The sequence below is a fragment of the Solanum pennellii genome, chromosome 11 (assembly GCF_001406875.1).
Source record: "Solanum pennellii chromosome 11, SPENNV200".
NCBI lineage: Eukaryota > Viridiplantae > Streptophyta > Magnoliopsida > Solanales > Solanaceae > Solanum > Solanum pennellii.
In genome coordinates, this window is record NC_028647.1 from 37,968,586 (window position 1) to 38,024,168 (window position 55,583).

General features: G+C 33.7%; 2 protein-coding genes and 1 pseudogene across 2 annotated transcripts; 2 read left to right on the plus strand and 1 right to left on the minus strand.

Moving 5' to 3' along the window:
- Positions 1–27,015: 27,015 nt before the first annotated feature.
- Positions 27,016–31,813, plus strand: LOC107004872 (annotated as a pseudogene).
- Positions 31,814–32,765: 952 nt separating this feature from the next.
- Positions 32,766–33,972, minus strand: LOC107003828 (ethylene-responsive transcription factor LEP-like). The gene is made up of 2 exons (XM_015202098.1): positions 33,401–33,972; positions 32,766–33,060 (listed from the first exon to the last, which is right to left on the minus strand). The coding sequence occupies exons 1-2, from the start codon at positions 33,970–33,972 to the stop codon at positions 32,766–32,768; spliced, it is 867 nt and encodes a 288-aa protein (XP_015057584.1).
- A 10,776-nt stretch (positions 33,973–44,748) lies between these two features.
- LOC107003829 (ethylene-responsive transcription factor LEP-like) lies at positions 44,749–45,988 on the plus strand. Its single transcript, XM_015202099.1, has 3 exons — positions 44,749–45,084; positions 45,196–45,362; positions 45,709–45,988. The coding sequence occupies exons 1-3, from the start codon at positions 44,749–44,751 to the stop codon at positions 45,986–45,988; spliced, it is 783 nt and encodes a 260-aa protein (XP_015057585.1).
- Positions 45,989–55,583: the final 9,595 nt, after the last annotated feature.

The window sequence follows — 55,583 nt, forward strand, 5'->3', positions numbered from 1 at the left end:
GGGGGGGGGGATGGTGTGTTAAGATATCAAGATAGATTGCGCGTACCTATGGTGGATGGACTTCAAGAGAATATCATGGAGGAAGATCATAACTCTAGATATTCCATTCATCCGAGTTCCACAAATATGTACCGCGAATTGACAGAAATATATTGGTGGAATGGTATGAAGAAAGGTATTGCCGGATTTGTTTCCAAGTGCCCTAATTGCCAACAAGTTAAAGTATAGCACCAAAGGCCTGGAGGTTTGGCTCAGAATATAGATATTCCATAATATAAGTGCGAGATTATTAATATGGACTTCATCACAAGATTTCCAATGTCACGCAGGCAGTATGTGTCACACTTGGAGCCTACACCCTGGACGTGGCCGGCACCCAATGACCATTGCTGTCCTTGAGCGAACCCTTGGCCTGGCTTACTTTACTCAGAGGAATACTTACAGTAATGAAACAAGAACCTTCTCATAAATAACTTAAATTAATGTCTTAGCCAAAATAACACTTTAGTCTCAAAATGAAATACCCGAAATAAAAGAGACTCAGCTGAACTAATTCACAATTTTTCTATGAAGACTCTATAAATACTAAGATGAATGTTATGACAGACCCCACAACATTATAATAAAGAAACAAGACTGAAAAGCATAAAAAGGATCCTCCAGAATTCAAGGAGGCTCACTAATGACTCTAAGCGCTCAAACTGGATCAACGCGCTGGATGCTGATCCTTGTTACCTGCGTCTGCATCATAAGACGATGCAGTCCAAATGGAATTAGTGTATTGAATGTAAAAGTATGAGATTTGGAATGCTAAACAACAACTTAAAGCTTGAAAGGATCAAGAAGAACTTACCTTGACTCTGCTCAACTCATGAAATCCTAGCTCACGTTGCAAGAGGACCTCTATATACCCTGTCTTCGGTATAGAACCTGAACTACTAAGTGGATCCACTAGTCTATGCTAAAAAGAACTAAGGAATCATCTAAGAAGTATGATCCTTTCTCTGTCCATGTTGGCTACACGGTTTATGGAGACTTGAGTTGTTATGAACTTTCGTATCCATATCGGTGCTCAATACTACTCCTAAAAATACTTAGGTCATGTGCTTTTAAAACAACTTCTTCTCCGGTTTGAGGTAATTTCTCAAACTTAGCTTTAAAAGCTCTTTTGGAAATCTTAGTTCTCTTTTTCTAAAACTAGTCAAAGGCTATGTCGAAGTCTAGCTTCCTTTCTTTTCTAAGAATGTGAAAACATCAATAACTTTTAGGGACTACTTAGTTCTATTATAACTCTTTGAGAAATGCAATCACTCTTTTCTCTTTGCTTTACTTAAAACTTAACTCTTGGAGAGTACTTAGTTCCCTTATAACTCCTGAGATTTAACTCAAGTAATTGCTCTTTGCTCAACTTGTAGGCCTTAAAACAAAGTTAAAATGTTTGTTTAAGACTCTTGAAAACTTAAAGAACTTACTTTAACTTGCTCCTTAACTTTTAGACTTGACTTTTTAACTTCTTTGACTTTAATATTAACTTCCTTTGAAAAGGATTATGGATTCAAGGATCATGTATCTCATGTTTATGGATAATTTCATGATGTTTAGATGTACATTAGAGTGTTGGAATCAACCAAGAAACATAGGTACATTACTTAGGAACTAGTACAAAAAGATGGGGGAAATGGGGTATCCAAGTGGCCTTGGCGCTCTGCGCGGGGCACCAAAGCCTGACGGACAGAGTCTGTCCTGAGAGGCTCTGCTTGGCGTAGTGCCCCAGGGCCTGTCAGACGGGATTGTTGATTTTTCTACTCCGATTTTCTTATCTAAACCTTCTAACCTCCCATGTATCTTTCCAAATACTTAGGATCACTAATATTCTCAATACCCAATCGATGACTCGTAAAATAGCCCGAAAACACTAATCAAAACAACTAAAGGCATACTACAACTCAACCAATAAGAATTCAATGATTGTTCATCAATAACTTCAATGTTCATCTTTTAATCTACTCTAATTGTGATAAATTAAACATGTTGGTGTGTGGATGGAAGAACCCAACACAAAAACATATCATATACCTCGATACGGATCACCCCCGACAAATTCCATTTGCGAAACCTTGGCGTTCTTGAAGGATTCTTGATCTTCCTCTTCTATTTTTTTCTCCCAAACACTAAGCTTATTCAACTTTTCCAAAACTAAATTAAGGCTTAGTTTTACCCTTAATAAACCTTTAATACGAATAGTAGGGTAAAAATACTACTTTACCCTTAATAAAATCCGGATTGGACGTTCCTTAGTCCCACAACCCAACTTTCGATAGGCATAACTCCCTCATTCAGTATCGAAAATGCGCAAACTTATTGGTGTTGGAAATATATATCCAAGGTATTTCCAACCATATAAAGAACTGACTATAACTCATCCTTAGCCAGAAGTTATGGCCGTTTGAAAATGGCCAAAAACTCATTTTTTACACTTAGCATCTTTTCTAGATTTTTCCTATTCTTTCCAAAAGTGATTATTTTTTGTTTCTTAGACCATTCCCAGATATTTCGAGTTATGAGATGTTACAATATCTCCTCTTTGGGAATATTTGTCCTCGAATGAGAACTCTTTTACTAGGCTAAGGATAGTAACATCATTTCGACACTCAACAAACAAGAGCAAGTAATGATATGCTTACACATAGGCTTATAAAGTGTTAAGAATAGAATTTAGTACCTTGATCCGCATTCTCTCCGAATTCAAAGAGATGTTGGATATATCTACTTCATATCCTCCTCGGCTTCCCAAGTCGCTTCTTCAGTGAATTGGTTCCTCGAAAGGACCTTGACTGATGCAACTTCCTTAGTTCTCAACTTGTGAACTTGACGATATAGAATCCGGACCAGAATCTCTTCATAGGATAAGCGATCCTTCATTGATTGTACCAACTGAAAATGTGGGGATTAAGGATAGCTTATCCTATGAGATGTTACACCCTCAAAATGAACTAAGGTAGCTAGAGCCTCACATGTGCCTAAAAAGGTTAATAACATATTAATAAAATGTTTTACAGCTTGTATAATTATTTTAAGTGGTTTGGAGGTCATACATCCAAGAACGTCCAAGACATTCGAAAGTTAGTTTTTAGACGTGCTAGTGTGTCCTTGTATGTTTCCCTTGTTTTTATGTGTTGTTTGAAGTCCAAAAATAGTAGAGGTGACCCTAGAATCTTAATATACATGTTAAGGGTCAAAACGTCAGGGTACGACTCCCCGGGGACCACCCTAAGGGCCCCCAAAGAGGACCCAAACTTTGGACAAGGAGGTTGCCCAAGGCAGCGAGCAGAACCAAGATTTGGACTTGCCTGTGTGAGGCGCGCCCAGAACGCAGATCACTGCCTCAAAATTATTTGGGAAGACATTCAGAGGCTGTTCCGTGACGTGCAGCCACTTCCCAGATCCGGTTGCGTCGTTTTTAAGTCAATTTTGACATGTCTAAAAGTCCCAATGAGTATGGGGGTGTTTTGGTAACTTAGGGGGGCATTTATTAACTGTTTTTAGGACCTTTATAAACCCTTTCCTAAGACAAAACCCCAAAATCCATTAAGAAATCAAAATCTCCAAAACCCTCTCTTCTTCCAACCCCCCCCCCCCCCAAAAAAAAACCTCCATTGAAGACCAAGCTCAAGAACAAGCTTTGGAGGTGGATTTTTGGAGCTTCCTTTTCAGATTTTTGTGGGCTTTCTAATTTAGAAGGCATGGTGATCCTTCATTCCTAGATAACCATCATCTATGGAGTCCTTTCAAAGCTTTTTCCAAACATGATTCTAAGTCAAAAATCCTATCTTTCAATTTAGCCATGGGTTCATTCTAAAAGTGATTTAAAAATCATTCTAATAATGAATATATGTTTAGCTACTGATTTTATGATGAATTTCTATCCAATGTTATGAACAACCCGTGATCCTCCTAATTTCTCAAATTGCCCTATAATGTGAGTCTTGTGATCTGAATATCATGTTTATAGAATTGTGATTAGATTGTATTGAATTGCTTATTGCTATTAATATCTATGTCAATTGAATATGAATTGTAGAGTAATGATCAAAGATGATCAGTAGCTTGGAGATTTGGGAAGTTGACTTATTTCCTCTAATTAGCTTAGAATGTACATTGAATTGTCTTGATTGGTATGGTCCACTTATGGTGGCGTGTTTACATTCTTGTACATGTTTATGTGTTATGGTCATGGCCTTTTAAGCATTATATGCAAAATGAATTTATATGATACTTTCCATGTTTAGGAAGTTGAAGGATTTAACTTTGATTCTAATTATCATGTTCTAAGTGAATTGATGTTATGTGAAGTATATAAATAGCCTTCCAAATGAGTTGCATGACCTAGGTGTGGGGATGATGTTATATGTATATGTGTGATGATCATGTTAGGGTTAGGTGGTCTATATGGCTAGTGATGAAGAATATCCTTGTAGCATGACCCCTACCTATATGAACCCTATATGAATGTGTGATCGAAGTATTCTAGTCTTCTATTCTATTGTTGAATATGTACTTGCCTCCTATGATGTAATGTGAGTGTATGTAGTCTATAGTCTTAAATACTCTAGATGTGTTCGACTCAAGAACTGAAAAATGTTGTACATGTGTTGTGATCTTTAGAGGGTGGCTTCCTCAATGTTAGGTAATAAGCCATTATGTGATCATGTTGACCAATGTACACACACACTTCATGCATATCTATCAATAAGGTAGATTCATGATGATTAAGGAAATGATAATTCTCCTATGCATCATTACCTATTTCTCTGCATGTAAGTAAATGATTAATTATGTTATGAACATGTGTGATTAGAGGTGTTATGTGAAGGTAGATCTCACATTATATGCACATACATGATGTATGATTGTATGATTATGTGAAAGGATATTCTCACATGATGTAGATTCTATGATGAAAGGACATTCTCATCATAGATAACTTTGAGCTATATGATGTATGAGGGAGCAAGTCCCTACAACCTAATCTTTATTAACTAAAGTTATCTAAAGGCTTAATGGTGTTTAAAAACGGAGTTTGATCTTAGCACCGAGTGAACATGACAAATGAGAGTGGGAGCTTCACGTTAGTAAGTCCGACTTCCCACAAAGAGAACCTTCACATTTAGCAAGTTTGGGTTCCCAACACAGATGTTGTCTCATGCGATGGAAACCTCCACGCCAGTAAGTCAAAGTTTCTAGAAGAAATTTCCATGTTCCATAACTACGTGACCCCATAGGTAATCTCTTGTGGATACCACTTATAAAGCTATGTACGATTGGTTACGCCTTAGGCAAATGTTAACTCTCTCTTTTCAGTGTGGGAGTAGAGCACCGGATTTCATGTAGCTCACATGGTCTATGTCAGTGATGGATAAATCTCTCAAAGTAAGAAATGAACTAATATAAGATTATGTACTCTAATCACAACTCCTTGAGAGGATTACCTAGTATAGGTAGAATTATGACCCCTACCCATGCATTGCACAAGTGCACTTAAAGAAAGGATAAAATTAGTGCATGTATACAAGTAAGACTTATGTGATATTATATATGAATTGTACGAATGCATTTGTTAAGTGACTTTGCTATGATTATGACATGAATTATGTGTATGTGTGTGAATTACACTTATGGCTTCTACATGGATTTACTTAGTATATGTGGGGGTATGAGACTCCATGTGTACATTGCACAAGTAAGCTCGTGAAGGAGTTATGAGGGATGTTTACTTATGGTATGAACTAAGTGAGTTGATGACTAAAGTGTATGAAGCATGATGAGTCTTCCTATAATGTTACGTAGTATGATGAATTGTACATGATGCTATGAAGTATGTGGACATATGTATAGTTATAAATGAAAGTGTTATGACTTGTTAAATATGTTATGCCTAGTCTAGGTGACTTCTTAGGTACACTTGGTGGAAGTAGTATTATGGGATTCTACCTACACATTGCACTAGTGTGAATTAGGAGTTGTCTTAGGTGATGGTCCTCATATGAAATTGATTTCTATGAAGTGTTTAAGTCTTATGAGTATATGTTGTTATGTTATTAATCAAATTATGAAAGGCTGTTGTAAGGTGACCTCAAGGTGATACATTGTACAAGGTACACTTGATGGTTAATGAAGGAAAGGAGTAGTATGAAAGAGAGGTAATATATGGTATGTATTGAATATGCTTCAAAGTAGGATAAATGGTTTATGTCCTATTATGAGTAGTATCCAAGTGTATATGATGTATGTCAACTATATTGAGCTTATATGTGTCTATATTCATGAAGCTTACTAAAAAGACATGTTGCATGATTCAAATGAAATGTCCTCTTTAAATGCATGTTTTTGCATGGTTGTCATACTTAGTGCATTCTTTTTCTAATATCATTCTTCTTCATATTTTTACACAAAGTGTAGGTGGTGATGTCTAGAGGATGTCTCTTAACTGAAGAGTTTGTATAGATCTCCCAAGTTCAAGTAAAGGGACCCTTATGATTCAACGGTTGCCTATGTGAAGATGTTTCATTAAGTTAATGTAATAGCTTAGACTTATATTTTATGTTGTTAAGGGTCGTGTCCCTATTCTACTCTATTGAGTTGTGTCTTAAGAGGGAAAAGAGACTTAGAGTCTTCTTATGTACTTATGATTTTTTATATATTAATAAAGTATTGTTCTAGCATATGATGTGCTATGAAATTTTTTTAAATTTCACTATTTATACGATTATGCAATGAAACATGTCTAACGGCTTTTCTTAGACTTCTGAGAGGTCGACGATGTCCTGTGACAACTCAAGAGTGCTCCCTTCTTCTAGGGTGTACTTGCAGGTGGTAACATGAGGAGATGAAGGTTCAGTTATGTCACATCCAGGGAGCACCCCCTAGAAGTAACATGGCATACTTGACCTCTCGGAGGTCTTATACAAGCCCATAGTTATCATTCATCGCATTTTCATAGGTAAATTTAGCGGAAAATTTAAAACTTTCTTAGCATATCATATGCTAGAACATTTCTTCATATATGTATATAAAATATCATCATACAGAGTTAAAGACTCTAGTATATTTTTGCATCCTAGACTCAATCATCATAATATTACATTAGGGACACGGCCCTTAAAACAATAAAACATAAGTACTATATTATACACTTTACAGTAAAGACATGACTTGGGACTCCTTGGACTTAAGGATTCCTTTCCTTGAGCTTGGGAATCATCTATCAAGCTCTTCACAATTTAAGACATCCTTTAAGCATTCATAACCTACACTTTGTGTAAAAAGTAAAGAAGAATGGAGTTGGTACAAGAATGGATTAAGTATGGCAACCATGCAAAAACATGCATTTAAAAGGGACAATTTTCTTGAAATCATACTTCATACTTTTTTGAGTAAATCTCCATAAAACACTTATACAATAGCATTTATATCATTCACATACTTCATATAGACATATTCAAAAGCTAAAGATCATATAAAATCACATATAGAACATAAGCCACTTTTAGGGTCACTTTATAGTGAGTTATTTGCCTTAACAATAAGCACATTATTCTTTACAGTGAACCTCTCCTTTTAACTCATTAGCCTCCCAACTAACCATTTAGTAATACATAGTGCAATACATCATCTTAAGGCCACAAGGAAATCATATATACATTCTACACAAATCATCACATATCATCAATAGAAGTATAGCACATGATTGACACTTTTAAGCCAAGACCTTAGGAGTCTTACAGTAAACTCTTAGTCATTATGCACATATGCATCTTTTACCTCACATAGAACCTTATGAGATTTTACTCATAATCCAAATCTAAATCTACTAGTGAAATGTACATGTGAAGCCCCATAACCTCCCACATACTTAGTAGACCAATCATGAGATCACAAGCCTTACCATCCAATTCATACACCAACAACTAAGTGAAGACAACTTCATTCATGTGAACAACCTTCATCATATAGTCATTAAGACCCACATAGTGCATATAAGAACAAGACTACAACATTTAGACTCATACCATGCACATCTTCATAACAAGTAGACAAATACTACCATGCCATGCATAAAGACATAACCATAATCATACACCTTAGATCACTTTCCTAGAACTCCCTAACAAGCCACTTGTGCAATGTCTAGGTGGGTTCATTACTTCCACCTATCCTAAGTAACCTCCCTTAGTTCATCCTAGTAAGTATCTTAGTCATTTACTTCCATTGTCCATTTTACTTTAGGTAAACTGTAGCCTTAACCGACAATAAGACCATGTGAGCCAAACATGGAATTCGATGTCATCCTCTTACACCAAAAGAGGGTATCTTACTTGCCAAGGTAATACATGAGTATCGTGCTAGAATATTAGGTGATATCACTTGCTAGATCCGCTGAGCCTACATAGTTATGGAACTTGGAGGCATATATGTGAAAACCCTCTTTATGCCAAATGGGGCATTATGATTATTCACTTCTGGAAACCCTCTTTATGCATATTGAGGCATTGTATTTATCCACCTCATGAGTATTATGGTGACCTACCTTCCTACAATGGGAAGGGACACACCTCACTTCAAGTTCATCGATGTTAAGCTAAGTTTTTTTATTTAAAAGCCTTTATTAACTTTACCTTATAAAATTTGGCTTAGGAGAGTCATCCCCTCATATGCTTAGCTCATAGGTCATAGACGAGAAGTACTTTCATCAATATATATCATGTGAGAAAACCTTTCACATGGACATAGCATATGTAAGAACCTATCTAGTTTAGGATACACTTGAGCACACCTTTTAAGGCTCCTATATTGACTAGATCTTCATACATGTGTGTGTATATACATATATGTGAGTTTCACATAACACTTAAAAGCCACACATGTTCATACTTTATTTCATTCATGCATAAGTGTACAAGTGTAACTATATGAGCCATATCAACACATTTAGACACTAGGTATAATCATACTTCATCATACCACATACTTCACATTATAGCATATAAGACATGTTCATAACATATTCATGCATTCATATCCATGTACATGAGAGACCAAACCTAGGAATTATCCTATCAAGGTACACATGTGCAATGCATAGATAAGGTGTCCATACTAGTACACCTATCAAGTCATCCTAGTTAAGGGATACCTAACATACTTTTATGGACTTAAGCTTAGCATGCAAAAGAGTAGACATTAGTGAACATGAGAACTACCTTTCATTTAGACACCATGACCTAAACCACTTGTAAGCATGCATATAGAGTGAAGGTGTGTGTACATTGTTCAATATGATCACATAATGGCTATCAACAACACATTGAGGCAGCTACCATCTTAGGACCACAATACACAACAAAGCATAGGCCACACAACACATAACGGCTATCAACAACACATTGAGGCAGCTACCCTCTTAGGACCACAATACACAACAAAGCATAGGCCACACAACACATAATAGCATAGTAGACAAGCGAACTTCATATTACACTTAGGACTCCTAACTTTTGCTATTCATGAATTCACATAGGGGTATATAGTTAAGGGTCATCATTCCTTAATATTTCATTAAAGGCAGCATCTACACATAACCCTAACATAATCATTCTCATGCTCATAACAATAGTAACATAACCTAGATTCACAACTAGAGTAGAAGACTAGGCACAAGTTACACATAATGTGATCATCCACTAACACACAATCCTAATATAATTTTCCTTCAAGTCCATGATCACATCACATATATATTGACCATACCACATAATCTCGTACAAGGCTTCATCAACTATATAATATAGAAAAGTAGAGAGGAAGAGTCAATTTTACCAATTCATCAATCTTTTGATCATCATTGATCAATAAAACTTTTTCATCATCAATACATTATAGGGAAGTAGATAAATATACATTTAATCATTAAAGAAACCATGTACAAGTCGCAACAAGATCATACTACAATCTAATAGAATACATCACATATATACTTGAAAGTGGAGAGTTATAGATCATCAACCAATTTCCCTAGTCTTGTTCATTAATCATATTTTATAAATAATATACATGTTAGGCAGTAGATAAAGAGATAGAACATCATAGCTAAATTATGCTTCCACCCTAGAACATAGATCACAACATATACATACTCTATCAATCAATAGACTAGAAGAACCTACATCAATTCCTACAAGCCTTATATAGTTTGATCATCAAGGATTTATACCCACAATTCATCCATAATATTAACTTAAGGCAGTAGCTACAATGATCTGTGCACAATCGAAATTCTACACAATTGTTCTATAATCAAAATCATTGTAAATAATATAGGCTAGTCATGTTCAAATCTTCATACATTGATCCAATTGGATCATTAATCAACAAATCACCATCAATATACATAATAAAAATTTCACATAAGCAATTCAACGTAATAGAATCACAAATCAACCAATAACAAGCCATGATCACAATGCCCACGCAAAGGCTAAATCGTGTTTGTGAAGGGACATGGGTTCACAATGCAATTGGATTGAAATTCACGTTCAAACCAATACATTATAATCAATTAATCATGATTAATCCTTTGAAAATGTTTTGAGAAAGAAACCATGGCTATATTGAAGAAGAAGATATTTGATCATGAAACTTATTTCAAAACTTTGAAGAGGACTCTCTAGATGAAAGATTAACTAGAGATGAAGGATCACCATACCTTTATCTATAAGAAAACCTCTAAAACTTGATGAATAATATATGGAAATCAAAGCTTCAAGTTGTTCTTGAGCGTCACCTTCAATGGAAGTTTCTAGAGAGAATTGGTTTTGAAAGGAAAGTATAATTTTGTGTAGAAGGAATTGGGAATGGGTTTATCAGGTTTTTTATCTCTTAAATACACCCAAAAATAACCAAATAAACCTACTAGGGTCAGGTTAGGACGTGGGGTGAATTTCCCATTCACCCCTTTAATGAAACAGTCGCTAGGCAGCAGTTGCAGGCCACCCTCGACGGGCACCAACGACGCCTAGTAGGTCCATCCACGGACCCTATTGCAGGCCGTCGTTTGGGCCTGAGGCTTGAAAACAGCCTTAAGCCTTCACCAGGCTAAGTTACCATCGACTAATTCACCACCAACGGGACATTTTTCAACAAACAGGGCGTCGTTTGGTTCAGTTGATTGACACTGCCAAGGCAGTGTCTCGACAGCCTTTGGGTCCTTCTTTGAGGGCCTCTTGCAGGGGCCTGGGGAAGTCGTACTCGTACGTTTCCAACATGAAAATTCACCTTAAAATGTTGAATACCTTCCATGCAAGTTTCACCCAAAATGAACACGTAAAACACATCCAAACATGCAAGGCACGCTCAAGACACACATGAACGTCTCATGGGCTAACTTTCGAACGTCTAGGACGTTTGACCGCTGAACTTCGTGAAACTCCATAAACTGCTAATAAAAATCTTTATAACTCATATAAGGACCTCATAAGATCATGGCACACACATAAGCACATAAAAACACATAAGGCCCTTTAGGTGACTAGTCGTCGAACGTCTTCGTCGCCGCTTGACGTTTGACTTTCAAATGACTTCAAATTATCCAAGCATACTTTAAAACACTTTTATTGTTTTTACAATATTTTTTTATTAGGATGTTGTGGGGTTTGTCTCAACATCCATCTCAGTTTTAGAAGGCTTTATAGATTAATAGTCAGATGTTAGTCCTTTCGTCTTTCCATTTTTGTCTATGTGTTAAGGCTTAGGTTGCCACTTTTGGCCAGATGAATGTTTTAAACATGTATAACATTCTCAGTTAGTATGCTTTATCACTTCATTTAAGCTTGATCATTAAAGTTATTGATTGTTGTCTTCCTCTGAGTTAAGTAAGCCAGGTCGAGAATCCGTTCGGGCTCAACCATGGTGTTCGAGTGTCGGCCTCACTTAGGATGTAGGCTCGAGACGTGACAGTATGCCTATATGTTACTGGATAAATAGAGACATAAGAGTTCATATTGTATACACTTGAAGATTTCGTGAACACTTGAAAGAAACAAAGTTATCTCATATTGTTTCTGTTGTATTATATTCTTCTTGTATTTATCTTAATATTTATTGTTTTGTTCTTAAGTTTTATGACAAATTTAACTTTTTTTCTTTTTTTACTGCTAAATGTTTTTGTGTACAACACCTATTGTCAAAGTGGATGGGTGTATAATGAATATATATATTTTTGTTTTATTAATGGAAAATCCAGTTCATAATATTTATGTTGGATTCATAATATCTATGTCTCTATTATCTTTATCTAATTAAGTTTTTATTATATATAAGATGGTGAAGATCGGGCTTACTTTACATTGAAAGAACATTTTCAAATTATAAATTATAGTCGTCTTTAATAAATAAGTTCTATTTATACAACTCTTACCCATAAGATTTTTGAAGAATGTATTACATTAAGAGAGAATATTTAGAAGCTCAAATATTCCAATTTGAGGCATTAGCAGAGAGTAAAAATTATCGTAGACTTCGTATTTTGTAATATTAATAATAACAATTATGTTAACAAAATAATCATTAATAAAATCTATTTGAGCGACTTCCTAAAAAATATTCACATATTTGACTGAGCTTTTGAGATATTTACTCTTTAAAATGAAACCAAGATGCATTAACAAAGACATAACCATTGAGACTCTTCTCATAGGTAGTATAATAACAATAACACTCTTTATGGTATAGTTTGTACATGTATCCATAGGAGATTTATCTATAAAAATACTAACTAGCCTAAGTTATGTTAGCCACCACAAAAAAAGATATTGTCGTCACAAAAAAATTGAGCATATAGTCAGATCTTCAGTCTTGTAAATGCATCCAACAACAAATTTTCGAAGATAGGATCAACTTATTTTCCTATACTTCCAGTTTAACAACGAAAGAAGGGAAGTAAGTACTACAAATTAAGATTAAAATAAGGGGCAAGTGGAAGCTTACCTACTTCCTCAATGCATGAATACAAGACTCAAGCTCACAAGTAAACGAAACTTTATTACAAACATCTTCGATGGATGGGTGAAGAATATTGATCACCCACATGAGGAGGAGGGTAAAACTAGAGTTTGGGGTGACAAAACAAATCATACTCGGCCATATCAAGAAGAACAGAAGTAGGAAGAGCTTGCTAAAAAATAATTTAGGAAGAAGACTCCATTTTTTAATATTAAGTTTGAAATTTTAAGATTTTATAATCATACTCACCATCCCAATGACACGCGTATGTGAAATCACTAACCACAATGGCAAGTGTACATAAAATAATAACACATATATATATATATATAATTTATCTTTTAAAAAAATACATTCATATATTATTAGTGTTTTGAAAGAAAACAAAATAGAAGTAATAATACAATAACTCAGACTCTAAATTAATTATATAAAATTTCTTCATATTTCTTGATTTAAATACAAGAATAAACTCTTTTAAGAGAATTAGGCTGATCATAATCCAATTTGTTTTATTTCTTCACACATTCAAACATAATTAGTCGGATTGATTTAGTAAAGTAACTAATATGTTTTGGACTATCTCGACAATAAAATATGTGACCTTTGACATTAAACTCAATGACATAGTTAATTAATTAATTTGCACATGACAAACTAATGTTTTATTGCACTACTTGAAAATTCTGCTGATGTATATCATAAATTTGAGTGATTCATGTGTTTTTTAAAAAATAAATAATTGATTATTTGATCTAATGAGACCAACGTTATCGTTTTACTAGGGTAGCATTACTTTGAAATAACAAGGATGGTTATTATCTTAGATTACTCCAATTAGTCTATATCTTCGTTCAAACAAATACTTATTACTTTTAGTTTAAAAATTACGTTACATTGTACCTTCATTTTATGAATACAAAATTTCAATTATTGTTATCTCTATATAATTAAGCATCAATAAACTAAATCGAATCAGTATAGAAGAATATAGAAGAAAAAAATGGAGAAAAATCTATATATGAGATGTAGGATTACTTAGTACATCAATATTCAAATCATTTCTACCACCACTCAATTACCTCTACCAGCCCATCTACATCCACCCTCCTTCCTCGACTATTCTCGTCGTTTTGAGATGACATCATAATAAGTTGTATTTTAGCTTTTACCACCTCTCTGAAATATGTTGTCACGAGCTAACCTATTTCTATTCATTTGAGGTCTTTCGCTTGAACAGACTTCCTCAGATTTCTAATGAACGTTGTATCATCGTTCAATCTTGACCACCAACACTAGGGATTGTCATATCGTCATTTCAATCTAAAATGCATTGGAATGACCTTTGAAAACATTTTTGAAGTCCACATATTTAGTGTTGTTGTCCAACACAACATCACAATTTCTATCTAATCATTTCTTCATAGAATTGTACTTCTTGCACTCGCCTGCCATTGTTGGATAGCCTCCTAGAAAGAATTTATACAAATATGAACAAATTACATACCGCTATAAAATATACCTATCATGAAGAATTTTAATCCTTTGTCGATTCATAGTCTTCAAAATGTGGCAGCAAACAATACCTTCATTTTGAAATTTCTTGCATTTGCACTCCAGATATTGGTTGTCTAATCGAAAATTCATAGTTTAACTCCTTTTTGAAAAACTATTACATTGTACTTTTGAACTCCATCCACTCTATCAAAATCAACATATTTTTCAATTTCGCAGTGGTACAACTTTTTTAAATGCTCTGCTATGAAGGTATCATAAATAGTTCGAGTAAAGTGAGTTTGAATCTACATATCCCAATCAAACCCGCTATTAGGTGTTGAATGTGTCTTTCATGAGTAAGCTTCTGCATGAAGTTTTCTCTTATATTTGTTGCAAGGCCATCTCATATTGCTCAACAAACTGCTTTAGAGAGTCTCTCATTTATATAGCTATAAAAATGCATGCATTGACTCACATCTTTACGTAGACATCTTTCCAACCCAAAAGTAGCGCTTCCGAAAAATGAGGACCCGTTTTTCTTATCGAAATATAGATTATGGAACAACAATATTTCTTCAAGCTCATTTTTTAATGGAAACGGGCCTTTTTATTTGAATTTGTCTATAATGATAATGTTATAGATTATTGATTTGAATTTAACCTTGACAACTTTAATATCCAACACACCCTTTAGCCTTGCAGACAACTTTGTCATAATGTGCCAAATGCAATATCTATGGATTGTGTCTAGCAGCACCGAGCTAGTTGCAGCCTTGATATTTACACATTGGTAAGTGATGATAACCGTTAGAGGTGCATTGCTAATTGTCGCTAGCCAAGTAAAGAACAAATATTATGTCTTTAGATCATCACTTGTGACAAAAGCGCAGTCCAAAAGAATGGATTGTTTGTACGGATTAACACCAATGAATAAATCAAATTGTATGCGCTTTAATTGTCGAAACGAACAACATCACTAAACTCCTGACACACATACCAGCAATGTATGTGAAACCACACTGCATTGCGAAGTCTTGCACTTTTAGTCGTGGTGATTACATAAAAAATCATCATTCTTCATCTGCGTGAAAGCAAATAACTTTTGTATCATTGCAACATCGTTGAATAATGTTCTCATCCTCCGTGTTGAAGAATTTAATTTCGACAATTTGTGGGAGTGCATCCTATTCTATTAGGACCACCTACTTCAACTTCAAAAATGTTGAAATGTAGGCGTCCACTATAGACAATGGACCAGGTCCCTTGACACAACAAGAATAGTGCAGAAGATTAAATAATATGAAGAACACAACACAGGCAGTTTACGTAGAAACCTCCTTGCTCAAGGGAGTAAAACCACAACTTGTCACACAAGATTTTCAACCGTTTTCACTAATCTTCACAAGCAAAAGTGAAACCCAATTACAACAAGGTGAGAAAAAGCTATTATTCTCACAACCAAGCAATAACTCTACTGCTTGAAGAGCCTAAGCAGATTTCACTCTGCCAACTAAGCTATCACCACTAGACAACTTAGGATTCAACTAAGCAACACACAGGTTGCCCACTAAATCACCACACTTCGGATGACTTAGGATTTTACTAAGCAACACAAAAGGTTGCCTACTAAATTAGTTTGACTCAACTAACTTAGACTTTTCAACAAACCAAGGTATCTGAATTCTTTATAGATTAGGAACAGATTTACAATGTAAGCATGGAAGAAATAATCCTAAGACAACTAGGTAGCTTGCAGCTCTATCAGGTATCTGTTGCTCTTAGGATGATCCTTCTTGAAGATGGCCTTTGCTTTTTGAGAATTTTGGATTTTCTGAAATCCAAAACTTTGTTTGCCAAAACTTGAATTTGTGTTTGTTGGAAAGAGATAATATAATTTCCCACAAATTCGTTGAAGCCATCCCATTGGCTGAAGACCTGCTGTTGTAAAATTTGTGCACCTACCACATCAGAGGTGGCAGCTTTTCTGACAGCTGTCTTTTCACTTTTTCACGTTGCAGTCTGGCGGGGACCAGGTCCCATGCAAACTTCTTCGTGAGATCTTGAAAAGGCTTGTTGGCTGACTTCCTTCTTTGGGTGAATGAATATAATATGGTGTTTGTCATACTAAATATACCAAACATAAAGAGTTATTATCCATTGGACAACACCCTCCTCCATTCTAATTGGTGTAGTACGTTGACGCCTCACCAACCTCTGACGTGACAGTTTTACAGCTGTAACCAATTATGTATTTGATGGAGGAAACTCTGCTTGGGACCAGGTCCCTGCATTTGTGAGATACTGAAACATACAATCTCGTCTGCTATTCCTATTGGTGTAGAACACTGCACTTTTCACCTACCACCTGACATGACAACTTTTACAATTGTACCTCATTTGTATCTGGACGAGAGCACTCTACCAGGGACCAGGTCCCCGCATTTGTGAGGATCATCAAAAAACCTAGAATATAACATTTTCCCCCTTTTTGATGATAGCACACAAATATATCTCACACTGAGTTTATCATTCATCTCACTGTCAGCAGTTCCAATAACAAGGATATGGTTCCTTGTTAGATCGATAAATTTATTAAATCATCAAAACTTCATATCAAGTTCAATCTATCATCTTAACTCAGCTTCAAACTAACATTTTCCCCCTTTTTGATGATAACATACTTATTCACTAGTTGCTCCTATCAAAAAGAATTCTTGGGGTAGTTGGAGTTGAATCATCCCCAAAGTTTGTCAAATCATCAAAACATCATTATTGCTTTTTCCCTCTTTTTGATGCTGACAAACATATTCATCAGTTCCCCCTATCAACAAGAATTCTTAGGGTAACTGGAGTATAATCATCCCCAAAGTTTGTCAAATCATCAAAACATCAACATATCATTTTCCCCCTTTTTGATTATGACAAACATCTTCTTCCCCCTATCGACAGGACCAGGTCCTTGTCAGGTAGCAAGCAGAAAAAATTTATTCCCCCTATCAGTATGACCTATCTCTTCAAGTAGATACCATTGATTCCCCCTATCGATGTGACCATGTCTTCTTCAAGCAGTTATAAACTATTGATCTCATACCTTACCTTAACAACTTTCCCCCTTTTGACATAATAAAAAAGGGTTAAAGCAGTAAACTAAGTTGACAGAAATATAGTTCTTGCAAATTCATGGACACTTGGTCAACACTGAGCGTGAGTAAAAAAGCATAAAGTTATGAGACAAGTCAGTAGAAATAAGACATTTAACATTCATAAACAAAAGATCAGCCATCAAAGCATTGCAAGTATGATTACAAATGAAAACCAGAACAATGCCCAAAAAGAGAAATGAGGACTGACATAGAGAGGTAGGAAGAGTAGGGATGATTTAGAGGCAAGGGATTGAAAGAATAGAATTAATAGAGCATATCCCCTACCATGAGATTTTCAGAATCTTCTCTTAACGTTCAGCATGTTGTGCAACCCACCTGTATGTTGAACCTTCAGGCCAACTTTTTTTTTTTACAATCAGACACCTTCCTATACAGAATACTTTTAGTGCTCAGAGTATCAACTTCTCCCTTTTCAGACATCATCTTTTCCACTTCTTCATATTTCATGGGGTGCCTGGTCCTCTTCACACTTAAAACATCTTTATAAGAGAAATCTCCAGTAAGAGCAAAGAGTTTAACAACTTGAAGTGTCTTTTGAGAGAGGAGAAAAGATAATTTAAAAATGAACTCTGATATTTGAAGGTAAACTGATTTTTCTAGAAAATAGAAAGAAATATGGAATATAAAGAAAGAGAGAGGAAGTATCATTTTGGTACTCAAAAGATGATCCAGACTCTTGAATGAAAGACGTGTGGCATTTGAAATAGTTCTCATGCATGATTCAAATTGCAATGATAAGAGTGCTAACATTTGAGAAAGGACCAGGTTCCTCTCTGTAGTTTGAATGTCATTGCCTAGATCTGTCCTGACTTCCCTTTTCCTTCATCCCCTTTTTCATGTGTATATACCTACAAAAGGTATGAAAATGAACTTGCTAAAACAAACATAACTGAAAATCAAGGATACCTGCTCCATTTTCATAATCATGAAAGATTTGATTGCTTCAGGCAGGATCCATTCAAGAATGTTTCAGCATTCCCAACATCGATTGATTATCTTAGTCAGGTCTTTTTAACAACTTCAAGATATTGCTTGATCCACAAGAGTTAAACCCATCAAGTTGTACTTGCTAAATTCTCTGCCTCAATTGATGAAAGAGCAACTGAATATTGCATTTTAATTCCCATGAGTAAAAGATCAGCCTATAACAGAAGTCATTTCTGAGGTACTCTTTCCATCAACTACATACCCAGCATAGCATCACCATGTACGCGAACTCAAACTGTCTCCGGCTGGACAGAATAGGACCAGGTCCCCTGTCTTCTTCAAAATTCTTCGAATTCTACTAGCAGCCTTCAAAGGTGATTTCTTTGTACATGAGTCGAGTCTTTGAACCCGGTTCATCAACATTCAGCTTCAAGTTAGTGCCCAAAAAGTATGAATTGTCCAGACACCCATAACATGAAACCTTTTCAGTAGCTTCATTAAACTGGTACCAGGTCCATTTCTTTGTTCATACAACAATTGCCTTGATCACGATGTGCGATCTTATTCTCTTCATCTAAGTTACTGTGAGTACACACTAGTCCTAGCTTAGGACATTAATGAAGATTGTCAAGACACTCGATCTTCCACTTTGCTTGCAAAACATCATGATGAAATTGCGCCTCTGTAACATTGTCTTGACTTGAAGTATGTTAAGCCATTTGAGCAGCTCACAAATGTAGTTTTCTTGACGACCAATGGTACCTTTTGAGTTTTGCTTAATTTGTAGCTCTAAGAAGAATTCTCTCATCGTGCTCATTTAGAACCGACTACCCATTAATGCAACAAACTCTTCACACAATAATTCAAAAGATAACTCTAAAAATGAATACATCGATATATAATTGAATGATCAGCAACTTCTTTCCTAGTCTATTCAAAGAGAGGGTTTTTGACTTACCTCACTTGAAGCCATTGTTGAAGAGGAACTTGGACAACCTATCAGCTTGTTGGGAATCCAGTTGTCATACATTTCTTCTTGCAAACTGAGCTTGATAAGCTTCTTCATTCTCACCTTCAGCACTCACATTATCAGTTTGAACTGCATCATCTTTGTACAACATTGTCTAGAGGATCGGGTCCCTCATTAGGTTTTTCATCTGCATCAGCTTCCTTGAGGTTACTTGATTCATGAAGAGAATGTTCTTCAGCAAGCTCACTATTCATACCGTCTCTCTGATCTAAAGCAGCTCTGCCGTCTAAAAATTATCTTTCTTTTGCAACTTCTCGATTCTTCCAGGCTTATCAAGAATTTCATGAACATCTTTGTCAATGCATACATTTTTATATACCGGATAAGCTTTGCTGGAGGAAGAATATCTTACAAACTTCATTGAGATTAAGCTTCTCAATATCATCGTTTCGATCACAGAACATGTAACATTCATCACTTCAGTCGAAAATTCCTTGAGAATGATGGTCTGAGCTGCTTCTCTTTAACATTAACACCACAACCTTTGTCATCTACAAATTTCATTTTGTGCAGACTGGGTACCAAGACCTTTGACACAAGTTTGTGCAGTAAAGAAATGTTCACCAGAGCATGTCTCTCTTGTCATACCTCAGCAGCACCAAGGCAAGTGAGAGTGTCACAATGAATAGTAATCAGATCATCAATACACATGTTCTTGCATCTCTAGTCTATCAAGATCATCCGAAAGAGAAAGATTGTGACAACCCATTTTTCGACAAGCACTGAACTTTATTTCATTCATCACAAATCTATACACTTAAAAATTCTACTTCCACCATTGACATGGTAAACATCCTCAATAGTATGCTGCATAGATTTTTCAATCATGAATACACAATAAAAACATACCTTTTTTGCCATTGCAAAATAAGACACTCCACCTTGAAGTGCCTTGAGAGAGAAGAAGTTTTCAGCTTCCCAACCGCGTGCTTTGAGAATCCGCTATTCATGAACCAACACTGACTGCTACTACTTCTTCTCACATGAATACCATATCACTTGTTAGCTTTGGGAACCCACTTTAGTTGGAGTTCCCAGTAAGAAGTTGAAAGAGTGAAAGATAATTATTTGTCCAGTGAGGCAGATTGATTTGTTTCAACTTAGGAACAAAAGCACGACCAGGTCCCTTCTTTTGAAAATTCTTTAATTGACCAGCATGACCAGGTCCCTTATACTGCAAGTTCTTCTGTTGACCAGGTCCCTTCTTCTGCTTGTTGCTCTGTTAATCAGGTCCCTTGCTTTTCTTGTTCCCTTATTCAGAAGATTTTGCGAGGTTATCTTGAGTATTTTTACAAGAAGGACAATCCTTATTCAAATGACCATCACGACCACAATGAAAGCACAACAATTTGTCAGACACAAACACATTTTTGTTATGGATATTGTAAGAAGAACTTTTGCTAGAATTTTCTAACCCTTTCTTATCATTTTGACCTTGACTGGGATGATTGGCAAGCAATTTTGAAGATGTGGACCATTTAAGAGATTTATTCAGTTCTTCTTTGATGCGGACCAGGTTCCTCTCCAGCTGATTATTTCTCTCCAAGGCCATAGCAAGTTTTTTTTCAGCAGTGTTCAGACTAGTTTCTAGCTCCATTTGCATACTACTAGGCTCTTCTTTTCCTTTGTCAGATTTCTCACTCAACATCTTCAATCTCTTCTTGAGTTCTAGATTTTCAACTTCTAGAACTATCACATTTTCTTCCACAAAATACATTTGGTTAACCAAAGCTACCTTTTCTATATGAAGAATATCTAGGCTATTGTTCATCAACTCTTTTTCAGTTGTTGACTCAATGATAGAGTCAATCAAAACAGTAGCTAGAATTCTCAACTTCTTAACAAAGTAAACATGCAAGTTTTGTTTAAGATCGGAAAGGGTTACTTCTTCTTCATCTTCCTCATAATCAAATTTTGCCATCAAAGCAAATGTGGCATCAAATACATCTACATGACATTCTGATTCATCTGACTCACTTGAGGAGTCTCCCCATACATCAAAAGCTTTCTTCATGATATAGCCAACTGCAACTTTTCTTGCTCTCTTATCAGGGACAATGTCCCTATTTCTGTCTTTCTCTCCTCCAGGTCTTTGATAGGTTTTGACTTCAACATTATGCATGGGGAAATCTCTGATGAAATGCCCTGGCTTTTCGCACTTGTGGCATAGGTGGTTTGCATTTATAGCTCTGTTTGAGTTTTCTGTCTTTTGTAAGCCTCTATGTTTCCTTTCCCATTTTTGATACCTTCTCGTGAGGCATGTCATGTCCTTATCTTCATCAAAAGTTTCAGCAGATATCATCTTGATAGCTTGAGACTTCTCTTTCTTCAACTCCTTCTTTGATGCTTCTTAATTTCTATTGAGTGGAGCAACCATATTTCCACACGAATCTTTCTTGGTGTTAACCAGCTAGAGAGCACCTGCTCTGATACCAATTTTTGGAATGTAGGCGTCCACTATTAGTTAATGGACCAGGTTGACACAACAAGAACAGTGCAGAAGATTAAATAAGATGAAGAACACAACACAGGCAGTTTACGTGGAAACCTCCTTGCTCAAGGGAGTAAAGCCACGACCTGTCAAACATGATTTTCAATCATTTTCACTAATCTTCACAAGCAAAAGTGAAATCTGATTACAACAACGTGAGAAAAAGTTATTAATCTCACAATCAAGCAATAACTCTACTGCTTGAAGAACCTAAGCAGATTTTACTCTGCCTACTAATTTATCACCACTAGACAACTTAGGATTCAACTAAGCAACAAACAGGTTGCTCACTAAATCATCACACTCCGGATGACTTAGGATTTTTACTAAGCAACACACAAGGTTGCCCACTAAATTAGTTTGACTCAACTAACTTAGACTTTTCAACAAACCAAGGAATCTGAATCTTTTATAGATTAGGAACAGATTTACAATGTAAGCATGGAAGAGATAATCCTAAGACAACTAGGTAACTTGCAGCTCTATCAGGTCTCTGTTGCTCTTAGGATGATCCTTCTTGAAGATGGCCTTTGCTTTTTGAGCTTTTTGGATTTTCTGAAATCCAACCCTTTGTTTGCCGAAACTTGAATGTGTGTTTGTTGGAAAGAGATAATATAATTTCCCACAAATTCGTTGAAGCCATCCCATTGGCTGAAGACCTGCTGTTGGAAAAGTTGTGCACCTACCGCATCAGAGGTGGTAGCTTTTCTGACAGTTGTCTTTTCATCTTTTCACGTCGCAGTCTTGCGGGGACCAGGTCCCATGCAAACTTCTTCGTGAGATCTTGAAAAGTCTTGTTAGATGACTTCCTTCTTTGGATGAATGAATATAATATGGTGTTTGTCATGCTAAAAATATCAAACATAAAGAGTTATTATCCGTTGGACAAACACCCTCCTCCATTTTGATTGGTGTAGTACGTTGACGCCTCACCAACCTCTGACGTGACAGTTTTACAGCTGTAACCAATTATGTATTTGATGGAGGAAACTCTGCTTGGGACCAGGTCCCTGCATTTGTGAGATACTGAAACATACAATCTCGTCTGCTATTCCTATTGGTGTAGAACACTGCACTTTTCACCTACCACCTGACATGACAACTTTTACAATTGTACCTCATTTGTATCTGGACGAGAGCACTCTACCAGGGACCAGGTCCCCGCATTTGTGAGGATCATCAAAACACCTAGAATATAACATTTTTCCCCTTTTTGATGATAGCACACAAATATATCTCACACTGAGTTTATCATTCATCTCACTGTCAGCAGTTCCAATAACAAGGATATGGTTCCTTGTTAGATCGATAAATTTATTAAATCATCAAAACTTCATATCAAGTTCAATCTATCATCTTAACTCAGCTTCAAACTAACACAAAGTCTTGTGCTTTTTATGGTCTTATTCATACAATGTCATGTGCTTCATGAATTCTCTTCAATGTCCGGCTTAGCTTTCTGTGGTATCCAAAACAAGTGACAAACAAGGTTCTGATCTATGAGTGTGCTTAAACACAACTATTGTAACATGACATGAACTATCAGGTAACACTGTGCAATTAATTCTGATTTTGCAATCAGCCCTTTTACTTGAATTCCTATGAATTGATTTTCTAATGTTACCGCAAGCTAATGAATAATACCTAACATATTCATCACCTTTCTTTTTTAACAACACCAAAACCAGTTAGGCGACTATGTTCTTTATAAAATATAAAAAGAGATTTAGCAGTGTCAAAGACCATACCTACAACGAGACCTTCAATTAATTGTAGTTCTGAAAAATTAACATCATTCATGAAATCTTGATCTTCATCATATTCATCCTCAAAGTCATATTCCTCTCTGCCCGAAACATTAATTAATTGATTCGTCTTATTCTGTGATCTCTTGGTGAAGCAAGTTCAGAAGATCATCATCACTATTCAAATATACGTCAGGGCCATCACTCTATCCAACATCTCATGTTAATCATGTTCTTCATTTTGGGACAACAAACTATCATCATCACTACTTAATTTCAAAAATTATTCCATACTTGAGTTAATTGACTATTTTGATTATTGAGATCATTTTGTTAATGTCACATAATTTCTATTTATAAATTGATCAATAAATGGATAAAAAATTTAGAATCAGAATGACAGATGAAATGGATAAACAAGGATAAATTGAGTGGAATAAAGACATTGAAAGAAAATAAAAAAAAGAGAAGTTAAAGATCATTTTGTTTCTTGAAGGAAAATTTAAATAGTTCTTGAAGCCAAAAGGTTTGTTTTGTGTATTTACCCCTAATCATGACATCAGTTTCAAAAAAATATCATGCTAAATAGCAACACTATTATAAAAATGTAATACTTGTGAGTGTATGACCATGCTTCCTAAACTTGTCCCAAAAGATTAATTCAACTTTTCCAGACAAGTTTTTTGCATTACCTCTTATTCGATTACCCTAAGGGCATCTCCAACCCTATTCTCTATTTTACTTTCTAAATATAGAGCTCTCTATTTTTTTCAGACAATCAACTCCAATTTGATTCTCTATTTTACTCTATAAAAAAGAATTCTTTTTCTCTCTCCTCAATAGTATATTATTATTCATATTTCATTCTTATTTTCTTATTTCATAATATAAATCAATTCTCTTTTTTGAAAATAATCACTCTAAAATCTTTATGTAATACAGAATTTTATTTTTTACAAATTCTTCATTATAAAATTATATTTTATTCTAAATAACATAAATTGCGTAAATATTATATATAATAGATATTAGTAAACATTCAAATAAAAGTGAAATCATTGATGAAACATAATTGCATCATAAATATTGTATTATCATAAAATTTATTTTGAATCTTCCATGAATACTCAACTTTCAAGACTATTATGTTACTCTCATGAATGCTCTATTAATGTATTACGGAATTCAAAATGAGCATTTTTGTCTTTATTTTTTATGTGTAGCTAAAAATTGTATAAATTAACAATCTCATTTTGTATCTGATTATTCGTGTACTAATTTACTTCCCATATTCCATTTTGAACTATTGAATCAAATATTTTCATGCTATTTAAAAAGTATAGTTTAATAATTTATCACTTTAACATAAAAAGTAGATTGTTTGAATTATCATGTAAATTTTGTACATCATAATGAAAAATAATTATAATCTAAATTATATATTTAAAATGACCAAAAAAATAAAAATGAATAATATGTTTAAGATGTTATATTAGTTAGAAAATAATTACAAATATTAGAGACTTAATTAGTAACTTATATAATATATAATATTAAAATAACTTTAAGATACACATTTAAAGTGACAATTTCTTTTTAAAAATAAAAAAAATGATTAATTTAGCGGAAGTAGTAACTTGTTAAATGTTATATTGCATTAGAAAATAATTACAAATGATAAAGATTAAATTAACAAAAATAGAATAATATTATAATAATCAAAAAGTAAACTCTCTATTTAACTCTCTATTCTTCAATTATAGAGAGATGAGAACCGTTAATATGGGCTAGGCCCATTAGACTGACTTGATGTAACTCGAAATTTAATAGAGTTAGGTTAAGACTTTTGGAATCCATTTAAGAAAAGAGTTTTTTAACTCCGCCTGAATAAGTCTGCTGATTTGTGGGACTTGAGAAATATTGATAGGGTCGGCCTGTGGATCAATAAAAATTAATTAAAAATATAATATAATATTAAAAATTGAAAATTAAAGAGATTCCAAACTCAAAACAATTAGGGTTTGTTTGGTTAGTGGTTAGAGTTATGCAGGTATTAGCTATGCAGGGTTTAGTTATGCATATATTAGTTATACAGTGTTTAGTTATGCATGTATTAGTTATGTAGGGTTCAGAGATTACAATACATGACTTGTAAACTATTGAATATTAAACTTGTTGTAAATCATTAATATATATTATTTATAAAATAATAATAATGCTAATAAAATGTGAAATATATTGAATAATATATAATGCTGATATTTTATTAACATATGTATCATTAAAAAATATACAATCAATTTCTAATATTAAAAAAATATTCATATTTGCATAAATCAATCAAAACGGTAAGTATATAAAAAGGAATGAAAATAATCTATATATAATAAGAAATAAAAACAACACATGTTGATAGGAAACAATAAATTTTCCAATTAAAAAAAAATTAAAAGAAATAAAATGGTCTACATATAAAAAAGAAATAAAAACAACAAACTTATATATAGAAAAATAATAAAGTTTCTAATTAAAAATAATAAAACTAATTAATAGGATAAATAGGTAAGTTATCACTTTAATACATAGTATAACTAATATTCACATAACTTATTCCACATTCTACTTTGCATGACTTTTATTCATAGATATTCCCTCATAAGTTATGTTGTTATTAATTATATAGGACTACAAAAATGCAACCAAACATGGTATACGTTATGTTGACTTTTTTACCTAAACAAAAATTTCTACCAAACATAATATAACTTAGTACATTGTTTAATACATGAATAAAAAGTAAGTTATACCGTAATCAAACGGCCCCTTAGGTTAATATTTCTTTGTAGATATTTATATTTTTATTTGAAAAAAAAACTTAATAAATATTATAAAAATAATTTTATTCGTGAATTTGATTAACAAATAGTAACATTAATATAATGTAATATTATTTTGTCAATATTTATGATAATTTTTTAAATTTTGTATTTTATAATTTAATTTAATAATTAAAAAATATATAAATTTTAAAATGAGTTGCTCCGACAAGGCTGTATACCACATATTTGTGGGTTAGATCAATTATTTTTTAGACCCACAATAAAAATTAATTAGTTTGATCATGTAAATGTCAAAGCATATACGAATGGATGGCTAATCCATAATCCATATTGACATGTTCAGTGAATTGGAGAACTAAACATAGAAATGGAGACTAAAATAGAGATAAATTGAAGATGTTTAACCTAAATCGAAATCATTTCTATTAGTTTCCCTTTTTTTTCCTTCATTTGACTTTTATTAGTGTAGTGTGGAACCACCGGAGACGGACGCCGGGAAAGGAACGATGTGGCTGGATGGACCCACCGGGGAGAGACGCCGGAAAATAAGCGATGTTGGTGGATGTAACCACCGGAGAGAGAGAAAGGACCAAGCTCACTCCAACTCAGTAGATAAACAAATAAAGGGTCAAAAATCAAAATATATAGGGAGCGGTTGAGAGTAAATTCAGAGAATTGAGGTGAACGGTATTGCTTAATTCTCATAATTGCAAAGTTAGCTTCTAATGGATTTTGCTTTTCTTCCTTTCTCTCGCCTCTCTCTCCTTCAGCTTCACACTTTCAATTCTTACAAACATTAACATATCATACCAATATTTTCCAGTTATAGAAGGAGGAGAGAGCCCTAACCTATATTTTCATCCAACAAAAACTTTACCTATTACTACTATTTTATTTCACATAAAAACAAATTTGTTGTTTGTTCATTGGAATATTGTTGGAATTGTGTTACATTTCGGAAAATTCTCGATTTGGGTATTAGGTTTGTTGTATTAATAGCATTTTACCCAAGTCCCTAAATTCCCAAATTATTGGAAATTGTGTTTATTTCACAAAAGTATCCATTTGGGTGCAAAAGACAGAAATTTACAAGAAGAAAAAGGATTTGCTGTGTCTCTAAATTTACAAATTGGGCATATTTGGGGTTTGTTTGCTTTTCTGTGCATTGTAAGATTGTTGGGGATTGTGTTTATTTCCCAAAATTCTCAATTGGGGTGTTTCTAAAGACTTGTTCTATCGATCACGAAAAGGCCTTTTTGTCATTTTATTGATTTATGTGTTCCATGGCAAGATTGTTGATTGAGGTTCAAGCTTTCATCACTGCAGCTATAAAGATTGGATAAAGACACAGATGCTTGAATTTGTAATTGATTGGAGATCCGTGAGATCTCCGTCAGCTTGCCAAGGAAAATGTATTCACCTCCCCCGTCTTCTACCAGCACCCGATGTGATTCCAAAGAGAGAATTGACAACACTAATGGCTCACAATTGCGACTTTATCAAGTTTGGCAAGGAAGAAATGTACTGCTGATCTTTTTCTTTGTGTTTCTCCTGAATTTATATATATTTTGGTTTGCAAGAACCACGTTGTTCAATTATCATCCTTTAGCATTAAGTGTTTTCTCCAAACATTATAAATTTAACCGTGGCTTCTTCCCGTCTACCTAAGTCTTGGTGGGTAGAGTTACCCAATACTAATGCTTGGTGGGAGGTAGCAGCTACCCAATGTAATAGTAAAGGAATGTCACCGTCAGAAAAAGATAAATTAAACTCCCAAGTATTCCACAAAAAAATATCAATGGGACTTGAGCTAGCTATTCATCACGGTTTGGCAATCTTTACATGGTTGTTAACCTATGGCAACCCTGCTCCTTTAATGGGACTTGAGCTAGCTATTTTTAGGCAGAGAATTATGATGAAACTTTACTTTAGTGTAGAATAGGCAACAGAAGTGAAAAGTAAAGGCTGCGGAAATAGCCTGTCACTGTTTGAACTGTTTTTCCAATTTTACTATATTATTTGTAAACTGAAGCTGGTGAAAGAAATCATTATAGTCCCTACTATCTCATTATAGTCTTTTATATCTTTGCAGAGATTCTACCTTGGAGGCAGACTTGTTTTTGGTCCAGATATTAGAGCACTGTTTCTTACGTTGTTCTTGATCCTATTTCCAGTAGCATTGTTTTGTGCTTTTGTTTCTAGAGAACTCATCAATGCATTTCCCCACCGATTTGGCTATCTTATTATGGCCATATCTCTTCTCTTCTCGGTCTTTGTGAGTTTTCTTCTTCTTTTATTTGACTGTTACTGCTTTATCTGTTTCCAATCCATCTTTATCTGCTGTTACTTTTAGTCCATCAATGTTAGGATGCAAGATAAGAAATGAATCAGGTGAAAAAGGAATACATCCCATTTGGGGTCAATGCCATTCGCTCGCAGACATAAATTGGATCAAACTAGGTTATTATAACTATGCCAAGTATGGCAGCTACTTTATCACTGGCTCTATTATATAAAAAAGACAGTAAAATACCATATCCCCTTTCTGTCAAAAATTAGTTATAATTCATGCAAGCCATCCGGTAATCAGCATTTTTAGTATGTGCCATGCTTTTCCCTTAGATGTAGGCATTTTCTTCTGCTCATGCAGTTTGTTTGCTCTAAGAATTACTACTTATCTTATTTAGCATACCATGTTCTTTATTTTATGAATATGTATAAAGTATAAGTATGCAAAAATGACGCATGGTTTGATGCATGAGCATCCACCAAGATGTGATCTTTGTATATTTTTCACTCTCTCTCTATTTGGATTGGTGTGTGCTTAAAGTTGGTTCATGGTCGATGGGGGATCTTAATAGGTAATGTCTAATGTATTGATGTAAACTCTTGCAGATTGTAGTTCTTCTCTTGCTAACATCTGGAACAAATCCTGGAATTGTTCCACGAAATGCCCATCCTCCAGACACTGACGATGAATGTGATACCTCTAGCATCTCGACAAGTTGTTTAGGAAGTCAGACTGGTCCTATCAGTTTACCGCCTATGAAAAATGTTACTGTCAATGGAATAGTTGTCAAAGTAAAATACTGCAAAACATGTATGCTATATCGGCCACCACGTTGCTCTCATTGCTCCATATGCGACAATTGCATTGAGCGCTTCGACCACCATTGCCCGTGGGTGGGACAGTGCATTGGGAAGGTAGGTGTGATCTATGCTTGCATCTCAAAAAGTTTTGTCATCTGGATATATTGTCCTTTAGCTTCTGGTTAATCTTGTCCTGTCCAGAAAACACTTTTTTTTACAAAAATTGGGGGCGGGAGTGGGGGAAGTGGAAATAGGGGAGGGGATTACAATGTGGGGAATCGAACTCTCGACAACAAGCAAAATTCAGGTAGCCAACGCCAACCGACTGAGCTACTAAGATTCCCCTCCTGTCTACAAAAAAAAAATACTTACTCTTGCATGGTAAATTTATTGACATTATGGGAGCTCTTGTTCGCAGAGGTGGTTCCAGAATTTAAATTTAACGGGTTCAACTTTTAAGAAATTCAGTATTAAGCTCAATGTGCTATTAAAATTATGGGTTCAAATCTAATGTTTATTATGATTTTAGTAAGTTTTACATAAATATCTATTAACCGTTTCTAAAGTTATGGGTTCAACTGAACCCGTAGCCAAAAGGCTGCATCTACCCCTGCTTATTGAAAGATCTTGTTTTCTGCTTCCGTGTATATCTCTCTGGGATAGATTTAATCTTTTCTCTGTTTGAATTAGCTACAGTTTAAGGTACTGCCTCTATTCTCTGCATACTTATCTGACCTACAAATAGTGAATGTTACTATAGTTTGGAATTTGCCTCTTCTAGACTTTGGTAAGATTCAAACAGAAGATACTTCGCATACAGCTCGTGCTTATACATACCTGTCATGTTAAACTGAATGTGCTTCAGTGTTATCAATAAAGTTTTTGAACAATCAATGTGTATATGCTTTCTTTATTGTCTCATCTGTGATATATTCACGTTATTTCTTGCAGAGGAACTATCGTTACTTTTTCATGTTTGTTTCATCTACAAACTTCCTGAGCCTCTATGTCTTTGCTTTCTGCTGGGTAAATATAAAGAAGATTATGGATGCACACAATTGTAACATTTGGAGTGCATTTTTTAAGTCACCTGCTTCAGGCATCCTTATAATGTATACGTTTGTAGTTTCTTGGTTTCTTGGAGGTCTCACAGCATTTCACTTGTACTTGATAATCACAAACCAGGTCTATTTTGCCCCCCTTCTCTTCGATTTTAAATGATATTTTTCAGTTCTGCTTCTCACCCTTCAGAATGTTGTATTTCCTGCAGACCACATATGAAAATTACCGGTATCGTTATGAGAGGAAGATGAATCCTTTTAATCTTGGATGTGCTCGGAATTTTAATGAGATCTTTTGCACCGGTGTGCCAAGTTCCAGGATCGATTTCCGTGCACACGTGCAGGTTGATCGCTCTTTAAGCTTCAACACCCTATCTTACTTGGGTGGGGCTACTACAAATTCAGATATGCACAAAATGAAGAACTTTGACGAGGAAGTTGGCAGACGACAGGGTGTTGATGAGTGTAAAGAAACAGACAGCCGGATAAAAACCATAGGTGGTGGGGTAGATCGATGTGAGAAATGAAAGCGGAGACCATAAAGGCCACTGGGAGATAACATAATCGGGTTGTACAGATTAGTACAGAACACTATATGAAAGACAGGGAGAAAGAAGTGGTCTAATTCGTTGAAGTTTTCGTTCTTCCTGCATTGATGACGTGGCTATTGCTGCAGCATTTGAAGTTGTAGGATCGTCGTGGCTGGAGGAGTGGGTTCTCAATACTTTCTTTTCCTTGTGAATGATTAGCAGCTCATAGAGATAGGAATTGCATTCTATTATTCTTTGATGACATTGCCATTCAATGAATGTTTTTCTGGAGAAGTTGTAAGATACTGCTGCAAGTTTATATTTCTAAAAATTGGAGTTTATGGCTATGAGATTGAAAATGGCATGCATAACTAGGACGTTATTAAGCTTCTTTTGAGTTTTAGGTTTTGGATTCTAGAAAAGACAGCTTATTAGGTTTCGAATAAATTATTTATAAATATTAAGTGGGGGTTTCTAACAGAAATTCAAGTCTGACACAATCTCTTTTTCTCCCTTCTCAACATCTGTTTTTTATTACCAAACAATTCAAATAATATGTACTAGTTCTACCGTTTCATTAGGTCCAAAGTCTATAACAGTAATGTTCATATTGATCTAATATGTGCTTTTGAGTTGAGTAGAGCTCAGACAATAATTGTACTAGTTTTATCATTTTGTTAGGTTCAAAGTGTATAGCACTATTATGATATCGACAGATTTACTACTCTAGTGCCGTTACATTGCATATTGTCTATTTCTCATATATCATTCCACACCAAGAGAGATGTGTACCTCTGACTATATCAAGAATGGACCCATTAACTCTTATGCTCAGAGCATTTTCGATTCTGGTATGCTATAGTTATTAAAGTCTTTTAACTGCAGAAATGAGAGATTATGTAAGTTAGATGCTTTGTGAAGTATACTTAACTTTAAAACATTTGTTGAACTCGTAAGTAGAACTATAGCTCTCCCCAACACAATCAACAACCAGAATTATTAAGATAGGAGAGTGAGATTATAATAATAATTAAAAATAAATGATGAACTTGTTATATATTCATGCACTTCACCGAGGATGATGAAATTGCAGCTCTAATCATTAAGACCAAATATTTAAGAAAATAATTAAAAACACAAGGAGAAATCAACAAGAGTTTAGGTTCGACTAATCTGAATTCACGCTGCACGATCGTGCTAAATTACCAGAGATGGTTATGCCTTTTTTCAAAAATGAATCGGAGCGACGAAGAGTTGAATCTCTATGCCAACAAAGTCACTCTGCCACTTACAATATCTCTCACGTATTTAAGTTGTCTGAAAATTGTTTGATTTTATGAGAAGAAATAACCCAAACTATTATTGTTGGATTCATCTTGCAGTGGCTGTAAACAATCATCAAAACCAAAATAATTAAAACTCCCAGCTGTTGTTGTTGTACTACTTGTTGTAGTGATTGTACTTGCTCCATATTGATATTCATTATTTGTACCAATTATCATTTCATTCTTACTGTTATACCCCATTTCTGAATATGGAAATTCACTACTCAAGTTGTAGTAGTAATCACTGCTTGTTATATCCTCTGGCAATGGTGGCAATTCTGTTGATGTTGTATTACTATCATACCTGTTGTTAAAACATGGTCGGTTGAACACCCTTTGTTGAAAAATTATATTATGCATATGAATCGAAATTATATTTATCAAATTTGTGCGGGATCGATACCTGAATTATCATGCGTTCACTCTTCCTATCTGAACTATCACTATTGCTCAGGTAGGAAAAGGGAACAATTGATAGTTCATGTATATTTTGATAAATAGTTGGTGAACATCTCATTGATGCAAGTGCTTTGATCAAGAAAGAGTCGATGGTGTTTTTAGATGGCATAATTATAATTAAACAAAGAAGTATGTTCTCTATAACAGTTTAATCTTTTGAATTAGATTATGACACGATCTAATACCTGTAACCATCTTCCATATGCACGTCGTAGTTGGGGTTATAGTATTGTTGTAGCGCAAACTCTCCATCATCATAACTATCGCCACCAATATTATTCATGTTGCTGAGGGAAAAATGACCGAAGTGGGCCCCATAATCGACGTTAGGAGAAGGATTATTTTCGGTCTGACCAAAAATCAATAACTGTTGTTGTTGTTGTTGTTGATATTGGTCGTCAGGGGAGACTATACAAGTAACCGAATAGCCATGTGGCATGTCAGAGTAGACAAAGTTAGTCCGAGTTGGTTTGTTAGATTTGTTGTTAACACGCATGGAACGTGCAGCTCTATCATAAGCCAGCGCAGCTTCTTCAGCAGTGTCAAATGTTCCGAGCCAATGCCTTTCTTTCGTGTTTGGATCTCTTATCTCCGCAGCATATCGACCCCATGGCCTTCGCCTTACTCCCAAATATCGAAAATTGCTCTGTTGTTCCTCTGTTTTTTGCTTGATACTTTGATTACTAGTACCATTGTTCTTTTTTGGTTTCGTGCTGTTACTAGATGATGATGAAGTCGATGATTTGATTAAATCCATTTTAAAAAAATTTCGTAAGAAATTTGAATTCTGAATTTTCCTCTCTTAGTTTGTTAACTATTTGAGAATACAGAGATAGAGTAGAATGTGTTTTTTTTTTCCTTTAATGAATAGTGGATGTTACATACCAATATATAGAGAGAGTGAGTCTTCAAAAATAATAATGTTAGTAATTACTTTGAACTATCTAAGTTTAGTAGTAGAAATTTTGTCAATCATGAATCATGATTACTTCAAATGATGTTGCAAGTCTTAGGACTATCTTATGTTAATCATGTCGTGGCTCAAATCTAGTTATTTTATGGTTTAATTTAAGTTATATTCGTTAAAAATAGAGGTGATAGTCGATAATGATGAGCGATGACAGTAATAGAACGTGTGAAATTAATTGACTAACTGACTTCTTTGTCAATTAATTAGTTTAAAAATTTAAACCTTAATAATTAAGATTAAGATAATTAAGTACAAATAATGAAATTGAATACTCTTTCATAAATTTTTGATGATACGCATCTAAATTGCTTAAATCAAATTTTAAAAAAATGAATACAACAAGAACAATTGCATTTCAGTCCAAAACAAGTTGAATTTTATGAATTCCTTACTTCTTTATTTAAACTTGCTTCACATGATGATCCTACTAAATAAATTAAAAATTCATCTACCCATAAATTAGGTTGGATCCTCCAAATATTTCATCGTAAATCCAAATGGGTTCCACAAACATTGCCTTAAGTACTCATTTGATCATTATGCTAATTATGATTATATATTACTTTCACATCATTAATATCATGTGCATTCTTGTGTCCTGAATGCATGCCATGCCAACAAATAATTGCCATTCACCTAGCACCGCCCATCCCAAGAAAAAAATAAATTAGAAGAATAATTTGAAAAAAAAACTAATATAACCAACAAGAAATTTCTATAAAATAAACCAAATTACTTTCCTCAATTCACTTAGGTTGATTGGTTGCTGATTAGAATTATGCTTTATATTATTAATTAATGTATTAAGAAGTAGGTTGTCTTGTTGTTGATTAGAGTATATATATATATATATAAAAGTAATGTAAGAATTAGTTATATATGTATAATTAAATAGCGATTAATTATATATATATATTAATTATTTGGTCTTCTATTCTATATAAAGTAATACATAGATATACTCTTAATTAACTTATACATATATCACTTATGTGATATTCTAAATTACTCACCAAACATTGTATTTGGTGTATTGAATTTCAGACATAGCAAAAAAATACTACCAAATATAAATCAAGCTATACGAGATTTAATACATAAATAATTCACCTCTTAATCAGCCACCACACGACCCCTTAGCGGCACTAAAGTCAACAACTCAAACCTTCACATATAGTAGAAGATGCAAATTTACATTAAGAATTAATTGATCAAAACATATTATCGAAGTTTCTTTTAATTATGTTTGCATGTTTTGACATCTATTTTTGTAGAAGATAATTAGTGATTGTTGGGTTTTAGCAAGTGTGAATGGGAAAAGAAAAGAGAGAATATGAAAAGTGAGGGAACTACTTTGGAGGAAAAATGAAAAGTCATTTGCAAAGTGCAAATGAAAAGTCATTTCTTATAAATTTGCAGGTAACAGTAACATTCCGAAAAGTTGCTACTCCTTCTGAAAAGTCGTTACTTTTCGAAAAGTCGTTACTTACCAAAAAGTAGTTATTTTCCTTACAGACACAATTTTTTGAAAAGTTGTTATTTTTTCCAAAAGACACAACTTTCTGGATAAAATGGGTCTGAACAGATTTCACTGAACAGACATGTTCCTTGCTGAAAATGGCTATAAAAGGAAGTCAATTTTTGAATTTTTAATCACTGAAAATTTTTCTTTCTCTGCATTTATTTTTCTCTCAAATAAAATCAAAGTGTCGATCGACTGAGTCTGTGTGACTTGTTGCTGTTCTTAAGTTCGTTGAAGTTAAAGAAGTTTGAGGTACCGCTATTTCTTTAACAGGTTTAATCCGTTTTATCTTGGGAGAAATTAATCCATAACCTTGGGTACAGTGAGGGGATTAAATTTCTTAAGGACACACAGTAGTTTCTGTGGACTCGGATTAATTCTTGTATTCTATATTATTTTCTGCTTCATCTTATTTCTGTTTCTGTTTCTGTTTATTAACTTTATAAATACAAGTTATTGTAAGAATAACAATCTTAAGAAATTTAACAGTTTCTGTATTTGAGGTTTCTGGAGATTAAAACCTTTATGGTTTTCTACTCTGCTTGAATTTTTAAAATTCATTCGATTAACGATTAAAAGAACATAAAAACTTTATCGTTAAATCAGAAACAGTTTGTGTAAAGATTTGTTCTTTACTGTTAGTATTTTAAATACTTAATTTATCTGCCATTTGTGAAAAAAAAAAATGACTAATTCAAGTCAAACAAATGCTGGAACAGTAAGTGCTGCAACAACAACGGTTGCACATAATCGTTCAAATGCTGCCTTAGCACCGGCTGAGAAACCTGCAAAGTTTTCTGGAGTCGACTTTAAGAGATGGCAGCAAAAGATGTTCTTCTATCTCACTACGTTGAGTCTGCAGAAGTTCATCAATGAGAATGTTCCTGTTATGTCAGATGAAACTCCGGCTGATGAACGATTCTTGGTAACAGAAGCATGGACACACTCAGATTTTTTGTGTAAAAATTATATTTTGAGTGGTCTGCAAGATGATCTGTACAATGTGTACAGCAATGCCAAAACCTCAAAAGAACTCTGGGATGCTTTAGAAAAGAAGTACAAAACAGAAGATGCCGGAATGAAGAAATTCATTGTGGCAAAATTTCTGGACTATAAGATGATAGACAGTAAGACTGTCGTCACCCAAGTTCAAGAATTGCAGGTCATAATCCATGATCTCCTTGCTGAAGGTATAAATTTATTTAATGCCTATGTTAGAAATATTAAGTTTTCCCTTAATACTCACATAACCTTTAATGTAGGATTGATTGTGAATGATGCTTTTCAAGTGGCTGCAATTATTGAAAAGTTACCTCCATTGTGGAAGGACTTTAAAAACTACTTGAAACACAAACGCAAGGAGATGACTGTTGAAGATCTCATAGTAAGGTTGAGAATCGAAGAGGATAATAAGGCTGCAGAAAAGAGGTCACGTGGTAATTCAGCAATATCTGGAGTAAATTTTGTTGAAGAAGATTCCACAAAATTAAAGAAAAGAAAGAAAGCATCTGGTCCAAAAAGCAATCCTCCTAAGAAGAAATTCAATGGAAACTGCTTTAATTGTGGTAAACATGGTCATAGGGCTAATGAATGCCGGGGTCCTAAGAAGGACAAGAAAAAGAAGGATCAAGCAAACTTGGCTGAATCCAAAGGAGAAATGGACGATCTCTGTGCAATGCTTTCAGAATGTAACTTGGTTGGAAATCCAAGAGAATGGTGGATAGATTCTGGTGCCTCATGCCATGTTTGTGCCAACAAAGAATTATTTTCATCATATACTCCAGCACTTACAGATGAAAAATTGTTTATGGCAAACTCCGCTGTTGCAAAGGTGGAAGGAACTGGCAAAGTCCTATTAAAGATGACATCAGGCAAGGTGGTGACTTTGAATAGGGTCTCATATGTTCCAGAATTGAGAAAGAATTTAGTTTCAATTCCAGTTCTGACCAAGAATGGATTTAAATGTGTATTTGTTTCTGATAAAGTAGTAGTAAGCAAAAATGATATGTATGTAGGAAAAGGCTACCTTAGTGATGGCCTTTTCAAACTCAATGTAATTGCAGTTGATATGAATAAAGATTTTGCTTCTTCTTACTTGCTTGAGTCTAAATGTTTATGGCATGAACGTTTGGGACACGTTAATAACAAAACCTTGCGAAAACTGATTAACTTAAATATTTTGCCAAAATTTGAGTGCAATAAATCAAAATGTCAAATTTGTGTTGAATCTAAGTATGCTAAGCATTCTTATAAATCTGTTGAAAGGAATTCAAATCCTTTAGAATTGATTCACACTGATATTTGTGACATGAAGTCAACACCATCACGTGGTGGGAAAAAGTATTTCATAACTTTTATTGACGATTGCACTAGATATTGTTATGTCTATTTGCTAAATAGTAAGGATGAAGCAATAGATGCATTTAGGCAATATAAAACTGAAGTTGAAAATCAGTTAGATAAAAAGATCAAAATGATCAGAAGTGATAGAGGTGGAGAATATGAATCTCCATTTGCAGAAATATGTTTAGAAAATGGAATAATCCATCAAACTACTGCTCCCTACACTCCTCAGTCTAATGGAATTGCAGAAAGAAAAAACCGAACTTTAAAAGAAATGATGAATGCATTACTTATAAGTTCAGGTTTACCACAGAACTTGTGGGGGGAAGCTATCCTTACAGCAAATCAGATACTTAACAGAGTGCCTCACTCAAAGACAAATGTAATTCCATATGAGAAATGGAAAGGTAGAAAACCCAATTTGAAATATTTCAAAGTGTGGGGGTGTCTAGCCAAAGTCCAAGTTCCTATACCTAAGAGGGTAAAAATAGGACCTAAGACTGTGGATTGTGTATTCATTGGATATGCCACAAACAGTAAGGCATGTCGATTTTTGGTTCATAAGTCCGAACATCCGGATATTCATGATAATACGGTAATGGAATCAGATAGTGCTAAATTTTTTGAACATATCTATCCGTATAAAACTAGACTTGAGTCATCTAGTGGGGGATCTAAACAACCCAGAGAAGAACCAAAAGAGAATGAACAAAATGAAGAAAGTCCAAGACGCAGTAAACGTCAAAAGACATCTACTTCATTTGGATCAGATTTTGTAACATTTCTTCTTGAAAGTGAGCCTCAAACATTCAAGGAAGCAATGTTGTCTAGCGACTCAACCTCTTGGAAGGAGGTTGTTAATAGTGAAATTGAATCAATCTTAAGCAATCATACTTGGGAGTTGGTTGATCTTCCTCCAGGGAACAAACCCTTGGGTTCAAAATGGATCTTTAAAAGGAAGATGAAAGACGATGGAACTATTGACAAATATAAAGCAAGACTTGTTGTCAAAGGTTTTAGACAAAAAGAAGGTCTTGATTATTTTGACACATACTCGCCAGTGACTAGGATTACATCAATTCGGATGTTAATTGCACTAGCTGCAGTATACGGTCTTGAAATTCATCAAATGGATGTGAAAACAGCCTTCTTAAATGGAGAGCTTGAAGAGGAAATTTACATAGAACAGCCTGAGGGTTTTGTAGTTCCTGGTAAAGAAAAGAAAGTGTGCAAACTTATTAAGTCACTTTATGGGCTAAAACAAGCACCAAAACAATGGCATGCAAAGTTTGATCAAACCATGTTGTCAAATGGATTTAAGATCAATGAATGTGATAAATGTGTTTACATTAAAGATACTCCAAATCAGGAAGTTATTTTATGCCTATATGTAGATGATATGCTTATAATGAGCAAAGACATTGCTAATATAAAAGCTACAAAGCGTATGCTTGCTAGTAAGTTTGATATGAAAGATTTAGGAGTTGCTGATGTGATATTAGGAATTAAAATTCTTAAAACTCCTAACGGTCTAGCATTGTCTCAAACTCATTATATCCAAAAGATACTTGAAAAATTCAAATTTTTGAATTTTAAAAGGGCAAAGACTCCAATTGATGTAAATCTTCATCTTGCAAAGAATAAAGGTGAAAGTCAGTCTCAATTGGACTATGCTAGCGTATTGGGAAGCTTAATGTATGTCATGAATTGTACACGACCAGACATAGCTTGCGCTATCAGTAAACTGAGTCGATACACAAGTAATCCTAATCATAATCATTGGTTGGCAATGAAGAGAGTTTTGGGATACTTAGATGACACTCAAAACTATGCTTTACATTACAACAAATATCCAGCCGTTCTTGAAGGATATAGTGATGCAAATTGGATTACTGGGTCAACTGAAACAAAATCCACAAGTGGATACGTTTTTACTATTGGTGGAGGAGCAATATCTTGGAAATCATCCAAACAAACATGTATAGCTCGCTCTACAATGGAGTCTGAATTCATTGCTTTAGACAAGGCAGGTGAAGAAGCTGAATGGCTCCGGAATTTCTTAGAAGATATTCCATTTTGGCCCAAACCAATGGCCCCTATATGCATACATTGTGATAGTCAAGCTGCAATAGGAAGGGCTGGAAGCATTATGTATAACGGCAAGTCTCGTCACATAAGACGAAGACATAACTCTGTGAGACAACTACTCTCTAGTGGAATTATCACAATTGACTATGTGAAGTCAAAAGATAATGTGTCGGATCCACTTACAAAAGGCCTAAATAGAGAGGGAGTTGAGAAATCATCGACGGGAATGGGACTATGGCCGAGAACAAGTCATCGTGGCGGTAACTCTACCTAGAAGACTGGAGATCCCAAGATCTAGGTTCAAGGAGATAAAACAAAGTCATTGATGACGGTTCAACATTGTCAAAGGAAAAAAAAAAATTATTATTATTTTATGGTCCATTCTCATGATGAGACAATGTTTAGTAACCAGGATAAAGACATAAGGACTTTTTAATGGTTTCTAAGTTTGATACAGGGAATATCAAATGGTGTATCTATGGGATAACACATTTAGAAATCACCTATGTAAGTGTGAAGTGTAAGCCGCTTCAAGGAGAATCCGGTAAGGCCAGTTCTTTAAGCACTTACTATCCAAGATGTGTTCATGGCTGAAACGAACAAAACAATGAGAACTAAGAACAGTTCAAGGGTTGATTGTGTGACATATGTTGTCTAGGTATACACCAAAGCTCGACGGTTCAAAGATATCAAATCTACCGATTGACCGAGTATATCCGATATATGTTCACTACGGAAAGTTTAAAGGGAAACCTACTTATCCAGATGCGATTAACCTTTACCTACAAGACACACACGTTTTTTCATGCATATGTTTTAACAATAGCCTTCCCCATTCATGTGGGGGATTGTTGGGATTTAGCAAGTGTGAATGGGAAAAGAAAAGAGAGAATATGAAAAGTGAGGGAACTACTTTGGAGGGAAAATGAAAAGTCATTTGCAAAGTGCAAATGAAAAGTCATTTCTTATAAATTTGCAGGTAACAGTAACATTCCGAAAAGTTGTTACTCCTTCCGAAAAGTCGTTACTTTTCGAAAAGTCGTTACTTTCCAAAAAGTAGTTATTTTCCTAACAGACACAATTTTTTGAAAAGTTGTTATTTTTTCCAAAAGACACAACTTTCTGGATAAAATGGGTCTGAACAGATTTCACTGAACAGACATGTTCCTTGCTGAAAATGGCTGTAAAAGGAAGTTCATTTTTGATTTTTTAATCACTGAAAATTTTTGCATTTATTTTTCTCTCAAATAAAATCAAAGTGTCGATCGACTGAGTCTGTGTGACTTGTTGCTGTTCTTAAGTTCGTTGAAGTTAAAGAAGTTTGAGGTACCGCTATTTCTTTAACAGGTTTAATCCGTTTTATCTTGGGAGAAATTAATCCATAACCTTGGGTACAGTGAGAGGATTAAATTTCTTAAGGACACACAGTAGTTTCTGTGGACTCGGATTAATTCTTGTATTCTATATTATTTTCTGCTTCATCTTATTTCTGTTTCTGTTTCTGTTTCTGTTTATTAACTTTATAAATACAAGTTATTGTAAGAATAACGGTGATCATGATGAACCTATTCTCTTCAACTATAAGGTCACGTCAATTTTATCATGATACTCTTGGTCAAATTTCATATGAGAATATTAATTAGGAACTCAAGACTTAAAATGATTACGCACATTCAACTTAGCATTCAAACACATATGCTACTTATATTTAAGAAATTAAAATTAATCATGCCCAATAATTTTCATCCAGTCACAACAAAATCACAACTCATTAAAGCTATTGTACAATATAGTTGCAAATTTGGCAAAATAACAATAATTTGTAGTAATATCACTAGCCAATTAAGTAAATAAAAATAAGTTTGTCTGCATGCTTTAAGCATTTTCAGTATCCTGAGCAACGGCTAGCTTCCTCGAAATGAGTTTGAAACACAAAATATTTCGCGTTAGCTAGGAAAAGGCTAAGATACTAGCGTAGATTAATTTATTTTTTCAAAAAATAAATCTTATCATTTTATTCAAAGATAGGGTCAAATAACTTGGTACTAAGGATTGAGTCATGTTGGAATAACATGCACAAAAGATTAAAATACACTTTTGTCCACATGAAGCACAATCAAGAACATGATTATCATATAATATGGCCACATAAAATAATAAAGTTAACAACATAAATTTTCCATTCGAATAATCAAGAATTTTGGGTCTAACCAACTTTGATTCTGATGTGATAGTTGAAATTTTTTCATCTTTAATTAAAAATTTTAAGTGTGAGTTTGAGACAATAAAAAATCATGTTGAAAGTTAGTGTCACCTCTAGAAATATAGTATATAATGCATGAAGTAAAATTTAATCGCGATTTAATACGGATCATAGACATTTAGTAGTGAAAAATAGAGAATTAAAAATTAAAAAGTATCTTGGGTCTACATTAAAAAAAAATATTGACTCCAGTGATCATTATTTACTTGTGATTTTGTGTGACATGTGAATGTGATATAGCTCTTATAATTAGTAAACTTGACCAGATACTATTAATCATACGAACATATTGAAAACCAAGGCCCACTATTTTCATATTATAACAAAGTCTCATTTAATTGTATATAAAACTAATAATCAATTAGAAACTTCTTTACAAAATCCAATTTGATATGAGAAATTCCAAGATAGCTAAATGCACCTAATGATTGCTAAATAAGAGTGCATATACTTGAGTCATCATTTGGAATATTGAAACCTGATGAGCATGCAATCATTTAGCTCATTGGCTTAAATACATCATACTTTTATGTCCAATAATTTTGACATGGTATATATATAGGTTGATTCATAATTTAATAGATTTCTGAAATGACTTTAAGTTAATAAATAATAATGATTGAATTGATGATGATAAAATATATAATTATTATTAATAAATAACATAAAAGCTATTGAATTCACATAAATTAACAATTAATGCTCTAGGCCCGTCCTATGTATACATATAATTTTATGAAAAAGGAGATTCGAACGAACCTCTTTGCCTCCCTAACTCCACCCTTGGTCCCAAAATACAATTTAACTTCATTTACAATGAGACTTGATATGGATTATCTGCCCCTACAGGGATGGAGCGGCAACCATTTACTACGATGGGTGTCGAGTGGAAGGATTGTGATGTATGTAGTTAAATCATCCTAACAAACTTGTACACTTGAATCATGTTCATGCTTATTAGAACTATCACTCAACAGAAAATAAGAGTTTAGTTTCGGTTCATCGCGATATGGATAGGAAAAAGAGAGATTTTCGACGTTTATAGATCACTAGGATAAACACTTTAATTTGTGAAATGGGAGTATCTTATAGTTATAGTAGATTAATACACGATCTGTATAGGAGGCAATTACTTCTTAATGGCAAAACCACTTGCACAAGTAGCTATATCAAATAGGGATTGTCTTTGTATGATTTCGAATGAAATCATCTAAGGAATCACATCACTACAATCATAAAGTACCAAGGGTGGTCCTAGAGATTTCATGTTTGAGAACTGAGAACAAAGAACAGTAAGGACCATGTTCTTCTTTAATAAATGTTATGTGATGCGACTCAAGATTAATTGAGTAATGAATTTTGAATCTCGAATGAATAAAAAAATAACTTTCACATATAGCCATTCAAAAATAGCCTAATTACTCTCCATAGCTATAGTTTGATATTACAATTCGTAGCTACATATTATAGAGAGGAGAGAGGCGAGCGAGATTGGAAGAGAGAGGGAAAACGTGGGAGAAAGGTCAATTGTAAATGTACATCGGTTATGCAATTGTATATTATACATATGTATTTGTATATATGACAAGTGACATTGGGGTAGGGAGGAGAAGACGAGCGAGATTCGGAGAGGGAGGAGAGAAGCGAGCGATAATGGGAGAGAGGCGAGAGAGAGAGGGGAAAAGAGTGGGAGAGAGGTGATTGGTATATGTATATCGGTTAGATAATTGTATAAATATGCAATTGTATATATGGCAAGCAAGATTGGGAGATGGAGGAGAGAGGCGAGCGAGATTGGTAGAGGGAGGAGAAAGGCAAGCGAGAGAGGGCAGAGTGGGAGAGAAATGAATTGTATATGTATATTAATTAGATAATCATATATTATACATATAGATATTTTTATATTTTGTCGAATTATACATATTCAAAGGTGTCTAATTGTACAAACTCGAAGTCAGCCCATGTAATTAATGTATAATGTTAGTCGCGAGTGAAAATTGTAGCAAACTATAACTATAATGAGTAACTAATTAGTATAAATTTGCTTAAACACATATTTTTTCAAAGAAAAAGTGGAGCAACACACAAGATTTAAGCCCATAACATGATTAACATCAAGAAGTCCTAATACTTGCATTATCACTTAAGGCAATCATTATTCATAATGAACAGATATTTTAAATAATGAACAAAATATGATTGTCACTCTATATATATTTGTATGCAACAGACACTGTTCAGTCAAGAAAAATACTTCTCAACCATCATAACTCAGTATACTGTGTTTCTCTATCGAACTAACAGAGGCGAATTCATAACTTAAACTTCAAACGAAAAATTTTTCAAAATGGATTTGATCAAATCATCCACTTCTTCATCAACTAGTAAGAGCACAAAACAAAGAAAGAACCTTGGTGCTAGTACTCAAAGTATCAAACAAAAAGCAGAGGATCAAAAGAGCAATTTTCGATATTTGGGAGTAAGGCGAAGGCCATGGGGTCGATATGCTGCGGAGATAAGAGATCCAAACACGAAAGAAAGGCATTGGCTCGGAACATTTGACACTGCTGAAGAAGCTGCGTTGGCTTATGATAGAGCTGCACGTTCCATGCGTGTTAACAACAAATCTAACAAACCAACTCGGACTAACTTTGTCTACTCTGACATGCCACATGGCTATTCGGTTACTTGTATAGTCTCCCCTGACGACCAATATCAACACCATCACCACCACCACCACCAACAACAACAACAACAGCAGCAGCAGCAGCAGCAGTTATTGGTCTTTGATCAGACTGGGAATGCTCCAGCTCCTAATGTCGATTATGGGCCCCCCCACTTCAGTCAGTTTTCCCTCAGCAACATGAATAATGTTGGTGGCGATAGTTGTGATGGTGTAGAGTTTGTGTCACAACAATACTATAACCCCAACTACGACATGCATATGGAAGATGGTTACAGGTATCAAATCATGTCATAATTTCATTCAAAAGATTAAAGTGTTATAACTTTTAATCGTTTAAATATATAATTATTTCCATCCAAAAACTGCATCTGACTATATCTTGATCCAAGCACGATGTTGACCAACTATTTATCAAAACATACGTGAACTATCAATTGTTCCCTTTTTCTATCTCAGTGATAGAGACAGTTCAGATAGTAAGAATGAACACATGATAATTCAAATAGGAAGAGTGAACACATGATAGTTCAGATAGAAAACTCGCAAAAATGTGATAAATATAATTCTGATCCATATGCATAATATAATTTTGTAATGAAGGGTGTCCAACTGACCATCCAGGTATGATAGTAAGACTAGAACATCAACAGAATTGCCACCATTGCCAGAGGATATAACAAGCAGTGGTAACTACTACAACTTGAATAGTGAATTTCCAAATTCGGAGATGGGATATGACAGTAAGAATGAAATGATAATTGGTACAAATAATGAATATGGAGCAAGCACAATGACTACAACAACAGCTGGGAATTTTAGCTATTTTGGTTTTGATGATTGTTTACAGCCATTGCAAGATGATCCATCCAACAATAACAGTTTGGTTTATTGGTTCTCATAATTATAAATATTTACGTCTCGTATACTTTGTTTTTTTTTTCAATTGTAATTGTACTTGTACTTTCATGTTCTTTTTCTATCTTGAAGGGATATATGACAAGTAATTTGAAAGCGAAAAAGGTATATTCATTGGTTTTTGTCTTACTATTTTTTTTCGAAATTATAGATTTTCGGTAGTAATTGAGCTAGTAATATAATTTCTATGATGTCGTAGTGGTGTAGAGAGCGCGTATATATATATATATATATATATATATATATATATATATATATACACTATTCATGCGATGCCTAGATAATATTAAAATATTAATTTAAAGTATTTTAGATTAAGATACCTTGTACAAACATTTTTTTACGAATAAAAGAGTCCAAATTGGATTCAATAATTTACTAAAACAAATTAAAATGTCAATCAAACAAAAACTGATGAGTTTAGGCCCACAGGCCTTACCACTTCAGCAAAGGAAACAATAAACTAAAGAACCAAAAATAAACAAAAAGAAAAAAACAGAAGCAATTGAAAGAGAAAGGAATGCTACTACAGGCAGAGGTCCACAGTGGGGAAGACCAAAATGTTACGCCCTGAAGCCGCCAAAGCGCCCAGGAGTAAATCATCTGCAGTATTCTGGCAAGAAATGATTCAAAACATCGTAGCTTTCCGTCTCTATAGCTTTAATGTCACTTTCATTAAGTTTTTCAAATTTCATTTAAAAAATATGGAGAAATTTTATTAAATAACCAAGTGAATACATCTTCAAAGACCTAAATTCTCTTCGATCTTTTTCTCTTTTTCCTTCAAATGATCCTTTCACTCCTTAACATACTTTGTATCGCTTTTAGGACACCAATTCGAACGATTTCTCGCCCTCGAAAACATGTCTTACGAAGGATTGGTTTTCTGCCTCGTCCTTTTGCTCGACTTTGAGAACTCCCACTTGGAGTACTTTGTGAATGTTCTCGTTCTGCTATATCTAAAATGAGAACAAAACGAAATATGATTAATACCATTTAACGTGACAACATATGTCACAAATTTCTCATAGACAAACAATGATTTAAGGAACATAAGGACTAAATGAATACACAAGACCAATAGGATCCTAAGGAGTACACATATAAAAATAATCCTAAATAGGACACTGATCTCAATCCAAAAAAAAAATTCCTTCGAATTTTTTTTTTCCAGCCCAACTTAGAAAGTCCATCTCTTACTCATTTTAAGTCTGTTGGGATTTTTTTTAAAAAAAGGTGACATTAAAGTTTCAAAATAAATGGCCGGTGATATAAGTCTTAAGAATTCAGTGTAGATGACAATTATGTGATTAGTGATTCAGGATTGTGGAGTTGCCCTCAAATTTATAAGTGACATTTTGGTCCACTAAATTAAATGAGAGGTAAAAGAGTAAATTCACTAAAAACTAATTTAATCGATTTTTGTGGGAATTAAATAAAGATAAAAGGGTAAATTGACTAAACAAAACCTAATTTAACCATTTTTTTGTGGAAAAGGAAAGCCATCATCGAGCCAAAAGAGAAAATAAAAGATTTTCCCCGCGCCTCTAGCCTTCGTATTCCTCCTCCTCCTTCTCTTCTTCTTCTTCTTCTTCTTCTTCTTCTGCTCTCATCTTTGCTTGCTAGCTTGCCTTTCTTCCGCCTCTCTTTATGTTCTTCTTCTTCTTTTCGTACATCATGGGTCTTGACAGCTAGTACTTCAACTTTCTTCTTCTTTGTTCTTCTTCTTGAATCAAATTTAGCTAATTTCTAGTCAGTGGATCAAATTTCATTCTGTATCAATTGAAATTACTTCATAAGCGATTCGGTCACACACCATTGTTCTGATAAGTAAAATTAACAGTTATTCAAAATCATCCATCAACATTTGATCTGGGTACCTATAATTTTTTTAATAATTTGCATTCGCATTTTCAACATATGGCTATCAACAGTTAACTGTTGCAACATATTATAGCCATATGTAGCAACAAAAATGATTTTCAATCGCAAAAGAATAGTTATATGTTGCTACATATGACTGTTTAGTCGTGATAAAATAAATCACACGTGACAACATGTTTATGTTATATGTAGCAACAAAAAGGTTAACTCAACAGCAACTAAAAAGTTAAATGTAGCAACATATGACTTACATTTCGCAACAGAAAAGTCATATGTGACAACATATAACATAAAAATGTTGTCATATGTGATTTATTTGTCACAATATAATAGTTATATGTAGCAACATATGACTTACATCTCGCAACAAAAAATTCATATGTGACAACATATAACATAAGCTTGTTACCACATGTGATTTATTTGTCACAACTGAACAATCATATGTAGCAACATATGACTTACATCTCGCCATAGAATAGTCATATGTTGCAACATATACTTATTCTTTATAATTACTAATTATTTTTTTAATTAATTTCTTCAGGTACAATAATGGAGTTATTATTTGTAGGAATTGATTGTCGTGGTGAATGAGTCGAGAAGAAAAATCGATTCATTTGGCGTTGAAAGAATAGTGATAAACAAGGAGTCCGTTCAGTAGGGATGTATGTTAAAAGAAATATTTTATGTGATGATTTATCAATTTAGTCATGCAAAAGTCTGGATTCAATTGTCAATTGGAAGATCTTGTCATCAGTTACATTCCCCTAATGAGAAGGTTTTACCTTTTAGAATAATTGATCAACTTAGTTTTTTTTTATTTGTGAGGAGTATAGAAACCGCCCATATTAAGACTCTATATAGAAGAAAATTCTATCAAGGAGGATCATAATGTAGAAGAAGGACAACAAGATATGTTGAATGATGAATTTGATCCCACGAACATAATAATCTCAATGATGAAATTGGAATACGTGAAGGTGGAGGGACGGACCTTGAGAGCAACATTACTTCAACACATATGGTTGGCAGCAATAATTCATGTGCTTCTCAATCATCACACGTGAATAATGTTTGAGATGATGAAACATGTTTTTATAAGGGAATGACATTCAAGAACAAGAAAAAACTGAAAAATTCATTGAAAATTGCTTGCTTGAAAAAAAAAATTAGACTGACAAAAGTGATCAATTTGCGTATTGTGTTTTCTTTTAAATGTTCATATCCGAATCGCAATTGGTGGTTGAGGGCTATAAAATTTACAAGTAGCGACAGATTTTCCATCAGAATCTATGAAAAGTACCATACATGTGGTTCAGATCATCTTACAAGCCATAATCGCCACGAAAAAAAGTCATAAATAAGTACTTTGAAAATAGGTTTCCCAATGGTAAAGATCCATCCACAAGAGACATGTCAAATCAACTTCGCACAGAATTGGGTTGTAAAGTAAGCTATTGGAATATTTATAAGGGCATCGAGCATGCTAAGTCTAATGTCAGGGAAACACACGAGGACAAATATGCAGTGCTTAATGCGTACCGTTATATGCTTGAAGTTGCGAATCCAAGAAGCAAGATGACATTGTTGCTTGATGAAAATAAGAGGTTTCGGTATTCCTTTGTATCATATGTTGCTTGCATAACTGATTTTCAAGAAATGAGAAAAGTAATAGCTGTTGATGGCATATTCCTGAGGAGCAAGTATGAAGGAGTTTTGCTATCGGCGGTGACACAAGATGCTGAGAGTCATATATTTCCAGTAGCTTTCTATGTCGTGGACAAGGAATGCAATACCTCATATGAATATTATTTTTCAAAATATGAGAAGCTTTGTAAATGATACTGATGAGTAGTGCATTATTTTTGATAAGCATCCAACTATTCGAAAAATGGTTACGAGAATATACCTAGCATCTCATTATGTTTGTTGCATGACACACTTTGGAAAGATATTCGAAATAACTTTCACATTTTAAAAGTCATGTTCCATTTTTATTAAGAAGCAAAAACGTACGATGATGTGAGTTCAACGATCATTTTCATCAAATAAGAGACTTGGTACCAAAGGCGGCTGAAGCTGTTGAACGTATTGGATTTTATACATGGAGTAGGGCATTTTGCCCGAAAAATAGGTACCATCTCATTTGAGTTTATTTTTATTTTTTGTGTTTTGTTTAATATTTATTTTTAATTGAGTAGATATAACATTATGATGTCAAACATCACAGAGTCGGTGAATGCTATATTGATGTTGAAAGCTCTATTTGATGAAATAAACAGGAGATTACATTGTTATTTCACCAGTGGTGTATGAAATTGGTGCAATCTGCAAATAGATTTGTTCCCTCAATTGCAAAAGACATATCAGAGTATGTCAACGCGAGCAACAAGTTGTTGGCTCATCAAATGGCTAACTACAAGTTCAGTGTCACTGGTCATGCTGATGTTGCTACTGTGGATTTACAAAGAAGAACTTGTACTTGTAAATTTTTTGACTTGAATAAAATACCTTGTCCACATGTCATAACAACGCTTCGATCCCAACATGGTGCTTATTTTAAAAATCAGATTTATGATTACTCCTCTTCATATTATTAGATGGAAAAATACATAATGAAACATTGTCAGGAAATGCACCTGGTGCCATATGAAGTTTCTTGAATTGTCCCTTTGGATATCATACAGAGAGAAGTACCTCCTCCATTTGTTGATGCAAGCAAACTTGGAAGAAGGAGATATAAGAGACGGCGTGGAGTTGGTGAATCATTTCCAACAAGAAAAAAAATAAGTGTTCCATATGTAGGGACTTTGGCCATAAAAAAACTATATGGCCAAATCGAAATGTCCCATAAGTAGTGTTCTTGAATTTTAATGAATGCTTAAGAAAGCTTTCTTTCTTCTTATCTTATTTAGAATCAACTTATGTGATGTTATTTATATTTAATATGTGATTTATTTTGTTATGTGTTGCTAGTTATAATAGAATATTTCATTTGTGGCAAGATATGTCAATTATGTGTTGCTACTAACAACAAAATATTTCATGTGTGGCAACATATGTCAATTATGTGTTGCCATTTACAACAGAATATTGCATCGATGGAAACATATGAAGTTATGTGTTGTCACTTAGCACAGAATATTACATCTGGCAACATATGTCAATTATGTGTTAGATCATATAACATAAAATTATATCTGTCCCAATATATGTAAATTATGTGTTACAAGCACAAAAAAAAAAAAAATCTATACCAACATATATTTTTTTTTTAAAAATACTTACGTGTAATGTGTGTGAACATTCAATCAATAATATCATTGCTATCATTGAAACAACTTTTAAAAAAAAACTTAATGACACAATTCTTCATATTTTACCCTTTTTTTTAAAAAAAGTACTTGCATTTGAAAAGTCAAAAGTTTGTTTCTTCTCTTCTCTTCTCTTCGTCCTCAAAGTTGCAACTTTTCAAATTTTACTGAATATCCAATATGAATAAGAAATCTTCAAAAATAACTATGAGTAAAAAAAATTTCCTAATTAATATTATTGAAAGGATTTCTTGCTACTCCCTACAAAATTTAATGAGGGTTAAATTAAGGTATATGTTATAAACATATTTGTATTATAGTGCATGTCTAATTATGTGGAGTCCTTGTAGGATATGGTTAGGTATTCTACTTTAGAACCAAGTAAGGTTTTCCCTATAAATAAAGGATCTTCCTTCATTGTAAAGAAGATTTGAGGAAGATCTATGAATCCTGAATATACTTCAAGAGAAATAAGAAATCTTTCTCTTCTCCCTACTTTATTCGTCTTCTAATTTCATATAGTTTCATAACACGTTATCAGCACGAATCTCAAATTTTGTGATTAAGTTTAGATAATTCAGATTGAGCAGGCTTCTTCTCTCAAGAATCGTGTTAATATTGCAAGTGGGACACCAAACAGGTATGTGTAGTATTTTCCTTGATTAACATTTATTGTTAATTTTGATAATCTACAAATTAATTGACAAAATAAAAATGTGGGATAATCGCATATAAATTCAAAAAAAAAAAAAAAGACGGTGGCAGTGAACATATTTTTATGTGAGCATATGTACATGTTCAATTTTAATTTGAAACTTATTATTATTATTATTATTATTATTATTATTATTATTATTATTATTATTATTATATATGAGCAATTAATTCAAAAGATTATTGGAGTTGATGTGGCATAATATCATTAGAGACTCGGGTGAGTCTCAATTGAGAATAAGATGATGAATCAATTTTCATCGCATCAAAAGAATAAGACGATGGATTTATGTTCAATCGCACAAAGAGGATAAGATATTGTATTGAAGTCATGGTGCACCATGATGATAAGATATTGGGTTCAAGACCCATCGATTTATGACCTAAGACACTTTTATATGGATAAGACATTGAATTTGAGTTCTAATGCACCATATTGATGATATAATAATGACTAAAGAAAAACTAATGTGTATTTTATGAGAAGTCATGAGATTTACTGAATTTGCTTCATTACGTAAAGTGAATGTAATAGTAGTGCATAATATGTATGAAATAAGACAAGTGATTTAATAATGCACATAATATGAAATGAGGTACTACAACTATCATTTGATATGATCACATGTTTGTGTCCCATTCATCAAGAATGAAAACTTTTGATAAATGCTAAAAATATAAATCCATTCTCTAAAAGAAATGAGGTGTAAGCCACCATGTCAGGCATGAGAAAGATTGCGATTTTTTTTCAATGATGTGGTATCACTAAGAATGTCTCTCAGAAGACATGTATTATAGAAAAGTTTCATGTTTTATATTCAAGCTTGTATTGGCCAAAAATTAGTGCAATTGAGGCACATTCTATGGTAAATAAGAAGTTTGCTAATTCCAATACTTTCTTAGTTTGACACGATTGTCTGGGACATCGTTAGTCTATAATGTTTAGACGAATTATGGAAAGTTAGAATGGACATCCATGGAAGAACCTAAAAATTCTTTTAAACAGTGAATTTCTTGTACTACTTGTTAACAAGGCAAGTTAATTGTGATGCCATCATAAACGAAAGTTGAAATTGAATCTCCTGCGTTCAAGGAACGTATATAAATATTTGTGGACTTATTCATACACCTAGTGGAATGTTTAGATACTTAATGGTCCTAATAAATATTTCTTCTATATGGTCTGATGTGTGCCTATTATTATCTCGCAACTTGATGTTTACAAAAATATTGGCACAAATAATATGTTTACATGCACAATTTTCTTCAGATTAGTTCATTCAATGATGGGATCACGACTCACCTAAAGGATAAAGAAATTGAGAAGAAATAAATCTGAAAATTACTCTTGGAGTAATAAAATTGATATTTACTCATGTAATAGTACATCAGAAATTTACTAAAGCAAAAGGCACATGGCGTAGTAAACATGGAGTTTACGAGTACTAATAATTTTATTAGTTGGCATGAATAATTTGATTATCCCAAAGATGTGCATACTGAGTAATGGACATACATTGAAAAACTAGAAGATTCTTCAAGAATTCTTTTCGTTGTTTGTTCTCGTGATAAAGTTGATTGGATCAACTAAAGTTGGGACTAAATCCTTAAATTCTGAAAAGTATAAAAGGTGAATATAGGCCCGTTCACCTATCATGTGATATGATAAAGAGATGCATCTATAAGATAATCACATGTGCGTTTGTTTTCAACATGTAGTTTGTCATTCATAAAATTATTTGTGCAAAAAAAATAATTGAGTTAAGAGCACAATTTTAAAATATGTAATCAAGACAATTTATCTTGATAATATTGATAAATACTCAAGATGTTGTGACATTAAGTGTCTAAGATAGTGAAATCATTGCTAGTGAAAATAAAGCTCCATGTGTCGATCTGAAATATGATACCGCATACAAAAGTAATTGTATGCATCAAACCAATAAATTATGATCAGATTATCTTTCTATCGGTTTATGGTCAATGACCAAATATTTTTCATCTGATTATTTTGGTATGTAATATATGATCAATGAATATACAGTGATGCACAAAGATAAATTTTCCAAATGATTGAGATATATGTTAGTTTGTCTAACATAAGGGGGAGACTAGAAGCAACAGAAGAGTTGTAAATACTCCTATTGAATGTCCCTTAAGATAAAGTCTATGACATGCATGAAGCATGATAGACTAATCAATTTTAAATAAAATAATCCTTGAAAAAGGGGGAGGATCAAAGAATCAAAATGATCATGATAAGGATACAATGTGCTCTTGGAGATCTTACAACATAACACTTTATAAAATCTTATGAGAGGGGTAGCTACCTAAAAATAATGAAGTGATGAGATCTCAATAAGTTTTGTTATATTGTGAATCGATACAAAATGGTATATCGTTGACGATATCTTTGATACAATGGCGCGCAATATTGTAAAAGATTATGAGGATATGAATTCTACATCTATTAAAGCATGCTTGTGTAGAAATAATTATCAAGTGAAAAGTGGAATGGTGCATCTTGGTAAGCGTAAAGCTTATTTGACTTGCAATCTAGACATTAGAAGATGTCATACATCTAATATTGAATGTGTTACTTGACAAAATTAATATGAAAATATGAAAATATTTAATGGGTTCAAAATCTAAAGCATATACAAGTTTTTGGAAAATTTGTGTATCATCCTCATAAGGATTAAATAGATTCAAAATGCATAGAGCATATACAAGTATTATTATGCAAGTTGATGACTAGAATTGAAATTTTTGGCAATAGATTATTTGCTTAAAGAAGTTGAAGTAAGGAACTTGCAGAACTCTTTGACTCTGAAGGAAAGATTCATAAAAGCAGATAGAAGAAAACATATTTCATCAAGGTTTTTCTATACTCATAAGCTCCCAAGAATGGTGATATCAACATGCAAGAGGTTTGTTCAAGTAATATTATCGTTGATTTATTCACCAAGTCTCTACCAACTACAACTTTCAAGTGCACAAGCTAGGAAAACGAAGATTCTAGTCTCTGAATTGATGTTGTCATTAGGGAAAATTAATACGCGATGTACTCTTTTTTCCTCACAAGGTTTTGTTCCACTGAGTTTTCCTTGTAAGGTTTTTAATGAGGCATCCATAATGCGTATTATTATATATGTGTACTCTTTTTCCTTCACTAGATTTTTTTTCCTACTGGGTTTATGTAGTAAGGTTTTAACGAGGCACATAATCTACCGACATTCAAGGGAGAGTGTTATAAACATATTTGTATTATAGTGAATGTCCAATTATGTGGAGTCCTTGTAGGATATAATTAGGAATCCTACTTGGGAACCAAGTAAGGTTTTCCCTATAAATAAGGTTTTTTCATTGTAAAGAAGATCTGAGGAAGATCTATGAATCCTGAATATACTTCAAGAGAAATAAGAAATCTTTCTCTTCACCCTCCTTTATTCGTCTTCTAATTTCATATAGTTTCATAATAAAGAATAGTTAATTTAAAAATTGTACGGAACTGATTGATTCTCAAGAATAAATTAAGTATTTTAAATTTTAATTCAAAAAAATTAAATTTAACTCGATGACCCGCCTCACCTTCCACAATTTTTGAAAAATCATTTCCGGATTTGTCGCAGCTTACCTTGTTATGCCCCATTGTCATTTTTATTT

What these genes read in the sequence shown, in the direction of transcription:
- LOC107003828 (XM_015202098.1), bottom strand. Translation starts at nt 33,972, where the DNA reads ATGGATTTAATCAAATCATCGACTTCATCATCATCTAGTAACAGCACG. An exon ending in CATATGGAAGATGGTTACAG is followed by an intron (nt 33,061 to 33,400) that starts GTATTAGATCGT and finishes TTTTAACAACAG; the next exon opens with GTATGATAGTAATACAACAT.
- LOC107003829 (XM_015202099.1), top strand. Translation starts at nt 44,749, where the DNA reads ATGGATTTGATCAAATCATCCACTTCTTCATCAACTAGTAAGAGCACA. An exon ending in ACATGCCACATGGCTATTCG is followed by an intron (nt 45,085 to 45,195) that starts GTTACTTGTATA and finishes GTCTTTGATCAG; the next exon opens with ACTGGGAATGCTCCAGCTCC. An exon ending in CATATGGAAGATGGTTACAG is followed by an intron (nt 45,363 to 45,708) that starts GTATCAAATCAT and finishes CTGACCATCCAG; the next exon opens with GTATGATAGTAAGACTAGAA.